The sequence below is a fragment of the Dama dama genome, chromosome 12, assembly GCF_033118175.1.
Source record: "Dama dama isolate Ldn47 chromosome 12, ASM3311817v1, whole genome shotgun sequence".
NCBI lineage: Eukaryota > Metazoa > Chordata > Mammalia > Artiodactyla > Cervidae > Dama > Dama dama.
Genome location: NC_083692.1, coordinates 81,198,119 through 81,268,801, shown reverse-complemented (window position 1 = coordinate 81,268,801; position 70,683 = coordinate 81,198,119). Strand labels below are relative to the sequence as shown.

Here is a 70,683-nt window from a genome sequence, read left to right as displayed (position 1 = left end):
TTAAACGGTTTAACCTATTAAACTTTATCATTATCTCCAAAGGAACCCAGCCTTCATCCAGTTTGATCTGTTCCTTTAAAAATTTGTCCCGTGGCAAATTGAAGTCTCCAAAATAATACTCAATTTGATGACAGATTTTGGCCTCCAGAGCAGCCATTTTTTCATTATCACCATTTTTAGCCATTCTGGCTATCTTAAAGACGCAGTGAGGATGCAGGCAGCCTGAGTCCAAATAATCCGCCACAGTCCGTCCCAAAGCAACCAATTGGCTGCCTGGGCCCCAGCCACGTGCGAGGAAATCCTCACTCCCCGGAAGAACGCAGGATCGGCTCCCCACCTCGCAGCGGCCCGCGCCCCTTAGCCCCCAGCGCAGCTTGCCACATACGGCTGCGGCCCACGCGGCCTCTGCCCAGTTCTTTTCTTCTTCTGGTGTTGAGCACAGAGCATCCCTAATGAACTTCCTGGGTGCTAATCTCCATATTAGAGTCTGCTTCCCAGGAATCTGTCCTGTCACACTTGGGTTGAATTACAATCATACAGAAGCCAGACTTTGAGAAGGAGCTGAGGTCAGGTGGCTTCAGTCATGTCGGGGGAGCAGCTGAAACGAGATGGGCCAGGAGGTACAGCACAGACTCTGAACCTAGAGGTCTGGATTCCTGCCTCCCCATAGCAGCCATCTGCCCTGCTGTAATCTTGCCTGCAAACCCCTAAATAGATAAGGGGTGGGGGGCGGTTGGAGAGTATATGTGATTATTGCTCTTCCAAACTGTCATCTTTCATCCCTATTTAAAAACCATGCTGGACTTCCTGGTGGCCCAGTGATTAGGAATCTGCCTGCCAACACAGGGAACATGGGTTCGATTCCTGGCCCAGGAAGATTCCACATGCTGCAGGTGAGCAACTGAGCCCAAGTGTGCTACGACTGTTGAGATGATGCACCTACAGCTTAGGCTCCACAACAAGCGAAGCCACCACAATGAGAAGCCCATGCACCACAACAAAGAATAGCCCCCGCCCCTGCAACTAGAGAGAGCCTAGTCAAAGACGCAGAAATCCTGGGTCAGACTCAGCTTTTACCCTGGAGAATTCTGAGCAGAGGAATGACTTAATTTGCCTGTGTTTAAAAGGATTACTCTGGACCCTTCCCTGACCTCCACAGCCCCAGTCCACACTGCTTTCCTCTCTTCTCTCCTCCCACTTCCTCCTCCAGCTCCAAGTATTGAGGAGTATCTTTGTGGACCTGGGACGGGGGTGGCGGGGTGGGGGGGGGGGGGGGGGGGCGTGGGATCTTTCCACTTATCACCAGAAGGGGGCGCAGGGTAGCAAATGCTATGTCACCCATGGAGGGAAAAACTTGGGGTGGTGGGGGAAGCGGGGAATTTGGAAGCAAACTTAGTTCCTTCTTAGGGTTTCCCTCGTAGCTCAGTTGGTAAAGAATCTGCCTGCAATGCAGGAGACCCGGATTTGATTCCTGGGTCGGGAAAATTCCCCTGGAGAAGGAAATGGCAACCCACTCCAGTATTCTTGCCTGGAGAGTCCCATGGACAAAGCAACCCGGCAGGCTACAGTCCATGGGGTTGCAAGAGTCTGACATGACTTAACAACCACCATCATTAGTCCCTTCTTGGCTTTGCAGACCATTTGTCTGTGGCAATAGCTTCATTAGTCCTGCCTGCTACAGGGCTAAGGGGGAAATTCTCCTGATGCTCTCAGAAGTGGCTGGCTGCAGGGGAGCCTGAGGTGGATTCTTTTGGAGGAAAAAGAGACAGAGACCCTGAACAGATGACACACTCTTCCCCCACCCCCGCCACCACATGGCCAGTCCCTGGCAGGGCTGGGAGGTGAGCCTTGGTGTCCTGGCTTCCAGCCTACTGTACTGTCTACACCCGAGTCCTGCCAGCCGGGGTTAAGGCATTTGCTCCAGAGTTCAATTATTCTTTCAGCTACAAGATGTAGGGCAGGTACAGAGGGAGCAAGGGTGAGGAACCTGGAGGCAAATAAGCCTGGGTTCCTGCCCCGAGGGAGCTCTAAATGCTTATGGAGATAAAGCTTGAGACAAGCAGAGAACACTGTGGGCAATGCACGTCAGATCTGATGAGGGTTGAAGTTGGCACCTGCATCCTGAGGGGGACTTGTGGGAGGAAGTAACGGATTTATCCAGTTTGAGAGAACCATTTCTGATAGACTTCCTTTCCCTGAGGGGAGGGAGTACTTAGGGTGGAGGGTGTGGAGTGATGGAGAGGAACACATTTTGACAGCGATGCTGACCCCATCAGAATGATGAAGGGCTGGTGGGGAAACTTCTAGGGTGAGGGGAGGAACTTTTTGGCTGGTGTCATTCCTCAGAGGTATCACCCCTCTCCCTGAATGGACAGTCTTTGCTGCTGCTAAAGCTGCCTATTGAAAACCCGAGGCTGATCACCATTTGTCTGTGGAGGTGTCGGGTTTCGTCGGAAAGTCTGGTTGTAGAGATTTCTTTAGAAGTTGTGTTTGTGATGATCTCATCTTGGGAAATGAGGAAAGGAGAAGAGATGCCAAATACGTTATTGTGCTGAAAGTCCTGTTTTAAGAAAACAAATGCAAGATTGAGTGCATTAGCCACTGCCAGCCACAAATGTGGAGAAAGCAGTTAAGCCAGTAAGGAGTAGTACCCCACATTTGATGTGGGAATCTTGGGTGAGGTGGGAGGAAAGTCTGGTTTCCAGTCAGTGGTATGAGTGGGGAGGGAGGGGCCCGGTAAGAGGACTGACCCACCAGGGTGACTTTCCTGGTGGTCCAGTGAGTAAGAGTCTGTGTTCCCAGTGCAGCAGGTCCGGGTTCCATCCACCATCAGGGAGCTAGATCCCACACACCAAAACAAGGAACCTCACATGCCACATCCAAGATCCCATGTTCCCACAACTAAGACCCAGTGCAGTCAAAATAAATAAAGGGGACTTCCCTGGTGGGACAATGGACGGGAATCTGCTTGCCAATGCAGGGGACACAGGTTCCATTCCCGATCTGGGAAGATTCCATATGCCACAGAGCAACGAGACCCACAAGCCACAACTACTGAAGCCCATGCACCTAGAGTCTATACGCTGCAATTGGAGAGGCACCACAATGAGAAACCCTGTGCACGGCAACCAGAGAGCAGCCCCTGTTCACTGCAACTAGAGAAAGCAACAAAGACCCCCCACAACCAAAAATTAAATAAATAAATAAAGTTTTTTCAAAGGAGGATTGAATGAATCATTCTCATCACTGGGGCAGTGACGCTTTTCCTTGTGTCCCCGCCAGGACTGGGACTATGATAAGATGTCCTGATGATGCCCAGGCACACTGTCTCAAGCCCAACTAAAACCAAACAGCAATGTTAATACCTTAAGGTTTAACACCTGGATTAACATAAGGACTTTTGGATTTCAAGAGGTTTATCCACTGTCTTCCTTACAAGGATCTCCATTGCTGACTTCGGATGCTGGACCTTTCATTCTCTGTGCCTTATTCTTCCAGCTGGAACTCTTTATCTTCCTCTTCTGTGCTCTCTTCTCTGAATGTCACAGGTCAAACCTAACAGCGGGGCCAGGGTGAGGGCGCCGTATATGAGGCACCTATGACGCAACTTGAAGGAGGTGCTCGCTTTCAGGGTCATGCAAGTGCAAAGTGATTTGAAGTTATTAGAACAAAACAACTCCCAACGTGATGACAGATTTCCCCTGGCATTATGGTGCAGTTTTTAATGTTCTTGTTTTGTTCTTTAATTCTGGCCCAAACCTCCTGTTGGGAGGATCAACCTGACCCTCCAGCAGCAGGACACAGAATCTGAGATAGATTCCTAGGACTGGGAGCACTGTAAACCTGGGCTATGGAGAAGGAAGAGGGGGCTGAATGGCTCTACCTAGGACAGATAACAAAGACGGGATGGTGGGTTGGGTGAAGGCAGATGGTTATACAAGCCTGGTTAGGGTATGTTTGTGTGTGTGTGTGTGTGTGTGTGTGTGTGTGTGTGTGTGTGTGTGTGTGTGTGTATGTGTGTGTGTGTGTGTGTGTGTGTGTTGGGGGAGAAGTGTTCCTGGATGATCCTCCAGCGAGGAGAAGCTTCCAGCTGGAAGTATTTGAATCTAGACACCCGAAAAGTGAAAGTGTTAGTAGCTCAGTTATGTCTGACTCTTTGCGACCCCATGGATTATAGCCCTCCAGGCCCCTCTGTCCATGGCATTCTCCAGGCAAGAATACTAGAGTGGGTTGTCATTCCCTTCTCCAGGGGATCTTCCCAACCCAGGGATCTAACCCAGGTCTCCTGCATTGCCAGCAGATTCTTTACCATCTGAGTCACCAGGGAAGCCCAGACACCTGAAGTCCCCTCTAATACCCAAGTGCCAGGAATAAGAAACTTTCTAGCAGGAACCTGCAGTGGTCACTATGCACCATGTTCAACCCCAAACTGGATCTACTCATTCAGGGAAATGGAGTTGACTTAGTCTGGGCTGGCTGGCCTGCTCCAGATGGCAGCCCTGGGAGCACTAAATGAGTGGGCGGGACGGGTTGTGGGATGTGGCCTTTGCCAAGATATCAAGGACTTGAGGCCTGAAAATGCAGACGACTCAGGGGGTGATGTGCAACAACTAGCCCGAGTGGAGGGAGGCCAATGACAAGACACTGGTGTCACAGGGATCCTCAGGGAAAAATTGCTGAATGGGGCCTTAAACCCCCACTTCAAAGCCAAGTTAAGGAATCCAGTTGCTGGACTTAAGAGTGTTCAAACAGATGAGGAAGACATCTGTCCTTTTGTATGTCAAAGGAGCAAAAGGAAGTTGTCTCTGAATTTCACCATGAACTCAGAATTTCTGTCCTGGGGAAACTAATATGAAGGTCAGAACACTCCCTCCCTTTGTCAGAATGGTGGTCTGATGTTCTTTACAGGTATCCTGGGGAGGAGAAGATTATGGAAGGTCACCATTCCTTTGTTACTGAGCATGGCCCCACCCATCAGAATAAGACCCAGTTTCCCCCTCAGTCAGTCCCTCCCATCAGGAAGCTTCCATAAGCCTCTTATCCTTACCCATCAGACAGCTGACAGAATGCAAACTACAATCACAGAAAACTAACCAAACTGATCAACTCAATGAAACTATGAGCCATACCGTGTAGGACCACCCAAGATGGACAGGTCATGGTGGAGAGTTCTGACAAAACATGGTCCCCTGGAGAAGGGAATGGCAAACCACTTCAGTATTCTTGCCTTGAGAGCCCCATGAACAGCACGAAAAGGCAAAAAGATAGGACACTGAAAGATGAACTCCCCAGGTCAGTAGGTGCCCAGTATGCTACGGGAGATCAGTGGAGAAATAACTCTAGGAAGAATGAAGAGACGGAGCCAAAGCAAAAATAACACCCAGCTGTGGATGTGACTGGTGATAGAAGTAAAGTCTAATACTTTAAAGAGCAATACTGCATAGGAACCTGGGATGTTAGGTCCATGAATCAAGGCAAATTGGAAGGGGTCAAACAGGAGATGGCAAGAGTGAACATGAACATTGACATTTTAGGAATCAATGAACTAAAATGGACTGGAATGGATGAATTTGACTCAGATGACCATTATATCTGCTACTATGGGCAAGAATCCCTTAGAAGAAATGGAGTAGCCATCATAGTAAACAAAAGAGTCCAAAATGTAGTACTTGGATGCAATCTCAAAAATGACAGAATGATCTCTGTTCATCTCCAAGGCAAGCCATTCAATATCACAGTAATGCAAGTCTATGCCCCGACCAGTAATGCTGAAGAAGCTGAAGTTGAATGGTTCTATGAAGACCTACAAGACCTTTTAGAACTAATGCCCAAAAAAGATGTCCCTTTCATTATAGGAGACTGGAATGCAAAAGTAGGAAGTTAAGAGATACCTGGAGTAACAGGCAAATTTGGTCTACAAAATGAAGCAGGTCAAAGGCTAAAAGTGTTTTGCCAAGACAATGCACTGGTCACAGGAAACACCCTCTTCCAACAACACAAGAGAAGACTCTATACATGGACATCACCAGATGGTCAATACCAAAATCAGACTGATTATATTCTTTGCAGCCAAAGATGGAGAAGCTCTAAACAGTCAGCAAAAACAAGACCAGGAGCTGACTGTGGCTCAGATCATGAACTCCTGATTGCAAAATTCAGACTTAAATTGAAGAAAGTAGGGAAAACCACTAGACCATTCAGGTATGACCTAAATCAAATCCCTAATGATTATACAGTAAAAGTGAGAAATAGATTCAAGGGACTAGATCTGATAGACAGAGTGCCTGAAGAACTATGGACGGAAGTTCTGACATTGTACACGAAGCAGTGATGAAGAGCATCCCCAAGAAAAAGAAATGCAAAAAGGCAAAATGGTTGTCTGAGGAGGCCTTACAGACAGCTGAGAAAAGAAGAGAAACGAAAGGCAAAGGAGAAAAGGAAAGATATGCCCATTTGAGTGCAGAGTTCCAAAGAATAGCAAGGAGAGGTAAGAAAGCCTTCCTCAGTGATCAGTCAAAGAAATAGAGGACAACAATAGAATGAGAAAGACTAGAGATCTCTTCAAGAAAATTAGAGATACCAAGGGAACATTTCATGCAAAGATGGGCTCAATAAAGGACAGAAATGGTATGGACCTAACAGAAGCAGAAGATATTAAGAAGAGGTGGCAAGCATACACAGAAGAACTATACTAAAAAGATCTTCATGACCCAGATAACCACGATGGTATGATCACTCACCTAGAGCCAGACATCCTGGAATGCGAAGTCAAGTGGGCCTTAGGAAGCATCACTATGAACAAAGGTAGTGGAGGTGATGGAATTCCAGTTGAGCTATTTCAAATCCTAAGAGATGATGCTGTGAAAGTGCTGCACTCAATATGCCAACAAATTTGGAAAACTCAGCAATGGCCACAGGACTGGGAAAGGTCAGTTTTCATTCCAATCCCAAAGAAAGGCAATGCCAAAGAATGTTCAAACCACTGCCCAATTGCAGTCATCTCATACATTAGTAAAGTAATGCTCAAAATTCTTCAAGCCAGGCTTCAACAGTATGTGAACCATGAACTTGCAGATGTTCAAGCTGGATTTAGAAAAGGCAGAGGAACCAGAGATCAAATTGCCAACATCTGTTGGATCATTGAAAAAGCAAGAGAGTCCCAGAAAAATATATACTTCTGCTTTCTTGACTATGTCAAAGCCTTTGACTGTGTGGATCACAACAAACTGTGGAAAATTCTTCAAGAGATGGGAATACCAGACCACCTGACCTGCCTCCTGAGAAATCTGTATGCAGGTCAAGAAGCAACAGCTAGAATTGGACATGGAAAAACAGACTGGTTCCAAATCAGGAAATGAGTATGTCAAGGCTGTATATTGTCACCCTGCTTATTTAACTTATATGCAGAATACATCATGAGAAATGCCAGGCTGGATGGCACAAGCTGGAACCAAGATTGCCAAGAGAAATATCAATAACCTCAGATTTGCAGATGATACCACCTTTACAGCAGAAAGCAAAGAAGAGCTAAAGAGCCTCTTGATGAAAGTGAAAGAGGAGAGTGAAAAAGTTGGCTTAAAGCTCAACATTCAGGAAACTAAGATCATAGCATTCGGTCACATCACTTCATGGCAAATAGATGGGGAAACAATGGAAACAGTGACAGACAACTTTTTTTTCTACTTCAAAATGACTGCAGATGGTGACTGCAGCCATGAAATTAAAAGATGCTTACTCCTTGGTAGAACTGCCATATGACCCAGCAATCCCACTTCTGGGCATACACACTGAGGAAACCAGAGCTGAAAGAGACACGTGCACCCCAATGTTCATCGCAGCACTGTTTATAATAGCCAGGACATGGAAACAACCTAGATGCCCATCAGCAGATGAATGGATAAGGAAGCTGTGGTACATATACACCATGGAATATTACTCAGCCGTTAAAAAGAATTCATTTGAATCAGTCCTAATGAGATGGATGAAACTGGAGCCCATTATACAGAGTGAAGTAAGCCAGAAAGATAAAGAACATTACAGCATACTAACACATATATATGGAATTTAGAAAGATGGTAACGATAACCCTATATGCAAAATAGAAAAAGAGACACAGAAATACAGAACAGACTTTTGAACTCTGTGGGAGAAGGTGAGGGTGGGATGTTTCAAAAGAACAGCATGTATACTATCTATGGTGAAACAGATCGCCAGCCCAGGTGGGATGCATGAGACAAGTGCTCGGGCCTGGTGCACTGGGAAGACCCAGAGGAATCGGGTGGAGAGGGAGGTGGGAGGGGGGATCGGGATGGGGAATACGTGTAAATCTATGGCTGATTCATATCAATGTATGACAAAACCCATTGAAATGTTGTGAAGTAATTAGCCTCCAACTAATAAAAAAATTAAAAAACAAAACAAAACAAAACAAAAAAGATGCTTACTCCTTGGAAGAAAAGTTATGATCAACCTAGATAGCATATTAAAAAACAGACATTACTTTGCCAACAAAGGTCCATCTAGTCAAAGCTATGGAATTTCCAGTAGTCATGTATGGATGTTAGAGTTGGACTATAAAGAAAGCTGAGCACCGAAGAATTGATGCTTTTGAACTGAGGTGTTGGATAAGACTCCTTAGAATCCCTTGGACTGCAAGGAGATCCAACCAGTCCATCCTAAAGGAGATCAGTCCTGAAAATTCATTGGAAGGACTAATACTGAAGCTGAAACTCCAATACTTTGGCCACCTGATGCAAAGAACTGACTCCTTGGAAAAGACCCTGTTACTGGGAAAGATTGAAGGTGGGAGGAGAAGGGGATGACAGAGGATGAGATGGTTGGATGGCATCACTGAGTCGATGAACGTGAGTTTGCGTAAACTCCTGGAGGTGGTGATGGACAGGGAAGCTTGGCGTGCTGCAGTCCATGGAGTCGCAAAGAGTCGGACGTGACTGAACTGAACCGACTGACCATTCTTCCCTCAGCAGGGCTGAGTAAGCAGTGGCAACCTGAGCACCAGGCCAAGCACTGGAGCAATCTGGGGCCAGGGTGGCTGCTCCGCAATGCCTTCAGGAGCCAGATTCCTTCTGCCTTTCTCCTGTGCCTCCCTTACTTAGCTTCTGTCTGCATAGTTGCAAGATGGTTGCTTTACTGTTTGGTTTTATGTCTGCATTTCAGGCACAGGAGAGAAAGAAGAATAATAAAGGCAAAAGGCAAGATTCGTGCCAGCTAAAACTGTTTTTTCTATTTTTTTTAATTGTGGAAAAATATACATAAAAATTATCTTAGTCACTTTTAAGTGTATAGTTCAGTAGTCAGTACATTCACATTGTCATGTAGTCAATCTCCAGTCTCGGAACTTCCCTGGTGGTCCTGTGGCTAAGACTCCACTCCCAACGCAGGGGATCAGAGTTTGATCCCTGGTCAGGGAACTAGATCCCATATGCAGCAACTAAGAGTTCAAATGCTATAACTAAAGATCCTGCATCCTGCAACTAAGATCTGATACTGTCAAATAAATAAATATTTTAAAAAATCTCCAGTCTTTTTTGGTCTTGAAAAACTGAAACTCTGTACCCATTAAACAATAACTCCCCATTCTCCCTTTCCCAGTCTCTGGTAACCACCATTCTGCTTTGTTTCTATGAATTGGACCACATTAGTACCTCATATAAGCAGACTTATACAATATTTGTCTTTCTGTGACTGGTTTTCTTTTTCACTTAGCACAATATCCTCAAGGTTCATCCATGTTGTATCATATGTCAGAATTTCCTTCCTTTTTTAAGGCTGAATAATATTCCATTATACACATTACCAGGCTTCCCTGGTAGCTCAGCTAGTAAAGAATCTACCTGCAATGCAGGAGACCTTGGTTAGATCCCTGGGTTGGGATGATCCCCTGGATGAAGGGAACGGCTACCCACTCCAGTATTCTGGTCTTGAGAATTCCATGGACAGAGCAGCCTGGTAGGCTACAATCTATGGGGTCCCAAAGAATTGAACACAACTCTTTGTGATTTTCACTTTAATTTAGTGAAAGAGCAACTTTCACTAAATACACATTACCACATTTTATTTATCCATTTATCCATCAAAGGACACTTGCATTGCTTTCACCCTTTGGCTATAGTGAATAATGCTGCTATGATCATGGGGATGCAGATATCTCTGAGACCCTAATTTCAATTCTTTGTGAATATATACCGAGATTTAAAATGTTGGATTCTATGGTAATTATATCTTTAGTTTTTTGAGGAACCACCATACTGTCTTCCATAGTCCCAGCCCTTTAACAAAGGGCTTTCCCTGAAGCTCCAAGTGAGTTTCACTTTCACCTCATTGGCCATCTTAGATCATGTGACCACCTCTAGCTGCAAAGGAGTCTGAGAAAGGATTATTTTTAACTAGGCACAGAACAAACATTCCATGACCTGAGGAGATTCCTCTTTGCTGGGATGGTCCAGGTGTTTATGTCCAGGAGCAAGTGTCCAAGTTACAACTGAGCCTGTCCTACAGACACTCCGCCTATCCCCTGCCTACAGTGTTTGCCCTTTCTGGGGGAAATCAACACCCTCTTAAGGCAGTGCTTCGGGAATGTCAGCCAGTACTTGTTTCCGTCCCTCCTGAGCTGTTCTCTCAAGCAACAATTAAAGTCTCCCCACCAACCCCTACCAAGTGTAAACTGCTCTGTGCTATTCCTTCACTGCCCATCACAGCTAAGTTGTGCCTTCCCTGCCAGACTATAAGTCCTCTGGGACAGGACCTGTGTTACCACCTTGGGGCATAAAGCACAGGGCTGACTCCTGGTGGAGGGACGGACAGCGAATTCCTCCAGACCAGTTCTAAGTTCTGCTGCAGGGCTCCTGGATCTCGCAGCTCAGGGGCACCTCTCCATGGGATGCTTCTCCCCTAGATTTTGGGGCCTAGTAAGGGCTACTCATCTTGAGAATCATGAAGTCAGGCCCAGGCTAGACAGGACCTGACAGGGTAGGGAGGAGCAGGGAGGGGAGGTTGATGACCTTCAAGCACTCTGGACCAGATGGCCTGGTCCTTGATCCCCCAATCTCTGCCCCATCTCTAGAAGCAGTCATACAGACACCAACACAGACACAGCCACTATGAAACTTACTTTCAGATCACATGTGCACTTAGGTGCAGAGTTACAGATGTTCACAAATACACACACCCATGCATCACTCACACACACACACACACACACGCGCGCACACACACACACACACACACACACACATACACTACAATTAAGTTTGAATTCAGCACTTAAATTCAAGGGGGAAAAATCTTAGTTCCTCCACTTATGGTTGGATATCCTTAAGTTACCTCTCTCCTTGTGCCTTAACGTCCATATTTGTGAACATGAGGATAATATTAATGATAGCATTTACCTCACTGAGTTGTGGGCTTTCCTGGTGGCTCAGATGGTAAAGATCTACTGCAATGCTGGAGATCTGGGTTTGATTCCTGGGTTGGGAAGATCCCCTGGAGGAGGGCATGACAACCCACTCCATTACTCTTGCCTGGAGAATCCCATGGACAGAGGAGTCTGGCAGGCTACAGTCCCTGGGGTCACAAAGAGTTGGACATGACTGAGCGACTAAGCATAGCACTGAGTTGTGAAGATGAAATGAGATAAAGCGGTAAAGTGCTTAAAACAGTGGCTGACAGAGATGCACATATATTCAAACACATTTCCTAAACCCTCTCCCATCTTGCTGCTGCCACTTGGTGGTGGACCTAGCTGCAATACAACATCAGTTCAGTTCAGTCGCTCAGTCATGTCTGCCTCTTTGCGACCCCATGAATCGCAGCACGCCAGGCTTCCCTGTCCATCACCAACTCCCGGAGTTTACTCAAACTCATATCCATCGAGTCGGTGATTCCATCCAGCCATCTCAGCCTCTGTCGTCCCCTTCTCCTCCTGCCCCCAATCCCTCCCAGCATCAGGGTCTTTTCCACTGAGTCAACTCTTCCCATGAGGTGGCCAAAGTATTGGAGCTTCAGCTTCAACATCAGTCATTCCAATGAATATTGAGGACTGATCTCCTTTAGGATGGACTGGTTGGATCTCCTTGTGTCCAAGGGACTCTCAAGAGTCTTCTCCAACACCACAGTTCAAAAGCATCAATTTTTCGGTGCTCAGCTTTCTTCACCGTCCAACTCTCACATCCATACATGACCACTGGAAAAACCATAGCCTTGACTAGATGGACCTTTGTTGGCAAAGTAATGTCTCTGCTTTTTAACATGCTATCTAGGTTGGTCATAACTTTCCTTCCAGGGAGTAAGCGTCTTTTAATTTCATGGCTGCAATCACCATCTGCAGTGATTTTGGAGCCCAAAAAAACAAAGTCTGACAGCATAGGAGTCCTTTTATCTCTCAATTTTCCCACCTGTAAAACAGGGATAATATTATCTTCCTGGTCCAGGTGCTTTGAGGATCTAAACAGGCCCAACATGGAAAACTCCTAGCCTCCTCTCTGCACAGAAGTCTGCTGCACCTTAGTTATTACTGTCTGTAACTGATGGAGAACAGGTCAGAGAACAGGTGCAGGGGTGGGATATGCCAAGGCAAAGGCCTGACCCCCTATCAGCCTGCAGGCTGGAGATCCAAGCCTGACCCAGCCCCATCTCCTCCCAGGCTAGAGTTGAGTCCTAGAAAGACAGAGCCCCAGATCAGGGTAGGGGGCGGTCAGAGCTGTCCCACCTTTGGGAGCCTGGGGTGGCCACTAGCCTGGCATGGGGCTGGGGGCAGGGCCAGCCTGGTGGCCGTGGGTGGAAGGAAAAAAGGAAAACCAGCTCAGTGGAAATTACCCTGCGGTTGGCTCAGGCGCCCACGACACACTGTATTTATAGAGAGCTCCCTGCCGGCTCTTAATGCCTCACAGTCGAATTAACCCTTTCCAGGCCGCGGTACCAGTCTGGTGCCAGAGGAGAACACTGGACTGGGGAGTCAGACAGCCAGATCCGAGCTCTGGCTCTGCAGCCAGCGGCCTGGAGCAGGATCCAGGGTGGTCGATGACCATCCAGCTATCCCCCTAGCAGAAAATAAACTCTGGATCTTGGGAGGGTGGGTCACGGTGGGGGATGGGCGGGGATCAGACTAGCACCCCTTTACCAGCGCGCCCGCGTGGGTCTGGACCCAGGGCAGGGGCGGGTCCCGGCCCGTGCCCTGCCCAGCGGGCGGGCTCCGGCCTCGGCCCTAAACCGCGACCGCGGGGCCAATCCGGCCTCTGGGGCGCACCCGGGCCGCCTTTCCGGGCCCGCGGCTTCCTCCAGCCCGCCCCGCCCCTCGGACTCCCGAGGCCGCCCCCGGCCCCCATTCGGGCCCGGCCTCGCGGCGGCGGCGGCTGCAACTCGGCAGCGCTCCGCCGCGTCCCCGAGTCCCGGGAGTCGGCGCGGCGCGGTGAGTGCTTGCGTGGCGGGCCCGGCGCTAGTCGGGGCGGCCTTTGTCTGCGGCCGAGCCCGGCCCCGGGCCGTCGGGCAGCGGGCCTGCTGCAGGACTGCTGGGGCGGGCGGTGAGCCCCCACCCTCGCAGGGCGCCCCCGCCCCAGCCCTCTCCCCCTGCCGGGGCTGGCCGCGGCGCCAGGAGCACGTTGGACCCCGGATCTGGGGCCCGGAGGCGGCTGGGGCTGCCAGAATCCAATCCCGCCCCCAGCCCTGCCTCCCCTTCCCCTGGCCGGCGGGGCCTGAGCACTGTGGGACCTGCCTTCACCCGGGAATCCGCTCGAGGAGGAGGCTGGGCGGGTGGCCGCCCAGGTTGACCGCGGAGGCCCTGGGTGTGCAGGGGAACCGAGGCAGATCTGTCATTGTGTTGATGATTCTGGAAAGCTTCACTATCTGGAAAGCCGCTATCTGGAGCTAGGAGTGAAGCGGAGTCTCCCGGGGCCCTGCAGAGGAAAACAACGTGACCGCCAGCTCTGAGGAGGGGGAGCTGCCAGGGAGAGGAGGGCCAAGGGTTGGATAGGGGAGGCGGGGGGTGCATTCTTCTTGGCCCAGAGAAATGGAGTGGGCGACTGGAGACTTCCATGGGTAGCAGTGGACATGAGGGAGACAGATTCAGAGAAGGACAGACAGGGATGGCTGGCCTGGGTGAAGGGATGAATAGGTGTGTGGGTAGGGGGCAGAACACAGGGAGCAGGGATGGGGCATTTGGGGGCTTGGGAAATCTCAGGGAGATGATGGGTGGGGTGGGATGGAGAGGAGGTGGAAGATGTGGTGGAGGGAAGGTGTGGACCCAGGGTGGAGGTCCAAGTCCTCGGTTGCTGCTTAGCTAGCGAATTGGCAGGTTCGGGGGCCTAAAGCAGTGAACTGCCAGAAAGGGGATTTATTTCTAAGCCAAACCTAGCCTAATGAGAAATGCGTGATGGATGACTCAGATATGGGATCTATCATTGAGGAAAACATTAAGCAAATAGGAAAGCAAGACCCATTGGAGAGTCGAGAGGGTTTGACTTAATTGAGAAGAACTACTTAGGTTCAAATTGGATGTAGATAATTATAAATGAGTCTGATTTCATCATTAAATGAAGGCCCTAGGTCTTTTTCTTACATGCCTGTCTTTAGCAATTTGCTTCTATATTAGAAAGTAATGAAGCTGTTCTGTTTTTAAGAGAGTTCTTTATTTAGTTCAGCCTCTTCTCTGACTCCCTCTTGCCTCCCAGAAGTTCCTAGGAAATCTGAAGCTGTGCAGCCTTCCTGTAATTTGGGGGTCTGCACACAGGTGGGTGCTTTTGGAGACTGAGGGAAACTGAAGTCTAAACTTGAAATTGAACTCTAAACATGTCCAGTTGGTTAGTCTGATCTGAGTGGCAGAGCTCTGAGGCTGTGGGTATGAGTGGTGGCTTATATTTCCAGCTCTTTTGGAAATGGGAATAATTTGGGTGAGTGTATTTTTCTGATATCTAGAGTTCCTGATATTAAAAGTGAATACTTATGTTAATAATTGATCATGGAAATCTTTCTGCCCTGTATTATGCACGTCACAGTCTGACCTCCTGATGTCAGCGACATTTTCCTTCATGACCTCAGGTCAGCGCTGTGAACATCCATTTTTGCACTAAGGGGACTCACAGGGGAGTGAGAGTTGCATTAAGTGGCTTCAGAGATGCTTATATTGGTCCCATGACTGATCTTGGAGTTCTTTTCTCTCTTCAATGACATCACTGGTGGTTTCTCCTGCCTGCTTTCAGTGAGCTTTCCAATGTATTCCAGACTCCTGTGTTGCAAGAAATCGGACCATCCAGCTTGTTAGAGATGGGAGTGTTAGTCGCTCAGTTGTGCCCGACTTTGCAACCCCATGGATGCAGCCCACCAGGCTCCTCTGTCCATGGGATTTTCCAGGCAAGGATACTAGAATGGTTTGCCATTTCCTTCTCCAGGGAATCTTCCTGACCCAGAGATTGAACCTGGGTCTCCTGCACTACAGGCAGATTTTTTACCGACTGAGCTACCAGGAAAGCCCAAGAGATGGGAAGCCTACATTAAAACAGGACTGAGGATGAGAAGGGGTTTTGGGAATTGAAGACCGATTTTCCTTCCTGTCCTTGGCCCTCTGCACCTCTGCCCAGGCACCTGATGGAAGCAGGTTGCCTGACTGACTGAGATGCTCAGGTACCTGATAGCTGGGTCAGGAGCTGGAATGTCTGTGGAAAGGACAGTGGTAGAAGTGTTGTCCCTTCTGTGGAGGCTGTGTCCTTACTCTGCTGAAGTTGATTTTTGAACGGTCCTGTGGGAATGCCTCTATCCTTAAACTTTAACCTGCTCTGGAGTCATCAGTCTTCATTCTTTGTTTTAGGATTTGGGTTTGATGCTGAGCTGAGCAGTACTGTTCAGGATCAGAGACTGAATATGATCACAGAGCCAGAAGTTGGGATGCAACAGCACTCAGAAAGTTTTGGAGAACAAGTGTCTGGCCTGTTGCTTGCCACTTCTTGGCTGGATTTGTGCTATGTGAGGAAAAATGACCCAAGTCCAAGTGACCTCTGAGATGACCACCACACAGGGCCTGAGCGGTGGCTGTGAGTCATGGGGTTAGGGGAGGAGGAAGAAGGGCAGGCAGGATGATGTCACTACCCATGAGCTTATCCTCTGAGTGGGTGGCCACTTCCACTGCTGTCCATTTCCCACACCCCTAGGGCAGGAATGACAGGGAGGTCCACCAGCAAAAGAGGGAAGGCAAAGGCAGGGCCTAAAGGAGGGCCAGAGGGTGGGAACTGGTGATCTTGGAGAAATTTCCTTTGGTCTCATTGGCCAGAATGGATCACACATCTGAGAGAGGGCCACATGTGCTTTATGTAACTTTCGCCCGCCACCCCCAGTTCTGCCACCCCTGCGGGATGAGGTTCCAGATAGGAGCAGTGGGTTTTCGGGTTTTGGGAGGTGGGGCTGTGCTGGATGCTTAATAGAAATCGTCTCATTTCATCATCATAGCTGTCCTGTGAGGTAGGGAATCATTAGCTCCATTGTACATATGGGTAAACTGAGGCCCGGAAAAGGGAAATCACATGCCCAAAAACATGCAGCTGGCAAATGCTGAGGCTGGGTTGCTGTCTCCTCCAGGAGCTGGCTCTTTCTGTGACTCTGGACTGCAGACTTAGTTGGAACCTGGTAAGATGTGCTAAGGGTCCCTAGTAAGGTGTGCAAGGCAGAGAGGATTCATCTGGGGAGATGGCAGACCTGACCTGGGTGTCCCAGACTAGTGTCCTTGCAGCCCAGCTGGAACCACTGTTAAGAGTTCTTACTGTTCCAGAGGCCTGGTCCTCAGCACACTAGTGCCTTCCAGGAGTCCCTCTCAGTTCTGACCAGTGCTTCCAGCCAGCTGCCCCCATTCTCCCTCATTCTCCCAAGAATGGATGCTTCCTCCACACCCCTAATGCCTTTGGGCCTTTGGTCTTCCCAAGACTTAGGGAGGGAATGTTGGAGGGAACTGCTGGGAGTGGGGATTGAGAAACATTTTTGGGGGGAGCCTTGGAGCAGGGAGATACTACTTCTGGGAGTCAGGACTTCCAGGTAACCTAAAGTCAATGTAGGCTCCCCAGGAACTAGACCTCCCATGGGAGAGATACTGAAATGTGTGGAGGCCTTGTACAAAGGGGTGTGTAGCAGCATGGGGGCTGTGTCCTGGAGGAGGAAGGGGGAGAGGATCAACAGGGATGCGCCAGACACAGAGATGGAGCCGAACTGTGATTTGCTGCTTTGGAGCTGGGGTGCTAGTGGAGTCCTAGGTGCAGAGGGGGTCAGAGAAAGAATAATGTTCCTAGGGATCTGTACATATAGCCTGACAGAGGAGGCTCAGTGCAGAGGATTCCGGAGACCTTCTCCCCATGCCCATGGCAATAATAACAAAAGTAGTCATGATCCTTAACCACTGTTTGGGTGCTTTAAATCCTTTCTGTATGTCCTCTTATTTTATCCTTACAGCAGCTCTATGGGGTAGTCATTGTTTCCCCCTTTTTAATGAGATAGAATCAAATCTCAAAGAGGTTAAGTCATTTATACTTGATCATGTGTCTAGCCAGCCTTTGGAGTCAGAGCCTGAACCTAGGCTTGCCTGCTGAACCTGAGCCTAAGCTGTATGATGAGGCAGGCAAGAGAGCCCGATGATGATGTTTCACAGGTGAGGAATTGAGGCCCAGGGGCACCTGTAAGCTGGCCCTTAGTCACCTCTGATGTGACTGATGACTGAGCGTGGGCCCCCCGGCAGTCTGCACCTTGTTCCCTAGGCTCAGACTCCCCTCTGTATGGTGGGCATGGAAGTGGGCACTGAACAGGTGCTCCAAGAGGCCTTCCAGCTCTGAGGCTAGGTGGAGCCTGCTATGCTCCAGAGGAGGAACCCCTAGAGATCCAGAGGGGCTGGTGCTTAGGTGGAGAGGGGTCTGCAGTATTGTTCTGCCAGGGCAAACCTCTTTCAGGGTAGAAACCTGAAGACTGTCAGGGCAGGGAGTGTTTGGTAAAACACATCTGGAGTAAGTGGGCCCTTCCATGAGTGAAGTCTAGAAAGGTTTCTGGGAGGGATAAAATTTCCAGACACATCTGGGTGGGCACTCAGCAGGACTCAGCAGAGGTTGAGTGAATGCAGATGTGTGTGGCACGGGCCTGCCAGGACAGGACCTGGGATCCGCCCTCCAACTTGGTCTTATGTTGTCTCAGGCCTTCCCATCCTCTCTCCACTCTCCTCCTTCAACTCGTGCCTTCTGGCCAGACCTCTTCTGAGCTAAGTGCAGCCGTCACCTTTTCTCAAGGTTCCGTGTTTCTGACGGGGTGTGTGTGTGTGTGTGTGTGTGTGTGTGTGTGTGTGTGGCCTCTGCACACACTTCCAGTTCTGAGTTGGTGTCACACTGCCTTGTCAAGTGGCTGTTGAACCCTGGAAGACGCAGACTCATTTTGTGGTGGCTCCTTAGCCAGAAGAGGGTGTGAGAAGGAGGCCAGCTGTTGTGACAAAAGTCACCATATTCTTGAAGCCACTGAGCCGTCTTCCTTCTCTCTGGTTTCGCGTCCTCTGGGTCTCATGCCTTGACTTCAGTGTGGAGAGGGGGCCTCGATGGGGATGGTCTGGCTTGGGGAAGCTGGGGGCTCTGCCCTGTCCTCTTTTTCCTCTTCCTTGTTCTTCCTAAATCCATAAGGGAAGCAGATCGCAGATGCCAAGAAAACCTTGGCCCCACTCTGCTGGGCTGGCGCTGATGACACACTGCTGTTTTGACTCACACAGAAATCACTTTGAGAGGAAGAATTGATTTCTTCTCTTGGGTAGGATCACGGGGCTGGGGAGCAGTGCCCAGCGGACAGCCTTGAACACAAAAGGCCCAAACTAACTCATTATCAGGAAAAAGGAAGGCCATCAGGGTTCCTAGGCAAATCTGGAGATCCCCTAAACTCTTTCTGCAGGCTCACACCCAGTTGTGGAACACCTATACTGTTAATATTAGGTCAGGTTTTTTTAGATAATTTTTCTCAGTGGAATCCCATAATCATCTTATGAAGGCAGAGTTTAGATTCCTGTTTTCACACATGAGCCAGCTGAGGCTCAGAGAGGATGTTTTCCCGGAGTCACATGTCTAGGAAGTGGCCGAGGCTGGATTTGAAGCTGTGTCTCCAGCTCCAGAGACATCTTCTAAAATGCCAGGGCTCACTCTGTCCATGAGGCTTCTTGTGCCACACCAGCCCAGCATGTGGTGGTGGCCATAGCACAGGAAGGGGGCCAGGACCTTCCTCTGAGGGTTAGGGAGATGAAGACCCTGAGAGGCAATGGGGTGGAGCAAGTGAGTGGTAGAGCCTGGTCTAAAGCCCACATAAACATAAATCTTCAATGTTGCTGTTTTCCTTTTTCATTTGTTAATGAACAAAAGAATTAGATGCTTGTTGTCAAAGCAGCAGAAGTGTATCAAAGTAACTAGAAGGTGGAAGTAGATGCTTATCTTTATCCCCATGCTCCAGGGTTGGGTTCACCATCATGCTTCCAGACCCTTTTTCTATACAAACATTCATCCATCCATCTCTCTCTCTGTCTAAACACACAGGCGTTCATTCATTCATTGAGCAGTGCTTTGAACACTCATTATGTGCCAAACCTTAGCTAGAATTAAGGATCCAATAGTATAAAGGATCTAATAAATAAAGCAGACATGGTTCCTGCTCAGGGAGGTCTCAGTGTGACACATGGTAAACAGCAATGCATAGCAGGGACATCGATAGAGTGGCAGACCCCCAACCCAGCTTTTCTGCAAGGTGAACCTCAGGATGTCATCCAGGAAGAAGGAACTGTGCTTGCAGAGACCCTGTGAGGAAGGGAACAGGGTCTCGTTGTAAGAGCTCTGATGAGGGGTGAATGGGGAGGTGGGCAGGGCTGAACCAGGCAAGACCCTGTAGGCTGATTAGATATTGAAAGTGATGATGTGGTGCTCTTTTGTTTTTATAGCTGTTTTTCTGGTTGCTGTGCAGAAGAGAGTATAGAGCTGGGTTGGGGGACAAGAGAGAAAGTGGAGAGGTACATTTTGTAGCCATGCAGGCAAGAGATGATGGCAGCTTGGCAGACCAGAGACAGAAGGCAAGGTAGAGGGGAATAGAGAGAGTAAAAAGACATTGGGTTGACAAGCTTTTTCTCTAAAGGATCAGAAAGTAAATTGTTTAGGCTTTGTGATTATTACAACTACTCAGTTCTACCACTGTGATGGGAAAGCAGTCAGAGATAACGTGTAAATGAATGGAGGGTGGCTGTGTGCTGATGAAACTTGATTTACAGACATTGAAATTTGAATTACATATGATTTTCATGTGTTATGAAGAATTCTTCTTTTAATTTTCTCACCATGTAAAAAGGTAAACCCTGTCTTAACTGGTGAACTGAACAAAAGCTGGTGGTGAGCTGAATTTGGGGCTGAGGCTGTAGTCTGCAGTTCCCTGAGATATATTTGGGTGTTTGGGATGGCTGTTCTTGGTGATGAACTGTAAGGATAAGAGAAATCAGGGTTCTGACTTGATCAGAGGCGGTGGAGGATGATGCCTTTACGAAGTGGGAAGGGCTGGGGAGGAACAGGTTTGGGGCAGGAATCAAGAGATTGAAGAGGGACATGTTAAAAGAGAGGTGCCTGTGAGTCATTGGAACAGAGATGTTTAGGAGACAGTTGGGCTTAATTTTGGAGCTCAGATAAGAGGTGTGGACTTGGAGAGGTAAATTTGGGAGTTGTCAGCATATAAATGATATTTAAAGCCATGGGAGTGGATGAAATCATCTAGGGAAAAAAAAATAGTAGAAAGAATTAAGGAGAGGGTCTAGGAGCAAGCCCCCGGGGGTTCAGTGCCAGAGAAGGAAGGGCCTGCACTGAAATATAGGAGATGGAGAGAGAGGTAGGTGACTAGATCTGGGACCATGGGACCATGCATTAATACAGAAATTAGGTCACATAACTCCCAATATATAATATGCTTTATTCAGTGACCCACATGGACTTATTTCCATGTTAGTACAGGTTCTTTTGAAAGGCTGTATGCTATTCCATTATACAGATGCACCATAATTAATGTACCCATTCCCAAATGTTTTCCATTTTTGCTGCTGCTGTGTTTGAGAATGGAGTTAGTGTTTCTGTAAACCAGTCTATACTGACCAGCCCCTGGGCCAAGTCTTCTGCTGCTTGTTTTTGTATCACCTAGAAGCTAAGAATGGTTGCCCAAAAAAATCATGTGATTCCTGAAAATTATACTCAATTCAATTCCGAGTGTCCATAAATAAAGTTCTAATGGAATACAGCTCAGCTCATTCATTTATACACTGTCCCTGGCTGCTTTCCTGTGGTAAAGGCAGAGCTGAGCCATTGTGACAGATATAGGAAGGCCTGCAAAGCCTAAAATGTTCACTATCTGGACCATCACAGAAGAAATTTGCGGACCCCTGCCTGACTCAATTTTACATCCAGAACCGGCAGTAGGTCCACACACACAGGCGGAGCAGGGTATTTTGAGCATCTCTAGGAGGACACAATCTAGAAAAAAAACTCTCTGATGTGTGATATTCCACCATTAGCTCTTATTTTGAGTAAACCATTGCCCTTTTAAAATGTCATCCTTTAAAATTCAAACATCCTCAGCAAGGTTACCATTACATATGGATCAGTTAATCAAAGGTTGGCCCACCTATGGCAACAATTTTACTTCTCTACTCAAAACCCTTTCTCATCACCTACAAACAAAATCCAAACATGACCTCCTGTGCTGGCCCTGACCACCTGGGGAGCTTCAGGTCAGTGTTCAGGGTTCACTTTAGCGGGTTATCTTGTCTCTAAGGTACCACCAGCTGGTCCTCACTGTATCTTAAAACAGTACCCTGTACTGAACTTCAGTGATTTCTGTGCATCTTCCTATTGGAACTCAGGCTCCTTGAGACAGACATAACTTAGTCCTCTCTCTGCCTTCACTGCCTACCTACAGGCACTCAATGAATAGTTCAGCGAATAACTAAATACACAAACAAATGTATAGTCAAGGACTCCTTCAGTTATGATAATAGAAACCTAGCTCAAACTGGCTCAAGGGGAAAAAGAAGATTACTCATGTGTCTGGGCAGTGTAGGTGTTACAGCTTGCTTCAGGCATAGGGACCTAAATGTTGTGTTCAGGGCTCTGTATCCCTCCTGTGTTCACCTCTGCCTCTGTGTATTTGTTTGGATCAATTCTTTAGACTGTTGCTAGTTGATAGATTCATTGCCCACAGCCCCAGACCACATCCTCCTTAGCCACCTCAGCAGGAAAGAGTGCCAGCAGCAAAGCCCTGGGAATTCTCTGATTGGGTGTGGCTGGGCGCACAGGCTCATTTCCAAGCCTGTCAGTGAGTGGGGGCAGGGCAGGGGTTCTCCAAGGAGCCAGAGCTGAGGCCTGAGGCTGGGAGTCAGCCCTACCAGCACCATATGGAGTGGGTTCCCCGCAGGAAATTGGAGCCCTGTTATCAGAATGATCCAGCCTAGAATGAGAGAGGGGCACTCTAGAATAAAGGACATGGAGCAAAATGTCTAGTGAAGGCAGAGAAGGTCTGCGCAGCATCTATTTTGCTTTTGTATCAAGGAAAGGAAGGGAAGCTGTTAGGAAGGAACCAGAGTTCAGGCCAGGAAGGGAGGTGATAATCTGCTTTAATGGGTTTGTCTTCTGGCTCCTGAGACAGCCTGTTCTGGTGCTGCGTGAACCTGGAGATGAGATCTCAGAGAAGCTATCAGGGATATTTCAGGACAACTGGAAAAGACAGCAGGGATTGGATGGAGGTGGGGAAGGTGTGGGTCATAGCATTTCACAGTTTCCCACTGTGTACAGAATCAATCCAGGACCCCTAACCGACCATAAAGAAGGCGGAGCACCAAAGAATTGATGCTTTTGAACTGTGGTGTTGGAGAAGACTCTTGAGAGTCCTTTGGATTGCAAAGAGATCAAAGCAGTCAATCCTAAAGAAAATCAGTCCTGAATATTCATTGGAAGGACTGATGCTAAAGCTGAAGCTCCAATACTTTGGCCACCTGATGTAAAGAGCTGACTCATTAGAAAAGACCCTGATGCTGGGAAAGATTGAGGGCAGGAGGAGAAGGGGATGACAGAGGATGAGATGGTTGGATCTTGCAATCATTTAAGCTTCCAAAATGGGTCCCCAGCCCACTCACTGGTCTTTTCTCCCCTCTTCCTTCCTTCAAAGATTGAGGGCAGGAGAAGAAGAGGGCAACAGAGGATGAGATGGTTGGATGGCATCATTGATTCAATGGAATGAGTTTGAGCAAGCTCTGGAACATAGTGAAGGGCAGGGAAGCCTGGAGTGCTGCAGTCCATGACTGAACACCAACCAACCCCTAGCCACCTCCCTTGCCTCATCTCTTGACAGCCTCTCCTCAGAATCCCATCTTCCCAGAGTCTACAGGAGGTGCCTGCTCTTCCATGACTTTGCTGGTGCTGCCCCCTCCCCCAGATAGCTGAAATGTTTCCTCCTTTATGAGATCTCGACTAAGCCTCCCCATTCCTCCATGAACTGCTTGACCCCCCATTCCCATAATACCTGCTATAAACCTGCATCTGTTTGTTGTATAAACGGATAAATGACTGCTCAAAGACCTAAGGTGGGCAAATAACCAGTTTTATGGGGAATAAAGTAGATTACAGGAAGAACAGATTGGTGACTTAATCTTGACAAAACCCTGGAACTAATAATCATGAGCACTTGAGGAAGAGTCCACCTTCTTCAATTGAGCCTTTTTTTCTTTTCTGGTTTTTCTCCATGTGATTGGTCCCCCACCAGAAGCAGTGGTACTTTGGGGATGAGATAAATGGGCAGCTGGCTGAGTGGCAGCACAAGTAGGAAGACTTGGGATCCCAGAACCTTGAACAGTGGGACAGACATTCAGGGGCAGACCCTAGTGCTATAGGGCTCTCCTGATTCTGTCCTCTCCCAGAGGACCTTGATGACACAAGGAATAAAGTAAGGAGAAGAGGGTAATCTTTTTAGGTAACATCCATCTGTTCTTTTCTTCATCCACCAAAAAATTATTGAGCACCCCTATGCACCAGGTACTGTCAAAACAGTAATTCAAAAGATCATGACATGGTTACAAAACACTGTGTCTGCACTTAATGCCACCAAATTGTACACTTAAAAATGATTAACATGGGAATTCTCTGTAGGTCCAGTGGTTAGGACTATGTGCTCTCACTGCTAAGGTCCAAGGTTCAATCCCTGGTCGGGGAACTAATCCTATGAGTTGAGGGGTGTGGCAAAAAAAAATGGCGAAATGGTAAACTTCATGTTATGTGTATTTTGCCATAATTAAAAAAAAAAAAAAGATCATGGCACTTGGAGTGATAGACTTAGCTTAACTGGATGAAATATAATAGTAATAAATGAAACATCCTATAAATCTCCCCCGGAATCTTTCAGAGGAGGATGGCAGAGCCATGGACCCATAGCAATGTGAGCAAATGACTCTGGTCATTGGTCACAGATTTGACAGTCTATTATTTTGGGTTATTTTAGTGAAAAAAGTGGCTGGCTGCCCAATATCACCTCTACCAGGGAGAGGAAGATCCAAGACTTGCAGTCCTGTTATAAGGGAGGGGGCGGACATGTTCTCTGTGGTCCAAGGGGTCAAATGAGGAATTATATGGGCTGACAGATTTTATCTCAATAAAAGGTAGAGCTTTACATCAATGAGAGCTGCCCAAAAGGTGGTGGACTTCTTTGGGAGGTAGTGGGTACCCATCTCTGGGGGGAAGTTGTAGGAATGGCCAGATAAAGCTTCCCTGTTCTGTTCTTAACTTCTGCAGCTTCTTCAGAATTTGTTGGGGGTGGGGGGGGCTCTTCTCATTCTGTTATCTACTCAGTGATCCCAGCTTTGGCTTCCAAGAGCAGCTCCCGCATCCTGTTCTGAGCTCCAGTTCTGTGTGTCTAGAAATCTATCACACATGTTCTCATGGATGATCCATCCACGGCTCAAGCCCAGTTGGAATTCTCCTCCCCCATCATTTCCAGGTCTCTCCATCTTCTATGTGTGACACACATGCTCAATGGTTGAAACCTTCCGTACATCCTTGGCTCTTTCCACCCCAAGCATACATGCAATCCCCAAGACAAGTCATGACTACCCTTGAAATAGCTCCTAAGCTGGGTCCAGGTATCATTAAGTGAACCTAATGAGATAGTGTTCAGTTCACATTTTGAAATACCTATCTTAGATGTGGTTTCCTCTTGCTGTTCTGAGCAGTAGCAATTTTCATGGGGTGGGAAGAGGGAGAAGAGAAGGCGGGAGAGGAAGGAAGGGATGGGTCCCTAAATTAGTCACTTTGGATGCTGTGAGAAAGACCTGAAATAACGGTGGCGCTAGAAGAGATGCTTATTCTCACCCGTGGGACAGTCCGGGTATGTCCAGGGCTGACGCTGCAGCCCCCCAGGGGCCTTCTGTCTTGCTGCTCTGCAGTCCCCAGGGTGTTGCCTTTGGCAGCATGGTCCTCGATGGCTCACCACATCAGTGTTCTAGACAGTGGGAAGGGGGAGGAGAAGAGAGAGGGCATGCTCCTATTTAAAGGCATGACCCAGAAGTTGTATACATCAGTTCCTCCCTCATCCTATTAGCCAGAAAATGGTCACATGGCCATTCCCTGCTGCAAGGTAGGCTGGTATCTGTAGTCTTTAGCTAAATGGCTCTGTGCCTAACAAAATATTAATATTCTACAGAAAAGGAGGAAACTAGATGTAAGGGGAACACTAGTGGTTTCTGCCACACTCATTTTATACATTTCAATGTGACCTACGTGGCAGCTAACTGGCTAGACCTTAAGGATATAGTACATGAAGGCTTAACATACTAATGAAGTTCCATCAGCATCCAGTAAAGCTCTTTTTTTCAGGCTTCCCTGGTGGCTTAGACTGTAAAGAAACTGCCTGCAATGCAGGATACCCAGATTTGATCCCTGGGTCAGGAAGATCCCCTGGAGAAGGGAATGGCAACCCACTCTACTATTCTTGCCTGGAAAATTCCATGGACAGAGGAACCTGGTGGTCTACAGTCCATGAGGTCCCAAAGAGTTGGACATGACTGAGTGACTTTCACTTTTTTTCAAAGCCTTTCTTTCGTAGATGGCAACACTGATCTCAGAGAGGGGAAGTCACCTATAAAGATTGCCCAGCAAAGTGCCAGGACTGGGACTAGAACCAAACTTTGGGCTCACTATTTACTATTTCAAAGAGATCGTCTGAGAGGCAGAAAAGCAGTGCCAGGAGGCCAGGACTCTTGGGGCTAGGGAGAGACCACCTTTGCTAGCCAGTCTACCTGGGGACAGGCTAGGACAGGCCAAATTCAGACTTAAAGAAAGTAGGGAAAACCACTAGACCATTCAGGTATGACCTAAATCAAATCCCTAACGATTATGCAGTAAAAGTGAGAAACAGATTTAAGGGACTAGATTTGATAGACAGAGTGCCTGATGAAATATGGACAGAGGTTCATGACACTGTACAGGAGACAGGGATCAAGACCATCCCCAAGAAAAACAATTGCAGAAAAGCAAAATGGCTGTCTGAGGAGGCCTTACAAATAACTGTGAAAATAAGAAAAGCAAAAAGCAAAGGAGAAGAGGAAAGATGTACCCATTTGAATGCAGAGTTCCAAAGGATAGCAAGGAAAGAAAAGAAAGCCTTCCTCAGTGATCAGTGAAAAGGAATAGAGGGAAACAACAGAATGGGAAAGACTAGAGATCTCTTCAGGAAAATTAGAGATACCAAGGGAACATTTCATGCAAAGATGGGCTCAATAAAGGACAGAAATGGTATGGACCTAACAGAAGCAGAAGATATTAAGAAGAGGTGGCAAGAATACACAGAAGAACTGTACAAAAAAGATCTTCACGACCCAGATAATCACGATGGTGTGATCACTCACCTAGAGCCAGACATCCTGGAATGCGAAGTCAAGTGGGCCTTAGGAAGCATCACTATGAACAAAGGTAGTGGAGGTGATGGAATTCCAGTTGAGCTATTTCAAATTCTAAAAGATGATGCTGTGAACGTGCTGCACTCAATATGCCAACAAATTTGAAAAAACTCAGCAGTGGCCACAGGACTGGGAAAGGTCAGTTTTCACTCCAATCCCTAAGAAAAGCAATGCCAAAGAATGCTCAAACTACCGCACAATTGCACTTTAGTAAAGTAATGCTCAAAATTCTTCAAGCCAGGCTTCAGCAGTACGTGAACCATGAACTTGCAGATGTTCAAGCTGGATTTAGAAAAGACAGAGGAACCAGAGATCAAATTGCCAACATCTGTTGGATCATTGAAAAAGCAAGAGAGTTCCAGAAAAACATCTATTTCTGCTTTATTAACTATGCCAAAGCCTTTGACTGTGTGGATCACAATAAACTCTGGAAAATTCTTCAAGAGATGGGAATACCAGACCACCTCACCTGCCTCTTGAGAAACCTGTATGCAGGTCAGGAAGCAACAGTTAGAACTGGACAGGGAACAACAGACTGGTTCCAAATAGGAAAAGGACCCTGCTTATTTACCTTATATGCAGAGTACATCATGAGAAATGCTGGGCTGGATGAAGCACAAGCTGGAATCAAGATTGCCGGGAGAAATATCAATAACCTCAGATATGCAGATGATACCACCCTTATGGCAGAAAGTGAAGAACAAAACAGCCTCTTGATAAAAGTGAAAGAGAAGAGTGAAAAAGTTGGCTTAAGGCTCAACATTCAGAAAACAAAGATCATGGCATCCAGTCCCATCACTTCATGGCAAATAGGTGGAGAAACAGTGGAAACAGTGGCAGACTTTATTTTTTTGGGCTCCGAAATCACTGCAGATGGTGACTGCAGCCATGAAATTAAAAGACGCTTGCTGCTTGGAAGAAAAGTTTTGACCAACCTAGATAGCATATTAAAAAGCAGAGACGTTACTTTGCCAACAAAGGTCTGTCTAGTCAAAGCTATGGAATTTCCAGTAGTCATGTATGGATGTTAGAGTTGGACTATAAAGAAAGCTGAGCGCCGAAGAATTGATGCTTTTAAACTGAGGTGTTGGAGAAGACTCTTGAGAGTCCCTTGGACTGCAAGGAGATCCAACCAGCCCATCCTAAAGGAAATCAGTCCTAAATATTCATTTGAAGGACTTATGTTGAAGCTGAAACTCCAATACTTTGGCCCCTGATGCAAAGAGCTGACTCATTTGAAAAGACCCTGATGCTGGGAAAGATTGAAGGTGGGAGGAGTAGGGGATGATGAGATGGTTGGATGACATCACTGACTCAGTGGACAGGCATTTGAGTAAAGTCCAGGAGTTGTTGATGGACAGGGAGGCCTGGTGTGCTGCAGTCCATGGGATCGCAAAGAGTCAGACACGACTGAGCGACTGAACTGAATTACCTGGGGAGCTGCTCATCGATTATCAGGACTCACCCTTAGGGTTATCATGTGCCTCCAAATAGCTCTCAATTATCTTAAATAGTACTCTGTACTGAACTGCAGTGATTTCTATGCATTGGAACTCAGGCTCCTTGAGGACAGACACAGCTTGGTCCTCTCTCTGTCCCCAGTGCCTGCCTACCAGGCACTCAATGAATAGTTGAGTGAATAACTAAATACAGGAATATATATTCAAGGAGGGCTTCCCAGGTGGCTCAGTGGTAAAGAATCTGCCTGCCAAGCAGCAGATACGGGGTAGATCCCTGGGTTGGGAAGGTCCCCTGGAGAAGGAAATGGGCACCCACTCTAGTATTCTTGATTGGAGAATCCCATGGACAGAGGAGCCTGGCGGGCTATAGTATGTAGGGTCACAAAGAGTTGGACATGGCTTAGTGACTAAATAATGACAAGAACAACCTTCAGTTGCAGGTAAGAGAAATTTAGCTCAAACTAGCTTGGGGAAAAAAAAAAAAAAAGATTGGCTCAAGTATCTGGGCAGTCTAGGTAGGCAGCTTCCTTCAGGCAGAGCTGGCTCCAGGGACTTAACTGCTGTTTTCAGAAGCTATTCTTCTATCCAGTGCTGGTTAGCAAAGATTGACACTAGTTCTATGACTTGATCCTTCTTGCCTTCTGGGGGAAGTGTTGTCCAAGCAGCCCCTGCAGGGGTTGGGAAGAGGCAGGAGGGTTAAGAGAAAATGGGGTGCTGCCGGTGGTCATGGTAGGGCAAGGAGTTCCCCTGAGACATCCCCAGAGCCAGGGCATCGTGGTATAGAGCCCACCTCCGCCCTTGATTTTTGGTTTTGGCTTTTTGGAGGTCATCTCTGGGGAGGTTCCTTGCGGCTCCACCTCTGCTGGGGTTGGATGCACTTACTGTACCTCAGGCCTCGGGTGGCCTGGGCCCCTTCCTCCTGCTTCTCTGAGAATACCACCCTGTGGCTTTCCTGCCAGGGCTCCTTGGAATTCCCACATTTGGCTGGGACGGGGCTCGATGAGGATGGAGGAAGAGGAGGAGGGAAAACCGGCTTGGTGACTCACCGGGAGGGGTGGCACATGCTGACTCCAGGGCATCCTGCCTGGGGGTGAGAATTCCCCTTTGTAGAAAAGGTGGGCAGGGCAGTGTGAATGCAGCCTGAGGCCTATGCGTCTCCATGACCTGCTGTGTGCTGGGCAGCCAGTCTGTCCCAGTGGTCGCAGGTCACGCTTCTGTTGCCTAGCAATACCCTCTCTGAGATGTGTTCCCCACTCCTGCCCTCACTCAGCTATTGGGGAGTGAGCCTCTCCCTGTCCTCGGTTCTGGGCTGTCAAGGCTTCTCCCCAGGGAATGCATGAGACAGGAACTTCCCTGAGTCCAGAGTCTAGCAAAAGAGTTGAAGGGAGCAAATCCAACCCCTGGAAAGATTGAAGGCAAGAGGGGAAGGGGAGGACAAAGGATGAGATGGTTGGATGGCATCACTGACTCGATGCGACAGGGAAGCCTGGTGTGCTATAGTCCACAGAGTCACAAAGAGTTGGACATGACTGAGAGACTGAACTGATTGACCACTCCCCCAACCCCCTGGGAAGCCTCACCTTCCCTCAGGAGGGAAGGACAGCTCGGCCCTTGGGCAAGCTGATTAGATTGGGAGACCTCCCCACATTCAAGGAGGTGGCAGCCAGTCCAAGCAACCCTGGCAAGTAAACCTAGCAGAAGCAGCAGGAATTAGCTTGATGAATGGAGGAGACAGTCATCAGAAAAGGCTTGAGAGCCAGGCAGAGTGGTGTGCGTTTATTCCCGTGGTAAATGGGGAACCATGTGAGGGCCTTGTAGAGGAAGGATATGAGCAGATCCCTGCGTCAGGTCCTAAGAGGAGACACGCAGAGTGTGGGGTGGGTAGGGGCGGAGTGGAGGGTCACGGGAGGATCACAGGAGCGCTGGCCGCCCAGGTCAGGATGGGAGATGGTAGGCATGGGCAGCAGTGGGAAGAGTGAGGGAGACCCAGGAAGGACAGGCCTTGGTTCTGTCTTGGGGTAAATGAGAGCTCCTTAATCCTTAGTCTCTGTGATTCCTTCAGCAGACAGTCAGGCATGGCTGGCCACTGCCTGCCAGTATTTCCCTTCGGTCTGTGGTGGCCCTTGTAGGCAGGATGTGGTGCCTGCCAAGGGTGCCTTTATGAATGGACCTTGGAGGCTGCTGACTCAGCAGGCGGCAAGGCTTTGAGGTCGCCAGGTTTGGACCAGAACTGTCTGGGAAGGAAGTGGCTGCTCAGGGCTTCCCCACTGTGGACAGCTGGGAGGTGGTGGGGGGGCGCGCAGGATGCACCCGGCTTGGCCAGGGGGACTCCCTCAGCTCAGCTGCTGGGTGTGGGGGGCGGGGGGGAGGCAGGCGGTGCTCGGCTGGGATTGGGAGGGTTGAGACTGGGTGCCTGCGACTGAAACTGATGCTGACTCAACTATTGATGCCATTCGCTCCCTGGAAGGGCAGAGAGGCGTGGCAGGGGTGGAGAATGCAAACCCTTCTCAACTTTGTGAAAAATATGAAGTCCCCTCACTTATCTGGGCTTTAATTTTTTTTCCTCTTGCAAAATGGGACCAAGTCAGGCAGCCTGGCTCCCTGGGTGGTCTGAGGAATGTGAAACCTTTTCTATTTTTGTCAAATTGTATTGAATGGCATGACTCGACCCTGGTGACACATGGCTTGGTCAGGATGTGACGATCAGGCAGCAGCTGTGAGACCTGGGGAAAAAGGCAGACAGCATTGGGGGTGGGGTGGGAGGAAGCCAGGGACTGGGAGCAGGGCTGGACCTGGGAGGTCGCAGAAATACCCCCACTCAATCCTGATTCCAGTCTGGGGGCGGGGATCAGTCTCAGAACAGGCCACTTCCGCTCAGTATATGCATGTTAAACTAGCCCATGTCCTTTCCCTTGAGCCCCACACTCATTCACCGGGCCGCCTTCAGAAGTCTCGCCAGGAAGTTCCTGCGCAAACACCTTTCACTGCACACACCCTACCCTAAACCCTTCCCTGCTCTCTGCCTCCACAAATGCTCTACCTGGTCCCTAGGCTCAAACCATGGCCACCCTGGCTGCTCCCTCCCTCTCTCCCCTGCCCTCCATGCTGACACTTTCCCCAGACCTGCTTTGTCCCGTCTGTCCAACTCTTCTCATTTATCCTGCAGATGCTATCAGTGTAATCTTTATGAAACACAGCTCTGACTATATCCTTTCTTTTATTCCAGAACCTTCAGTGGCTCCCAGCTGCCTTTAGGATGAGCTTCTGACCTCTTGTTATGTTGTTCAGCCGCTAAGTTGTGTCCCAACTCTTTGCGACCCCATGGACTATAGCGTGCCAGGCTTTCTTGTCCTTCACTATCTCCTGGAGTTTGCTCAAACTCATGTCCATCAAGTCAGTGATGCCGTCCAACCATCTCATCCTCTGTTGTCCCCTTCTCCTCCCGCCCTCAGTCTTTCCCAGCGTCAGGGTCTTTTCCAATGAGTCAGCTCTTAGCATCAGGTGGCCCAAGTATTGGAGCTTCAGCATTAGTCCTTCCAATGAATATTCAGGACTGATTTCCTTTAGGATTGACTAGTTTGATCTCCTTGCAGTCCGAGGGACTCTCAAGAGTCTTCTCCAGCACCATAATTCAAATGCATCAATTCTTCGGTGCTCAGCCTTCTTTATGGTCCAACTCTCACATCCATACATGACTACTAGAAAAACCATAGCTTTGACTATATGGACCTTTGCCAGCAAAATAATGTCTTAGCCAATCTCTAAGTCTTATTTTCCTCTACCAGCTGAGCCAAACTGATCTGTGTACATACCTGCGTTGCCCTGAGCAGGCCAGGCTTGACTATTCTTGGCCTTGCCTCTCCTATCTTTTGTCTGCCTATCAATATCTTCGAAGGGGTGGATCCTAACTGCCTGCTGCCCTGTCTCCCCTGATCCAGCCTCCCCAGTGACTCAATTCCCTCCTGCCTGCATCTCTCAAAATATCCCTCAGTGGGGAGCCCTGTAGGGTGTGGGAAGGAACACCTCCCAGTGGGCTACTGCAGCCTTCCACCAGGCTGGTCCAGGGGAGATGAGGTGAGAGAGAGGGCTTGGTAAGGACCTTCTGAGACAGAAGCCTCACTTCCTCTTCCTCACAGGCAGGGGCAGCCTTCCATCACGGAGAGCCCAGCTGTCAGCTGCCTCACGGGAAGATGCTGTGTGGACCGGGCAGCACGGGTGTGAGTGTGGCCCCCGCCCTGGGAGTGCTGTGGTTCTGCCTCACAGGTGAGGGGGGCAGTCTGGGGCCTCGAGGTGCCCACCAGGCCTCTCTGTCTGGCAGGGCTGGGAAGGTTTTGGCTAACTGCCTCCGAATCTCCTCTGTGCCCTGTCCACCTCATTCCTACCTTGGGATCCACCTTACTTTACATTTCTTAGCCTCTGTTTTCTCATCTGTAAAATGGTAACGTGAGCACTAAATGCGATAAGGCTGTTTCTCAAACACACGTGTGCTTCCTCCCGAGGGCCTTTGCACATACTGTCCCGTCTGCCTAAAACTTTCTGCCCCCACCCGTCTGCACGACTCGATCCCATATTTCATTCAAGCCATTGCTCAAATGTCACCTTGCCCAGGCTTTCCTGGCTACTGTGTATAGAATAACATCTCTTCCCTCCCTTTCCCTGGCCTTACTTTATGCTTCTTCCCAACACTAATCTCCACCTGACATATTATATGTTTACTTGCTTATTGCCTGCTCTGCTCAAAGAGCAGAATGTATCCCCAGGGCCAGGATTAATGCCAGCCACATAGCAGGTGCTCAATAACCATGTTGAATAAAGGATGTAAGTCTTCCCACACAGTTCTTGGCACAGAGTTGGCTTTCAATAATGGCACCTTCTTTAATGACAACACCATCATATTTCAAATCCTAATCTGCTCAGAGGGAAATGGCCTCCTCCAAGGGGGAAGAGAAAGCTGAGTGTCTGGTGCCATCTGATGGTCAAAAGAAGGAAGCACCGCTTTACCCAGCGGCACGTTGATTTCTCTAGAGAAAGGGCTTTGGGTGACTCCTCAGATTTCATCCCCCATGTGCCCCCATACAAGGGGCACCCTGTTGGTCTCCAACTGGAGAGCTGGCCTGTGGTGCCTGGCAGCCTGGCAGGAGATCCAGTGACAGCTTAAGGCCTTTAGAGATGACCACACACTGCAAAGATGATGATGGGTGTGTGTGGGGGTGTGTGTGTGTGTGTTGCTTGCTCAGCTATGTCCTACTCTCTGCGACCCCATGGACTGTAGCCTGTCAGGTGCCTCTGTCCATGGAATTTCTCCAGGCAAGAATACTGGAGTAGGTTGCCTTTCCTCCTCCAGGGGATCTTCCCGACCCAGGGATCGAACCTGGGTCTCCTGCATTGCAGGCAGATTCTTTACTCTCTGAGCCACCAGGGAAGCCCAAAGACAATGATACCACCTCCCTGTATGTAATTAACAATGAAAATACTAACTATAAAATGCTATTTTTCAAAATATGAGAAAACTTTAATGAGTGCTGTATTCAGCTAGCTTTGTTTCAAGACTGGTCTTCACACTTCCTGAGTGTGCCTGCTTTGCTGGTGCCCAGAGCACACACTTAACGTAAGCATTGCCCAGGAATGGCAGTGCCAGGCTAGGGGGCACATATCAGCAAAAGAAAAGCTGTCAGGAACCCCTACCTAACTTCCCAGGGCTCTAAAAGAAGAGCTGGACTGGAGGCAGAGGTGACTGGGTGGGAGGCTGCAGGGTAAACCCACAGGAGAGAGGGCAGGGGTGGGAACAGGGCAACCTGCCCTAGGGGGCTTTTCTCTGACTTTGTCAGACTCTTTTTTCATTCCCTTTCAATCTCAGCTTAATATCTCTTTATGGAGAATGTGGTTCACCACCATATTTAAATGCATGGGTAATCTTCCTTTCTTGCATAAAAACTAATCACGTTTGTTGAGGAAAAGAAAAAACACTTGTGATTCTTTCTCATCCAGAGAAAACCACTAATAATATTTGGGTGCATATTATTGTTTAGATTTTCTTTTCACAATTTATAAAGATAGTGTATACTTGGGAAATGCAGCCAGCACAGACAGGTGTCATGCACCTGCCAGATTTTTTAAAAACTACATCTTTACTTTCTATCCATTGGCTTCTTTCTTCCTTAATACTCCTAATCACATGCTACCAAGAATTTGTGTGCTAGTTTGTCTCTCTCTCCCACTAAAATTTAAGCTCTTCAGAGGTGTGACCTTGGTGTTGTTCTCTGTGGCATTCCTAACGCTTACCCTTGGCATAACATGTACTTACTATATTCATGTTGGTTGAACTAGAACCACAATAAACTCTCCTCAGCCCTTAAAAAAGGAGTGGACCGGGCCTGAAGGTAACTCAGAAGGGGAGGGGAACTGGGGAGGTCCCGAGTGTCCCACCCTGTTCTCACCGTCCCACCCTTAGGGGCCGCAGTGGAAGTCCAGGTTCCCGAAGACCCCGTGGTGGCCCTCGTGGGCACCGACGCCACCCTGCGCTGCTCCTTCTCGACCGAGCCCGGCTTCAGCCTGGCACAACTCAACCTCACCTGGCAGCTGACAGACACCAAACAACTGGTGCACAGCTTCGCCGAGGGCCGCGACCAGGGCAGCGCCTATGCCAACCGCACAGCGCTCTTCCCAGACCTGCTGGCTCAGGGCAACGCGTCCCTGAGGCTACAGCGCGTGCGCGTGGCTGATGAGGGCAGCTTCACCTGCTTCGTGAGCATCCGGGACTTCGGCAGCGCCGCGGTCAGCCTGCAGGTGGCAGGTGAGAGCCGCGAAAGGGGGCGCCCTCCCCCTGGCACACCCCTCACACTTCCCGCAGCCCTTTACCCACTGCCCCAGTGCTGACGCTTGTCTTCACAGCCCCAGGCGCTCTTTCCCTCCCCTGTGTCCCACCGCCCTTGCCTTAACCTGACCTTTGCCCTCTATCTTCTGCTTCCCTCCAGCTCCCTACTCAAAACCCAGCATGACCCTGGAGCCCAACAAGGACCTGAGGCCTGGGGACACGGTGACCATCACGTGCTCCAGCTACCGGGGCTACCCCGAGGCCGAAGTGTTGTGGCAGGATGGGCAGGGCGCGCCGTTGACCGACAACGTGACCACGTCGCAGATGGCCAACGAACAGGGCTTGTTCGACGTGCACAGCGTCCTGAGAGTGGTGCTGGGCGCTAATGGTACCTACAGCTGCCTGGTTCGCAACCCCGTGCTGCAGCAGGACGCTCACGGCTCGGTCACCATCACGCCCCATAGAAACCCCACAGGTTTTTCTTTTGTTTTCTTAAATGTCCCTTGGGGTGGGGGTTAGGGGCGGGGAGTTGGCCCAATCTCCACTGGTCATGGTATCTGAATCTAGCTCCTTACATTCAGTCTCCCAGAACAGAGAGACGCCCAATAATAATAACAGAAAACATACACAGGTTGCATAGAGGGAAAGCTTACCGTGGCAGGAGTAGGTGAGGGTGATGATCACAGGTCGTCTCAGCTCTCTGGGTCTCCTGACTCCAGGGCTCTGGAAACCTGTGGAAAGAGTGGAGAAGCATTCAGATCTCAGAAGAGAGTCGGAGGATAGGAGAGGGAAATGGGTCCTGGCGGAGAGGGGAGTTTTGCTAGGGCTGCAGGCTGCCCCAGGCCAGGTCCCCTGGGAAGATGGACCTTGTCAGGCCAAGGCCAAGTTGCTGTGATTCTTGTCAGAAGATTAGGGAGATGTCTGGAAGTGTTGAGACTCAATCTGTTTCTAGGTCTGGGGAGAAAATGGGAAGATGGCATGGGACCTCGGGGTCGATGGAGGAGATATGGGAAGCAGTCCGGTGGTAGCCGAGTGTCCCCACCCCTCCTCACTGCCCTGCCGCTTCAACCTCGCCCTCAGGTGCGGTGGAAGTCCAGGTTCCCGAAGACCCCGTGGTGGCCCTCGTGGGCACCGACGCCACCCTGCGCTGCTCCTTCTCGACCGAGCCCGGCTTCAGCCTGGCACAGCTCAACCTCATCTGGCAGCTGACAGACACGAAACAACTGGTGCACAGCTTCGCCGAGGGCCGCGACCAGGGCAGCGCCTATGCCAACCGCACAGCGCTCTTCCCAGACCTGCTGGCTCAGGGCAACGCGTCCCTGAGGCTACAGCGCGTGCGCGTGGCTGATGAGGGCAGCTTCACCTGCTTCGTGAGCATCCGGGACTTCGGCAGCGCCGCGGTCAGCCTGCAGGTGGCAGGTGAGAGCCGCGAAAGGGGGCGCCCTCCCCCTGGCACACCCCTCACACTTCCCGCAGCCCTTTACCCACTGCCCCAGTGCTGACGCTTGTCTTCACAGCCCCAGGCGCTCTTTCCCTCCCCTGTGTCCCACCGCCCTTGCCTTAACCTGACCTTTGCCCTCTATCTTCTGCTTCCCTCCAGCTCCCTACTCAAAACCCAGCATGACCCTGGAGCCCAACAAGGACCTGAGGCCTGGGGACACGGTGACCATCACGTGCTCCAGCTACCGGGGCTACCCCGAGGCCGAAGTGTTGTGGCAGGATGGGCAGGGTGCGCCCTTGACCAGCAACGTGACCACGTCGCAGATGGCCAACGAACAGGGCTTGTTCGACGTGCACAGCGTCCTGAGAGTGGTGCTGGGCGCTAATGGTACCTACAGCTGCCTGGTTCGCAACCCCGTGCTGCAGCAGGACGCTCACGGCTCGGTCACCATCACAGGTAGGGGCCGACGAGCAGCTGGGGAAGGATAGAAAGAACCATCGCTTTTTATCTAGACTCTGAGCCAGAATTCAAATAGGTTTGGGTGGTCAAGATTTTCAAAAAAAATTTTTTTTCTTAACATTTCACATGTCTCAAATTCTCCCCCAAGCAGTCCTTAAGGGACTTGCTATATTGTGCAGTAAGAATCATTTGTAGTATTTGCCCTCCTAAGAGTGTCTTGGTACTTGGGGACTGAATACCTGCCTGGAATCTGGAGGTGTTCCAGGAGGGAGTTCTGGAGAAGCCACAAGACATAGCTCTGTCTGGAGTGCTTTCCTACGGGAACCTCTCCAAGTGCTGGGAAGGTGTTGCTACGTCACCATCTGTTGCTGGCACCATCTGACTGTGAGCGCCTGAGAGACAGCTGGGCCTCTCCAGGTGGTCAGATCCCTCACCCCATCAATGTCAGTTCTGATGGAATTAAACTGGACCCAGCCAGCCTTTGAACTTCCCTGGTAGCTCAACTGGTAAAGAATGCACCTGCAATGCAGGAGACCTGGATTCGATTCTTGGGTTGAGAAGATCCCTTGGAGGAGGGCATGGCAACCCACTCCAGTATTTCCTCCTGGAGAATCCCCATGGACAGAGGTGCCTGGCAGGCCCAGTCCCTGGGGTCGCAACTAATCGCGGCACACAGCGCTGGCAGCCTTTGGAATGGCTGGGCTCTCTCTGTTGCCCCCCTGTGGTCAAACACCAGATCAACGCTGCCCCTTTGGTAATTCCCTCCATCTCTACAGTTTCGGGCTCCTGGCCCAGACACACTTCCCTTCCTTTAGTGCCCACCTCAGTGGGTACCCCTTGTGCCTGGAGGGGTGAAGAGGGCTCAGACCTACACTCAGGCCAGGGGGAGGCAGTCTTCATCCTTATTTGGATCTCATTCTGGCTCCTCTGTACCTCCCCTTGGGACAGCTAACCTTTCCTAGGGACCTCCCTGCATTCTCTGGGATCAGGACAGCAGGTTCTGTCCATCTGGTTCTCCTATTTCTTTCCCATGACTTCCACCTGACCTGTGGCCCACAGAAGACCTGATCCCCCTGATAACCAGTTTCTGCGCAAGCCTCAGGCTTCACTGACTTACTCCTGTCTTCCTGCGCCCCATTTGCATGGACCTTGCGTGGCCTTCACTTCTGCAAGTGTCCATCACATTTGCCTTCTAGGAATTCAGGCTCATTCCTCCTCATTCTCTTTCACGGTTTTCCTTCTGGCAAGGCTTTATTCCCTTTGCCCACCCCCTCCCCAAGATTGACTTCACCCTCTTTCTGGAGACCCCTAGGCCTATACTTTCTGTGGGGGAGTTACTGCTCTAGGCTATTGGATGTCCCATGGGGTCTCCTTGACCTTTTAGATACATCAGCATATGGTCTGATGTAGCCACAGGAGAGAATCAGAAATATTAGATACAGAAGGACTGACAGAGAATGTGAAGTTTTCAGAGAAGGGGGGAGTGATCAGAATGGGCTGCAGTTTCAGGAGAAGTCTTAGGGACAGGTGGGAGTTGAGGGGACCTTGAAGGATTGGTGATCTTTGTGATAATTTGCACACTGAGCTGAATTGGCTATTCGCCACCCTGTGTAGAAAGGGCTCTTGAGCATGCAATTATACTCATATACCTGAAGATGCAGGTCTGAAATCCCACTCTGTCCTTGACTGACAGAATGAGGACAAGCCTGACCTGTGCTGCAGGCACCAACACCAGCCTAGGGGTGGACATAGTGGGAGCCCCTCCGCCTGGGCGTTTCTGTGGCTCTGCTCCATGCTTTTCTGCAGGAGCCCCACCCTGGGATCCCCAGGGGTTTCTTCCATGTGCTTCCTAGTACTATCCTCCTTTCCTGCTCAGTGGGGACATTTCCCCACCTGAGAGAAAAATATTAAAAATTGTACTAGCTGGCATTTAAAGTGCATTTGTTTCACAGATGAGGAAGCTGAAGGCCAGAGAGAAGAGAGAACTTTCCCAAGGCCACAGTCTAGCCCAGTGGCTCTGACTCTTTGGGGATTAGCCACCTCTCTGAAAACTGGATACATGATAAATGCAGTCATTTGCATTTAAGTTTTGAGGGCTTGTGGCCCCGCTGCACTCATCCATGGGGGTCTGTGAACCTTGGCTCCAGCATCCTGCAGTGAGCAGATGAACCAGAATCCAACTTTTAGCCTCTCAGCCTAATTTCCTCTCCTCCCCACCACCCAGCCTCCTGTTTTTGCGAGAGCAGGTCTGCCCTACTTTGGAGCCCTTGGCCTCTATTCACTTCGGGCAGCTTTGTGCCTTGGAAAACGTTCTGGGACTCAGACTTTGAGTCCTCCAGCCTGGTCCCTCTGCACCTGCTGGAGGTTAGTTGCATGTGCTGTATGTGGAGGGGGCTCTGTGGAGCAAGTCCTGGATGTGGAGTCTGAGGATGCAGGTCTGAGCACCGCTCTGTCCTTGGCTGGTGGGACGAAGGCAAGTCAGACCTGTGCTCCAGGTACCAACACCAGCCCAGGGCTGGACAGGGCAGGAGCCCCACCTGCTGGGCATTTCTGTGGTCTGCTCCATGCTTTCCTGCGGGAGCTTCCCCTGCTTTGGATTCCCGGGGGTCCCTTCCATGTGCTTCATGGGCTGGCCGGCCTGTCCTCTTGTGTCAGCTGCTGTCTTTCTCTCCTGCTCCTGTTCCCCAGGGTGATGGGTCCCTTTGCTGCTGATATCCAGAGCAGCAGTGTAACCGGCCATGCCTGTTGGAAGTGACCCTGGCCGCAAACCCCCATATCCGCGTTAAGGCCTCCACTGCCCGAGGGTTGATGGCACTGCTCTCTCCTCCGATGGCATCTTCTGCAGGAGTTTTTGTTAGATGTGTTGTCCCCAAGGCCTCTGCCCAGGACCCCATGTGGATCCTGGGGCTGGGCTGGAGGATAGTGCATTCAGAACAGCTGTGGGTCCTTACCCAGCCGAGGGCAGCTCAGCTCCTTCCCTCTGCCCCGAGATAGCCTACAGGAGGGCCCTCAGCATTTCACAGCACTTTTCCCCTGGCAAATCTCCTTCTCAGGGGTAAACCTGTACTCTGGTGCCCTCCGTGTCCACCCTCATCTTTATGCGGGAATCTGCACACATCTTCTGTCAAAGGCTGGATGTATGTGTATTTTAGGTTTTGTGGGCCACATAACATCTCTGTTGCTGCTGTCTTTCCTTTTTTGGTAACCCTTTACAAATGTAAAACTATTATTAGCTCGTGGGTTGTACAAAAACAGGCCACAGGCCAGATTTGGCCCATGGACTGTGGTTTGCCAACTCCTGATCTGTAAGGTGGAGAATATCCCCAGGTGGGGCTGGGGGAGAAAGGGGGGCTTCCTGGGGAGGAATCATAAGCCAGGTGGAGAGTGAGGAAGCACTTTTCAGGTAGAGGACACCAACAGCAGTGGTGCAGGGGCTGGGAGCAGTCAGTCATCTCTACAGAGCATGGAATTACAGAGAAGCTTGAAGCACTCTTTTCATGTCAGTAGGGAGCCATAGAAGGTTCTTGAGCATCGTGGACCACAGATTCGTCAACCCTCCCAGGTTGAGGCCTGCCCACGGCAATCCCAGCTGTGTCAGGCTTTGGAGGGTTTGTGGATGTGGGGGGAAGGGGCATGGGAGCTTATGTAAGCTCCCTTCATGGTGTGGGGGCCCCATGAGGGTAGGAGCCTCCTGTTCACACTTTGGAGTCAGAGGGGTTGTCCTCAGGGCCACTGGGGGTCAGGCATGACAGTCTCTCCCCATTCTCCCCATCTCCCCTCCCAGGGCAGCCCATGACCTTCCCCCCCGAGGCCCTGTGGGTGACCGTGGGGCTCTCCATCTGCCTCGTCGTACTGCTGGTGGCCCTGGCCTTTGTGTGCTGGAGAAAGATCAAACAGAGCTGCGAGGAGGAGAATGCAGGTAAGTGAGAGAGGGGGTGTGCATGTGTCTCCGGGTATGTTGGTGTGTCCATGACATCAACAGGAGTGTCACTTTCCAGTGACAGAATGAATGTGTGTGCAAATGCAGCTACATTGTGTGTGTATGTATGTGATCTGGAGGCTGAACAGATCCCGTGTGCTTAAACAAGTGTGAGCCTGCCCGTGAGTGTGCAGACAGGCAGGGTGAGTGTGAGTGTGACTAGGAGTGAGTAGTGAAGGTGTAACAAAGGGATGGATGTGTCTGTGTGTGACTGTGAGAGCATAAGTCACGTGAGTGTGTCTGAGTGAGAGCACGTGGAAATCGAGCCACGCAGGCGTGACTGCTTTGTGGGTTTGTGTGTCCCCATGAGAGGATGTGTCATCCTTAGAGTGGACAGCGTCTGAAGCAGCTGCTGCTTGCTGGGGTCAGTGTGGGTTGACTTGGTAATTGGTAGGTGGTAAGTTGACATTGATCAGTAGGAGGTTTGACCTTGGTAGGGAAGTTGACTCTGGTGAGTGGTGGGTGGGCGAGTGAGTGGATCGTCCTTGGCCAGGTGAGTGGTGGGCTCCTGCCTGGGGTCCTTCTCATCCTGCCACAGGCCAGGTCTGCTCAGCCCCATTTACCTGCCTCCTGCATTCCCAGGAGCAGAAGGTCAGTGATGAAGGTGAGTAAGGCTGAGGAAGTTTCTGTTCCCTCTTCCAGGAGCCGAGGACCACGATGGGGATGGAGAAGGATCCAAGACAGGTAAGTCTGAACCCAGAGGGACTCTGTTGGCTGAGGACGGAGGCAGGGACAGGGGCGGGGACCCCAAGGTCTGGAGGGGCCCCATTTACTTGAAGGTTTGAATGAAATGTGTCCCGTGGACTGAGGCCTCCCGGCCCAGGTGAGTCTGGCCTTTGCTCAGCAGCAGACCTGGAGGCAGGTCTCCCAGGGGCTGCTTCATTTCTCCTGTCTACCTTTACCCACCTCCCAGGGCCACTCCACCCTGAAGGACCTGGCTCGGGAAGCAGGGCAGGCTGGGTTTTAGTTCCAGCCCCAGCTCATATAAGCCGAGTGGCCTTGAGCAAGTCACTTTGCCTCTCTGGGCCTCAGTTTCTGCCTAGCTGCTCCTTTCATAGGTGGTGTGAGTTAAATTAAATGAGATCATGCATATTAAGGGCCGAATATCATGCCGGGGACCTGCATAGGGCTCCACAGTTTTCAGTCCTGTTATTAGCACTGTGTTTTTAGCCTGACACAGTTCCACTCTGATAAGAGGCTGAATAACTTTGGTCAGTGCTTTTTTCTTCTGGGCTTCAGCTTCCCATTTGTAAAATGGCCTCCTGGCCTTTCCTGATGGCACCAAAGGGCTGTTTTGAACCTCTCTCGCGTGACTTTGCAAAGGGCCTGGCACTGTGGGGACACCAGCCTGGAGCCTGGAGAGGAGGCGACCAAGGCCCTGATGTCCCCCGGCCACTGGAGGCCTCGCTGCCTTCCCTCCCCAGGGCCCAGGGACTGGGGGAGCAGGTCCTTACTGAGCCCTCTGTGATGGTGCCAGTTGACAAGGGTTACCCCCAGTCCCTGGAGAAGGAAGGGCAGAAGATCGATCTCTGGGGACTGCCGTAAACGGTGTCAATTCATTCTCTGCCTCTGGTGTCCAGGTGTGGCAGGTGGAGACACAGCCTGGGATCAGGCCTCATTTTTCTTGTTCAGCTGGCAGAAGGGAGGGAGTGGGGAGAAGAGGGGAGCTTAGAGACATGCTTAGTTTCAGTTCTGCAAGATCCGGGGCCTACCTAGTGACGTCTGCAGCCTCCTTTTGCACCTTACTTAACCCTATTTGTAGAGCAGGCTTAGGGTACTCCCACATCCCTCACTCACAGGAGGGCCGGGAAGTTGTCCCCATTATAGAGATGCAGAAAACTGAGGCCTAGGGGAGGAGTGACAAGTCACAGAGCAGAACTGGAACCTGGGGCAGCAGCTGAGACCTTTTCCAGTGCTATGATGTTTCCCTCACCCTCTCAACTTCTCCCTCCTGCCTCCTCCTCCCAGTCCTTCTTCTAGACTTTATTTCTTCCTTACCACCACTTTCCACAGTTCCCCCCTTCACTGTGTACCCCTTCCTTTTTGGCAGCCCTGCGGCCCCTGAAACACTCTGAAAACAAAGAAGGTAAAGACATGTGGTGTTTGTGCATCTGTGTGTGTGTGTGTGTCCTTGTGTGTAGGAGGCTAGGGTGTGGTCATTGGTGATGGGGTTGCTGCTGCCCCAAGGCTCCCTCCCCCAGAAGAACAGCCTCGACTCCTCCCTGTTGAAATGGCAGCAGGCAGAGAAATCAAGGTCCCAACTGCTCTTAACAGGATACAGATATGACAGAGGCTTAACCGGGACAGGAGTTGAGATTGTCTTAAGGCCACTGGTACCCTGGAACCAGCTTCCTCCTACGGGGCTTCTACCTTCTTCTACTCAAAGCTTCCATTGCCAGGTCCAGGTGGCTGCTCCAGCTCCCACAAGCCTCCAGAATGAAGAGGGAAAGAGGAGAGAGAGGGGACATTTTTTTCTAGGGCTTGACTAGAAATAGCTCCTGTCACTCCTGTTTATATCCATTTGTCAGAACCTAGTCACGTGACTGCAACTCAAGTGAGGCTAGGAAATGGGGTTTTCAGCTGGACAGGCACGTTCCTGGTACATAGTCAGTGGTTAATAATTGTTAGTGATGGTTATTGGTCAGATTATCATAACATCAGCAGTTACATTAGGAAGTGGTTGGTTGGAGGTTAGTTTTAGTTTGAGATTCTTCTTTATTAAAAGTGACCAGGAGCTACACCTCTGTGTGTGTCTGTTTATAAATATATGTATATCTCTGTGTGTCTGTGTGTATTTTGAATAAGCTATTTCTCGCTGCAGACTTATCACTAAGTATGAGTGGCTTCCACTTCGAAGGTCAAAAGTTTGGGGACCTTAATTTTTGGCCAAAGGCTATGTAGCCTTAAGTAACTTTCAGGTTGCCTTGTTGTCCCTGTTAGGAAATAAACTCTCCATTCAGATCATGGTGGAGAGTGAGGCCATGGGTGTGAACGTATGGAGTGGAGAAGATGAATCAGGGGACAGACGGGGTGGGGGGCAGCATGGGGAAGGGAAGAGTGTGCCAGACCAAGGGAAGGGAAGGGTGCAAGGTGGCTGGACCCAGGGGGATTGAGAGAAGCCAGCGAGGACTGGGCAGTCTCCTTCAGGCACCCTCATGATCAGTCTGACGCCTAGCAGCTGTGTGTGTATCTGAGCCTTGAGGGCAGTGCTGGGTGTGGGGGCTGCCAGTCAGACTGCCGGCCCCCTCACACATACCCCCCCCATCACCCGAGTATGTGACCACATCCCTGGGGTTCTGGCATACTCCCGAGACTAGCACTCCCGCATTTAACGCTCCCCCCTCTTTTTTCTTTGCCATCATGAAATGCAGATGATGGACCAGAAATAGTCTGACAGCCAGGCTCAGGGAGCTGCTGCCCCCGCCCTGGGGCTCCCGCCTCTGGGTGCACTGGAGCCTCAGCGCCAGCTCTGGGCGGGGGGCTTCCCTGCCTCCAACAGATGGCGTCCACTCTGGCGGATCTACTCATTCTGCAAAGGACACGATACACAGACCACCCTGCAGCCTTATTTCTCTGATGGACACGATCCCCAAGTCATCCTGCTGCCTTATTTCTCCAGTGACACGATACCTAAATCATCTTGCTGCTTTATTCCTTACGGACGCAATGCACAGACCTCCCCGCCACCGTATTTCCCCAAAGGATATGCTACACGGACCATCTGGCTGCCATTTGTCTCCAAAGATGTGGTACACAGTCTCGCCGTCGCCTTGTCTCCGATGGTCCAGATACACTTAGCTATCACTTCTCAGCCTTCTCCCCCATCCGCCCGTAACTGTCTCCTCAGCGGAGGCCACTGCAGCCTTAGTATTTCCTCCAGACTAGAGGCGTTGCCTCCTGCTCTGGCCCCCAGATCAGCCTCTTCCCTCCTCCACTAAGGGAACACAGGGCCCCTCCCCCAGGCATGCAGACGCGCAGGTGCACGTGCTGGAACACGTGAGGCCCTCTCCCGGCCCTGCCTCTTCCGGGGCGCCCTGGGCTGTGCCCCGTGAGCCCCGCCCTCTCCACGGGAAGTACGTGCTGGTCACACCGGGTCTCTGGGCGGCTGCGCGGGCCTCCTTGGGATCTGCTGCCGTCCCTCTGCTTTTCCTTTCATTGATCCATTCAAGTAACGTTCACTGAGCATCTCTGGGCGTCAGCACTGTGTTAGGTACTGGGGTCCCTGCGCGAGAAGACAAGCCCCTCCCTAAGGAGCGAGAAACCCTTGAGGCAAGAGGGACTCCTGAGGGGCTCCTGCCTTGCTTCCTGCTGAACCCCTCTTCTGGACCACAGTTCCCTGGATACCTCACTCCCATCCCACCCCGCATCCTTGCCCAGAAACCTGGAAAGAGAAACAGAGCCTCTCGCCCCAACTGGAGCATCTGATGGTTTCCAAAGTGTCTTTCCAGGGATGCACAGCGGGGACAGGCAGCCCAGACCCGACAGACGCCGGGGAGCTGGGAGCTGCAGCGCAGGGGAAGCCTGAGGGCAGGGACCATCCCTCCCCCACCATGGTGCTATTCCGGAGCTGGGCAGACAATTTCTGGCTTGTCTCTGGCCAGTCCCCAACCTCCAGTGGAGTAAACTTCTGAGGACCTGATGTCCTCCTGTTGACATCCCTCCCTTCCCCAGGAATGAAAGATGTGGGGGTTTCTAATTTAAATGTGGGACTCTGAGAAATTTTGTTAACTGGGGGTGCATTTTGGGAAAAATAAATGCCTTTGTAGAAAGCTTTTTCTCTAAATTGTATGGCAGCAGGGCTCAACTGGAAGAATTCCCTTCTGGACATTTGAGGCCCAGAGTAGGGGTGCCTGGATCTCCTTACTCTCACTGTCCTTAAGTCGCTGGGTTTCCATGGCCCTTTTTCTAACTTCAGTTACCCACTTGGTAAGGATGCTGGCTGTCCAGAAAGCCAGGCCCTTTGGTCAGTGTATGGGGCTCCAGCCACTCCTAGAAGTGTCACCTAACATCTTTATCTCAGAAGATTCGGACTCCAGGCTTGTTTAAGGCCTCATGCCTCCATTTCATGGATGGGGAAACAGACCCAGGAAGAAGCTAACGTAGAAAAGGAACTCTGCATGCTCTTTTTGGCTGACATAGTGGAATGGGCACCAGGCCTGAGTCAGATGTCCAGGTCTAAGACCTCATTTAGCCCTGCCCTGTGATCCTGAGCTGGGAGTTGAACTTCTCTGGGCTTTAGATTTTTTATTTTTCTGGCCATGCTGTGCAGCATACAGGATCTTAATTTCTCGATTAGGGACTGAACCTTTGCCCCCTGCATTTGGATTCTTAACCATTAAATCACCGGGGAAGTCCCAGGGCCTTAGTTTTCTTATATGAAAAATGGGCCTGAGATTTTTCACCACCTTCCAGTTTCGAAGACTAAGATGAGGAGGTGAACATGGCAAGCAAACCATTTCCAGAGAATCAGATTCAAGGATGTGGGAGCCTGAAGAAGTGCATTGGGCTCCCTTACCCTTGGGGGCCAGGGTCTCAGAACTGGCCCACCAGTCAGTCCCCAAACTCTGCGGGCCCTAGGGCAGCAGGAAGAGCTTGGGCTGGGGGTCAGGACACTTGACTTTTGTTTTGTTTTTAATTTTTTTTTCTTGTTTTCCTTTTTTACTTTTGTTCGTGGCTCTGCTACTGACTTGTGACCAAGTCCTTCATCCCTCTGAACCTTCATTGCTTTATATGTTAAGAAGGGGTGAAGGGACTTCCCTGGTGGTCCAGTGGTTAAGATGCTGTGCTTTGAATGCAGGGGTCAGGGGTTCAAACCCTGGTCAAGGAACTAAAATCCCACATGCCACATGGCCAAATAAATAAAAAATTTAAAAACAGCAAAATATTTTAAAAAAGAAGGGGTGATGTGTGCCCTTTGGAAAGATATGTGGAATTCTTTCCAAACTGGGGTGCTTCTTCTAAAGTCGATGGCCCTAGAAGTGAGTCCAGTCACCTTACTAGAAGGCCCTCCCACTGGTGCTGTGGGTAGGTTTTAGATTCAAAAACCTTTCGCCGAGTTTCTGTCTTTTGCCCCTTGTTTCTCCCTGTACCCTTGAGCATGACCTCACCTCACCAGGCATCAACCACACCAGTATAGTAGCGACATAGTAGTTCTTGTTTTGTAGGATTGTTGTGAGGGTTGGACAACATAGGAAGAAGATACTACAAACCATAAAGTGCTGGGCACATGTGATGGTTTATCTTCCCCTCCCTGCAGCCGGGTTGCACACACTTGCTCCCTCGGCGATTTTGTAGATGGAGCACAGTGACCCAGGGCAAGTTGTCTAAACCTCAGTTTGCCCATCAGTAAAACAGGCCCATTGGTGCTTTTTCTTTTGGACAGGGCTGGGAGATGGCTCAAACACGACCCTGCATCAGATGCTTGAGGGAGGGACCCGCCGGGTGTGGAACTTCCCTAGGGGCTGCAGGGTGAGGAAGGTGGCCATTCAGTCCCCTCCAGTGACTGGTGCCCCCTGAGAGCAGTATTTTTAGCTGCTCTTCCTGGGCAAAGCTCCAACTCCTGCATTTTAATGGAGAAATAATTCTCACAGTGTGACAAGCTGTAGCCTGCAGGTGTCACATCCATATTAAAGAGGGGACAGAGCAGGGTTCATTTTCCTGGCTTGAGGTGTGACCGGAATTCACCTCCAGGACCATTGGTAACCAAGGCCGTGAAGACCAGTTAGTGGCTCTGACCGTTGAGGAGGAGGAGACTGGGTGTCGGGTACAAACAGAATGGCTGGCGGGCCTGAGTCACCCTGCCTTTCTCTCCCTGCTCTCTTCCTCTTCAGAGCGCTCTCTCACAAGCATGGACAGCGCCTTCCATGCTGTCTGTTCAGGCAGAGGCACTTGACCTGGCTCATCCTGGGAGGTGGTTGCCTAGTGGGCTGCTGGTACGTGTGGGCCAAGGAACAGTTGTTTAGTCGCTGAGTTGTATCTGACTCTTCACCACTGCATGGACTCTAGCCCACCAGGCTGCTATGTCCATGGGATTTCCCAGGCAGGAATACTGGAGTGGGTTGCCATTTCCTTCTCCAGGGAATCTCCACAATAAGCAGAGACCCTGGCAGATTATTTTTTATTAGTAGTAAAAAAGATTTTTTTGGCCACATGGCATGTGGGATCTTAGTTCTCTGACTAGGACTTGAATCTGCACCCCCTGCAGTGGAAGCACAGAGTCTTAATTACTGGACTGTCAGGAAAGTCCCAGATCCTGCAAATTCTGAGCGGGGCAATGGCCAAAGATCTTAATGCAAAGCCCAAGTCTTAAACTGAGACATGAAGCCAAAGATAGTCCTGAATAGCCCCGAACCCAGGCCTCCAAGTGCAGGACACTCAGGTGACCCGGAATGGAGCCATCATGAAGTGAGCGGCCGGAATGTGGAGGAGGTATGAGGGACAGGATTCAAACACCACAGATGCAAATAATATAGAAATGTAGAAACTGGTTGTCTTCATCTCCAATCCCCTCACTCAGGGGAAAGTACTACTAACAGTTTGCTATCTTTCCAGACTTTTCCCCAGGCTTACTCATTTATAAAAATGAAATCACAGATTCTGTTCTACAGCTTTTTTTCCCCTATTTTCTTTACCATTTTCTCGAGTCAGTTCTCTTTACTCTTTATGTTGAGGTGTCTCATACACCTAGTGTGTAAAAAAGATGCTAGTCCGCAGTGTACAGCTCTGTGAATTTTTAAAGAAGTGTTTACATCACCGTGTAAATATCACCCAGATCAAAATATAGAACACTTTCAGGATCCAGAAAGTTCCCTCCTGACCCTGCCTAGTCAATGGCCCCACCCAGAGAGACTACTCTGGCTGTTTTCACCATCGATTCGTTTTGCTTGTTCTTGAACTTCATATAAATGGATCCTACTATATATACTATTTTGTGTCTAGCTTTTTGCAGAGACCTCCTTCATTCTTTCTAAATGGCTACATAGTATCTCCTAGCACTGATGTTCTAGAATAGACTTTGGCAGCTTCTACAGTTTGGAGACAAATACTGCAGCTTTGTGCTCCAGTTGCTACAGTCTGCAGCCTCACACTAATCACTGGCCCATAGGCCTGTAGATATTAAGTGTTGGTAGAGTTGCCACTTGTTTGGGCTGCCTTTGCAGCCAGTCCTCGTGGCAGGAAGAACGTGCTAGTGAAGGGCACTTAGGGCCACTGGCAAAACGATTCTAGACAGGGCAGCAAGGGTGCCAGGAATTGCCACCCCAGCCAGGCACTCAGACTCACAGTGGAGCCTGACCCAGCAGCGGATGAGGCCTGCAGACCTCTCTTCCTCCCCCACCCACCGTGCACTGCCTTGCCCTTCAACGCCTAACTTGTGGGGGCTCCGCTTCAATTCCCCAGGAGCTAGGGGTCTTCATGGTTCTAGGACCCCAGTCTTAGAGGTGAGCTTGTCTGCCTCTTGCTGGATGGGGTGGGCCTTGGGCTGAAAGGTGCATCCTGCATGCACCACACCTGACCGCAACGGATGGGGCCACATTCAGCATCTCACTTCGATGCAGGTGCCTCAGGGCACATTCCATTTTCTGCACTTGTTTCTGAGGGTGTTCGTGACCTGCCATTTGGCTCCACCAGTTCCAGGTAATTACAGTGACACTATCTCAGCACTAATGAGGTGGTGCCTGTTACAGCACAGGGAACGCTGGGCCTCACGGGGCACACACAGCCCAGCCCTCGGAAGCAGAGGGTCTGTGACCTTTGTTCCCAGCCTTTCCGCAGCACCTGAGCAGTAAAATCGCCCCCTCCCCTCAGCTGATATGATTTCCTCATCCCCATCGCCCTCCTCTGGACCTGTTTCCTCATTGTCCCTTCCAGATGGAGGCCCATGGATGAAAATGTTTCAGCCCCTAATAGATAATCCTGGGCACCACGCTCCTGCTCCACATCACATCAGTCCACTGGTTCTTAACCCTGGCTGCACCTTAGAGTCACCTAAGGAAGTTTTAATAATAGCAGTTCCCCGGCCCATCCCTAGAAGTTCTGATGCAGCTAAATGAGATCACTGCTAAATAGCTGATGTGTGTACCCCAGGGGCCCAAGCCTACCTTACAAGTTAATGCAAAAGAGGATTCAGAGAGACAGCCCAGAGCAGAGGCTTCTGAGACCAGGGGCGAGAGACAAGCCAGCTGTTCTCAATGAGACTGAATCAGACCAAAGAGTGTTTGTTTTCTCACTAAAGGAAGAAAAGAAAATACAGATGCAAGGAAGGTCAAGGGGAGGGATCTTGTTTAGTGTGGAGAAGAGGAAGGCCTGTTCCTTGTGTTGCGGGTCCCAGAGGAGAGCAGGAACCCTAAGTTCCCACTCTTGGTCAGACCAGGCACCCAGGCTCTGGGGAAGTGAGAAAAGAGGGGGCGCCAGGGATGACAGTGCAGCCCCCTTCAGCCTGAGGACAGGCGACAGGGGGCTCCCTCCTTTTCCTCCGACTGCCTCCCCTTCTCCCTCTCCCTTGTTGCCCCCAGGCCTCCAGATGTGCACAGTCATGCAGCTGGTCCTGGCTCCCTCCCTCCCTCCAGCACCATGAAGGGAAGGACCATCTGTCCTGCTCACTGCAGCCCAGCGGGCTGCGCGCGTGTGCCAGGCTCAAGAAAGCAGCCTTCGCACTCTTCCTGCTTCCTTTCCTCCCTGCCTCAAACTTGCTTCTGCCCCAGTGTATTCTGTGGCCTATACTGTTCTGCAGACCTGCTGCAGCCAAAGTGGCCTGAGGTTAGCGTCTTTCTTCTACCACTGCCTTCCACCACCTTCCTGAGTGGTCTCTGGCCTCTAGTCCTCCCTCAGTCTCAAAGCTTAGCTATCTGGAGTCTACCTGTCTAGTCCCATAATTCAGGCTGTCAGGCTCCTGGGGTGCTAGTCTGCACCCTGTCTCATTCCCTTCCTGCCTCTTGTGCTTCAGTGTGCATGCTCAGTCTTTCAGTCATGTCCGAACTCTTTGCAACCCCATAGACTGTAACCTGCCAGACTCCTCTGTCCATGGGATTCTCCAGGCAAGAAATACTAGAGTGGGTTGCCATTTCCTACTTCCAGGGATCTTCCCAACCCAGGGATCGATCCTATGTCTCCTAAGGCTCCTGCATTGGCAGGTGATTTCTCTACCACTGCGCAACCTGGGAAGCCCCCTTGTATTTCAATATCCTCTCCTAAGCAGTGCCGGCAGAATGTGACCCTCACTCTCAGGGCACTGGGGGAAAGGACCAACATGTATCTCTGCTGGCCACTGAACTGACATTTAGCCTTATTTGCTAAGATAATTTGTTGCTAATGAATGAACACCCTACTTCTTATTTCTACAGCTTTTGTAATGGCTTGAAGTCTATATGCTTACTGGTGGGCACATCAGTAAACATTCTGAGAACCCGAAGCTGACCAGGTTGCAGAGGGTGCTTAGCCTCCATGGTTGACCACGCCAAGGGCTTGTGACATGGGAAGCATGGCCAGGGTGCTGATTTCCTTGGTCTCTCCATCCAGGCTGCCCTTCTGAGTATCTACCCACCTAATGCAGCTGGGAGGATAGGGGTCAGCCCTGCAAAAGAATGCGGGCTTCCCTGGTGGCTCTGCAGTAAAAGAATCTGCCTGCCAATGCAGGAGCTGCTGCTGCTAAGTCGCTTCAGTCGTGTCCAACTCTGTGCGACCCCATAGACAGCAGCCCACCAGGCTCTGCTGTCCCTGGGATTCTCCAGGTAAGACACTGGAGTGGGTTGCCATTTCCTTCTCCAATGCATGAAAATGAAAAGTGAAAGTGAAGTCGCTCAGTCGTGTCCGACTCTTCGCGACCCCATGGACTGCAGCCTACCAAACTTGACTTGGGTTCAATTCCTGGATCAGAAGATCCCCTGGAGAAGGAAATGGCAACCCACTCCAGTATTCTTGCCTGGGAAATCTCATGAACAGAAGGAGCCTGGTGGGCTCCAGTTTATAGGGTCAAAAAGAGTCAGACACCGCTTAATGACTCAACACCACCACCACAGCAAGAGAATGTGCTGGCGGCCAGGGACTCCAGACCTGGGACATTTGTGGAGTGGGCTTTGTAGTGCTAGGAGAGGAGTCCATTTTACTCTGTCTGGAGGATGGGTGATGAGGGAGAAGGGGCCAAAGGTGACTGATGGGGCGGGAGGAGTTGGATGGGCCATATTCAATCCTCTTTATAAGCCTTTGCTCAAGCTCTTCCCTCACTGAATCTGCCCCCTCTTTTCTCTGCCTGTGTAAATCCTACGCACTCCCTGCTGTGAATCCCCTGGATCCCTGACTGCACCTCAAGTGTTTCACAGCCATAATAAAGCCCTGGCTCCTTTGCTGCTCTCTGGAAGTTCATCTCCTTCTCCCCAGAGTAGTTCTGGATTTGCCTGCCCAGCCTGGGGCACAGAGCAGCCCCTGTCCTCCACTAAGTACCCAAACCACATTCATCCAGTCTCTGAATGGAATTCACACTGAGGCTGAAGCTTACTTCTGCACTATCCCCAGAAAAAAAAAAAAAAAGGATTTCCCAGCAAAGGAATAATGTAAATGAGGCTGTCAAAGGGTGCCTAACCTATTTAAAGGAATAATCTATTTTAAAAATCTCTTAGAAGCCCCTATTTACCCAGAAACAATTGATATGGTAATTGCAAATCTTTCTCCTTTTTATTTACCATGGAAGGTTCCCTGAGCTCCGTTCACCGACCCCCACATTCTATGTGGGGACTGCTACCTCCTAACCCTTGGGGTGCTGGGTACCCTGTGTCCTTGCAGGTCACTTCTGCAAAATGGGGTCAAGAACAGTCCCCCCTTCTTTGGTTGAGTGAGATGAAGAGAGATTGTCCAAAGGACTGTGGCTTCAAGGGGCACCTCACCTGCACTTAAGCCGAGTGAATGGATAGGTCTGAACAGATGGCCTCAGGTTCAGCCTGTACAAACAGAAGAGATTTGACCTGAGACCAACAGAGAGGGGATAGGCAATCATACAGGGTGTGGCGGGGTTGGAGGGGTACGGAAGGATGGAGATGGGGGTGGGGAGGATTGCTCAAGTCTCAGTTGAAGATGGCAGAAGACGAGCTTCAGGCTCGAGGGGAGGCAGCCGTGGCCCCCAGGGTACCAGCATTGCAGATCAATGTAATCCCTTGCCCTGCAAATCGAATCTGCTTTCTCAGGGTTTAATTGACTTGTTGGCTTTGGCTTGGGGAAGAGAAAGAGGCTCTTTCCCAAGGGGAGGAGCTGTATCAGAGGCAGTCAAGGCATCTCCAGCCCTGTGCCACCCCCATAGAGAGAAGGGAAAGAAGACACCAGTCTTACCACCTCTTCAGGATCCTGGGCTGGGCTCTCCCTGCCCACTGGAGCAGGGCAAAACAAGGCTGAGATGCCTGGGCTGAGGGGCTCCTGGGGCTGGTTGTTTGACCCTGTGCACCTGCTCTGGCTCTGTTGTTCCTAGCCTGGATGGGTATGTGCTTGGGGAGAGGGGAGTAAGTGAGGGACTGGGGAGAGGAGAGTGAAGGACAGCATCTACAAATCTGGGTACGTCAGCCTGCCCAGGAAGGGACCTCCCAGCTCTTTCCCCTGCACCACTGGGTCAGAAAGTGAAAGTGGAAATCGCTCAGTCTTGTCCGACTCTTTGTGACCCAGGCAATTCTCCAGGCCAGAATACTGGAGTGGGTAGCCTTTCCCTCCTCCAGGGGATCTTCCCAACCCAGAGATCAAATCCAGGTCTCCCGCATTGCAGGCGGATTCTTTACCAACTGAGCCACAAGGGAAGCCTGAGTCAGAGGAGGGGAACAACTGTCCAGCAACTGGGAACAGCCCTCAGAGGAGGACCTAGGAGGCCCCTGCACCAGCTCAGCGCCGGAGCCACAGAACTCTGTTATATTACCTCCTGGGGTTGGTTCAATCTGAGGACAGATACATGGCTTCGGAGTAGCTGCCTCCCCAAGGCGGGGGAGGGTAACCCAACAAAGTGGGCTTGTCCTCTTTGCAGCCCCCACAGGGCCAGGCCCTCTGAGGGAGTAGATGTTTCATTGGTGGCAGAGGCAGCTGAGACCTCACGAGGCATCTCCTCTCTTAGTCTCCACAGCCTCCTCTCTGTTCCTGTGGTTTTCCTAATAAACACCTTTGAAATATTTATGAAGGCAACTTCAATGAAGCAACACAACATTACTTTAAAATGATTTTCTTCTTCTGATAGGTAGCTTTGGCATGAGTGCTGATTGCCAAGCTCCTAAGGGCAGAGCCATCAGGGTGAAGCCCCCAGGTAGGCACTTGGGACTCTCCCAAATGAGCTTAGCCGTGGTGGTCCCTTCACACTCTTAAGGGGGCCAGGCCGGGTGGCAGGTGAGCAGGTAGGATGGTTTGACAGCGCTCGGGGACTGGACTCCGGAGGAAGGGGTTGACTGGCTGAGGCTCTGGGAGAACTGCTAGGAGAAGAGACTGAAACTGGAAGCTTCTGTGGAACCATGGACAGCACCTCCAAGCTTTGCTCGTGGGAGGCTGAGGAAACCCAGGGCTGGGAGCTAGAACTCTGGGGTCCACACCCCACTTTGTTGATAGGAAGGTTTTTGCTCTAGAAAGAGGTGGTAGATGCCAGGGAATAGGTGGGGAGGGGCCTGAGATGCCTCGACCTCTGAAGAGTTGGTGGCTGAGCTCAGCAACTACCCAGCAACACTGGGAAGAAAGGCTATGATAGCAATATCTTGTGTGCACAGGATGGAGTGGCATTCAGAATCTGTAGCGGGACCAGATTTATCTGTCTGGACTTTGAAAGTCCAAGGAATCCCCACCTTACCTCCTTCCTGCACAGACCCCTGCTCTGCCCTCTCATGTCAGCTAGGATGGCGCTTTGTCCAGCCTCCTCCTGGAGCAGGCAGAGGGGAAATGGATGCTCCTTTCCACGCCCCTGCCCCTCTCCAGGCTGCAGGGAAAACCCCTGTCTATATCTATCGGAATGCAGACGGAGGGAGGCCCTGATGGCAAAATCCAAGGAGGAGGATTCTATCCTCATCCAGCTGATCCCCAGAAAAGTCTCTTTCTAACAAGAACTGTTTTCATCACCATTGCCTAAAGCCTGGAGCTGCTCTAATTACGTGTCAGGCTGGAATCTGACAGGAAGCATTTTAATTATTAATTTGAAGTGTGCCGAGCATCGGGATGGAGGAGGGCTGGATCCTTCAGCTCACTCATGCCCAGCCCTGTCTGCTGGGACCTCATTAGTGACACCCCAGGCCTCCCAGGCCTCCTCCTCAGCCGGAGCCTCTTTCCTGCCATGGTGCAGGATCTGCGTCTCCCACTCCTCTGTCTTCCCTAACCCCCTACTTTGCACAGCGCTTTCTTGTTTTCCTTATTTCCCTGAACCCTTTCATAGAGTCTACTGTTCCCCCTGTACAGGCGGGAAAGACTGAGGCCTGGGGAGGGCATGGGGTCTGTGTGATGCCACAGCACACGATAGCCACAGGCAGAATGGAACCTCTGCATTTTCTAGTTTGGCCTTTTTAGTTCTTGCTTGCCAGTGGAGGTGGCCTTCTGCTGGGCCGTCTTTCCCTATTGTCCCATCTTCATATGCATGTCATCTAAGGTGGCATGCAGAGTCTTCTTTGATGTGTTGCATGCATCTGACACTTGTTTCCTTGCTCCACTGATAGCCAGGCATGGGCATGCCCTTCTGGGTACTGGGGCCAGACTGCTGGTCTTGTCCCAGGTAAGGCAGGGGCAGGGCCTCCCATAGACCCAGGCCATCATCTGGCCTGTTCCCTTTTCTGCCTCGCCAAGGGAAATGCAGCTTCTGCTCATTGGTTGTTTTCTAGATTTGACCCTCCACATCTTCCTATGGATCAGGGCCTGTCCTTTCTGTCATGTGTCACTGATTCTGTGTTTCTGGATTAGGGGCCATGAAGCCCCAGACTGGACAGCAGCCCTGGACCTGAAGAATGTACAGTTTCATGTGTATCCAGATGCTGACTTGTTTCTGTATCTGAAAATACCCTTCTTTTTTTTTTTTTTTTTGAGTCCCAGGAGTTTTGTAAGGTTGAGACAGCATGGCCCCAGTCCTTCTCAGGTCACACCTGCCTCGGCCCACATCCAAGGCTTAATGTTTATGAAGTTGCTCTCAGCTGATGGCCTTTGGTTCATTTGCAGACTTCCTTTTCATTTGGTTCCATGGAGGGGTCATGGTCCACTAGGGAGATTTGATCTAGAAGGACTTGTGGGGTCTAGAGTAGGGAGAAGGAACTTTGGAGGAATTGGGGAAGTCTTCCCAGGGGCTTCCCTTCCCTGGTGGCTCAGAGGGTAAAACATCTGCCTGCAATGTGGGAGACTCGGGTTCGATCCCTGGGTCAGGAAGATCCCCTGGAGAAGGAAATGGCAACCCACTCCAATACTCTTGCCTGGAAAATCCCATGGACAGAGAAGCCTGGTAGGCTACAGTCCATGGGGTCACAAAGAGTCGGACACAACTGAGCAACTTCACTCACTTCACTTCCCAAAGATAAACAGAGACTTGAAGGATAATTGGTATTTTAGTCATAGTTGGGTGAAGGAAACAGAAGCTACTGTACTTTAAGCAGAAAGATTGAACACAGGGTAAATCCTATTAAATCAGTAAGTAAGTTTTTTACTTACTGGGTGTTTCCAAATCATTGGAAGAGCTGAAGGAGGAGGCTTAAGGCTGGGTCTCCAGGAATGACTTCTCAGAATACTGTAGAACTGACCAGCCAGGAGCCTGCTACCTTGACCACTTTAGAAAGGCATTATGGTAGCTGAATAATGCCCCCTGCTCCCCTCAGTAGCCCCATACTAATTTTTAGAACCTTTGAATGCTACCTTGTAATAGTAAAGGAGACTTTGCAGATCTCCTCAAAATGGGTATAGAGGGAACACATCTAAACATAATAAGAGCCATTGGCAACAAACCCACAACCAACATGATACTCAATAGTGAAAACCTGAAAGCCTTCCTATTAAATTCAGGAACAAGACAAGCATGCCCACCCTCACCACTTCTATTCTACATAGTATTGGAAGTATTGGAAGTCCTAGCCAGAGCAACAAGACAAGATAAAAAAATAAAAGGTATCCAAATCAGAAAGAAGAAGTAAAACTGTCACTATTTGCAGATGACATAATACTCTACATAGAAAACAAGTCTGCACACAAAACTATTAGAATAAATGAATTCAGTAAGGCAGCAGGATATAAAGTTGATATACAGAAATCTTTTGCATTACACTAATAATGAAATACTGGAAAGAGAAAGAAAAGAAACAATTTCATTTAAAATTGCATTAAAAATACCTAGGAATAAACTTAAACAAGGAGGTGAAAGACCTATATGTTGAAAACTATTAAACATTGATAAAAGAAACTGAAGATGACTCAAAGAAATGGAAAGATATCTATTAGTTCTTGGATTTGAAGAATTAATATTTGTTAAAATGGCCATACAGCCCAAAGCAATTTACCAATTTAATGCAATCCTTATCAAAATACCCATGACATTTTTTAGAGAACTAGAACAAATATCCCTAAAATATATACTGGAAATCAGAAAAGGCTCAGAATTGCCAAAGCAGTCCTGAAGAGAAAAGAACAAAGTTCGAGGAATAACCCTTCTAGACTTCAGACTACACTATAAAGCAACAGTAATTAAAACAGCATGGTTTTGGCACAAAATCAGACATATAGCTCAGTGGAACAGAATAGAGAACCTAGAAATAAACATATGCCATCTATGGTCAATTAATCTATGAAAGGAGGCAAGAATATACAATGGAGAAAAGAGTGTCTTCAACAAGTGGTGATGGGAAAGCTGGACAGCTTCATGTAAATCAATGAAGGTAGAACATTCCCTCACACCATATATCAAAATAAACTCAAAATGGTTTAAAGACCTCAACATAAGCCATAAAAAGACTGAAATATTGCTATTTGCAGTAACATGGATGGGCCTAGAGAATATCATACTTAGTGAAGTAAATCAGAGAAAGACAAATGATATATCATATCATTTATATGTGAAATCTAAAAATAATATAAGTGAAAGTGAATTTATATACAAAACAGAAACAAGACTCACAGACATAGGAAACAAATTTATGGTTACCAAAGGGGAGAGGGAAGAAGGGAGGGACAGATTAGGAGTATGGGAATAACAAATACAAGCAACTACACATGAAATCGGAGAAGGCAGTGGCACCCCACTCCAGTACTCCTGCCTGGAAAATCCCATGGACGGAGGAGCCTGGTAGGCTGCAGTCCATGGGATCGCTGAGAGTCGGACACAACTGAGCGACTTCCCTTTCACTTTTCACTTTCATGCATTGGAGAAGGAAATGGCAACCCACTCCAGTGTTCTTGCCTGGAGAATCCCAGGGATGGGGGAGCCTGGTCGGCTTCCATCTACGGGGTCGCACAGAGTTGGACACGACTGAAGCGACGTAGCAGCAGCAGCAGCACACACGAAATAGATAAGCAACAAAGATTTGCTGTACAGCACGGGGAATTATATTCAGTATCTTGTAATACCCTGTAATAGAAAACAATCTGAAAAAAAACCCTGAATCACTGTGCTGAACACCTGAAACTAACAATATTATAAATCAACTATTTCCCTTCTCCAGGGGACCTTCCCAACCAAAGGATCGAACTGGGGTCTCCTACGTTACAGGCAGATTCTTCACCAACTGAGCTATCAGGGAAGCCCATAAATCAACTATACTTAACTTAAAAAAAAAAAAAAAGAATCTTGAAATGGGGAGATTATCCTTGATTATCCAAGTGGTCCCAACATAACCACTAGGGAGGTTATATTAATACAAGAGGGAGGCAGGAGAGCAGAGTTCGAAAATAAAGAAAGGGAAAGAAATGGGAGGACAGAAGTACGAGCTTGCTTGCGTGTGGAGGAGGGGGCCATGACCTAAGGAATGCAGGTACCCTATCAAAACTGGAAAAGGCAAGGAAATGGATTCTCCACTAGAACATCAGGTGGGACACAGGCCTGCTGACCTTGATTTTTTTGTCTCGTGCATTTTTGGACTTCTGACTTCCAGCATTAAGAGAACAAAGCTGTGTTGTTTAATGTCTCTTAGTCCATGGCACTTGGTTATGGCAGCAAAAAGAACATGGGTGTAGGGGAGGAATCACTGGGAGCACTGGGCTCAGGACTTTGCTGCCATAGCCGGGCCAGGGAGCCAGGATGGTGCTGCTGCCTCCCCATACCCCGAGTCGGAAGATTCAACCCTGAAATGCGGCTGCATTTCCACGACCAGGCTTGCTGGCCCCAGACAGTCCAAAGCAGTCATAGAGAACCTCCAGATCCGCCAAGGGGCCTCTAACTGCTGTACCCCAGTGCTCACACACAGCCTCTGCTGTATGGGGCCAAGGAGGTGGCCTTTTCAGTTTTCCAATCACAGCAGTCTAACAAGACCACTAAGAAGAGGTAGGAAAGGGAGGCCAAGTGTTAGCCAGACACAAACACAACAGGGAATAACGAATGATGCCCTTGTGGCTCAGCTGGGAAAGAATCCGCCTGCAATGTGGGAGACCTGGGTTCAATCCCTGGGTTGGGAAGATCCGCCGGAGAAGGGAAAGACTACCCACTCCAGCATCAGGACAAGACTGAGTGACTTTCACTTTCAAAATGAGTCATGTTTGGGACTTCCCTGGCAGTCTGGTGGTTAAGACTCAGGGCTTCCAATGCAGGGCGAGGGGCAGATTTAATCCCAGCTTAGGGAACTAAGATCCCACATGCTGCGTCATGCAGCGAAGAAATATATAAATAAAAATCGGTCATATGCATGAAAATCTATCAGTGGGTACACCCTGAAAGACACCCCGGCCCTTGCATGGGTACCATATCCGTCCTCTGTGCTCCGATGAGGCTGAGCTATTTGCCCTTCTTCCCACAGTCAGCAAGTGATAAAGCAGGGATCTAAACCAGCTTTGCTCAATTCTAGAGCTGGAACTTCTAGGCCTTACACAATACCAAGGGGAAGCAAGGTCAGTCCCACCATGGGACACTGCCTTGAGAACTCAGAGGCAAGAGGGAAGCAGGCACTTCAGAAACTTTGAGCAGCTCATCTGCCTTGAACACTAGCTGCATGGAGGGAGTGGCAAGGAGGACAGAGACCAACAGACACCAAGCTAGGGAGGTCTTAAATGTCGTTCTTTGCTTTTGTCGGTGGTGGGGTGTTTTTTTGGCAGGGGTGGAGGGGTCATGAGGCATGTGAGAGCTTAGTTTCCCAGCCAGGGATGGAACCAGCGCCCCCTCCAGTGGAAATGGGGAGTCTTAACCATTGGACTGCCAGGGAATTCCCTTAAATGTCCTTTGTGATCCTAAAGCCATTAGGGAACCACTGAAGTTTTCTTTCTTTCTTTCTTTCATAGGAGGTTTTAAGGCAGGAGAGTGACAAGTTGTTTTGCATTGTAACCGTGAAGGACGGTTTACACTGGACATCAGGGAGCTGAGTCAGGGGAGCAAAATGAGCCCCAACCCTAGTCACACACAGAGCCTCTCCCTTGCTTCTCCCTGATCCCTAATTCTTAATGTAGACTGAACCTGTCCAGCTGCTGAACCCTTATCTCATCCAGCCATCCTAGGAAGGCCACTGATCACAGGGGCAATCAGGTGAAAGAGTGATTCACTCATCACAGCCGTTCTCTATCACTGAGTCCACAGCCCAGAGCTCACATCTTTAAAAAGCAGAGGAGTGTCAGCTTCCTCGTGAAGGATGACTGGACAATGCTTGCCTTGCACCTGTGAACAGAGGCGCACCAGGAGGGGCAGAGGGCAGGGAGAAGAGGAAGTTGTCCTAGAACATAAAGCTCTCCTTTCCATAATGAAGAGCACTCTCATTGCAAACCTGGAGCTTCCTGGCAACCAGATGGGGGTGGTGGAGCACGTAATAATAACCTGGAGCTGGGTGTGCTCTGCTGGGCCTCCAGGAGAGAGCTCTGACTCCAGGCCCTCCCCCAGCCACATCCCTCAGGGTCTTACTTAGGAGAGGAATAAAGAGACCTGGAAAGCAAGGCTGGCCAAGTCCATCCCTCACTGATATCCACTGTGCATTCAGAATGTACAAACCTGATGGGGAAAAGGTACTTGACTAAGCAAAAATTCACTTAACTGCCATCTTACAACATCCCATCTGACACTTGAATGACAGCAATTACCTGGTACATGAGTGGTCCCTGTGACTGGCACTCCAGTGGGTTGTTGATGGAAGAGCTAGGAGGGCTATTTGATTTGAAGATTCCTTTATTAAAAAGAATGAACTCATCCCTTGAATGCCTCTAAATTAAAAAACAAAGAGAGCAAAATAAAACTGAGTGGATGTGTCAGTGCTTCAAGCAGGTGGGCACCTTGAAGAAGAGCAGGGTCAGGCAAGGTGCCCTGCTTGCCCCTTTGTTCCTCTAAGACCCAGAATGACACTCTCTCCTAGGAAGACTTTGGAACTATGGCCCCCCGCTGTGAATCTGGAGAGGAGTTTATGTCCTGGGGGCAAAGGAGAGCTACCGGGAGTCTGAGCAAGGGGCATGTTCATTCAACATATGTTCGCTGGGGACCTGGAGACTGCTGGGGACCTGGAGACAGAGTGAAGTCAGAAAGAGAAACACCTGCAGCTTTCTAGAAACGCTCTCAGCCTCTGAACTGAGCATAGGAAAGCCAGAGGCAAGGGCCAGGATGGGGCCTTTCTTTGAGGGACACAGGATCCCAGTGGAGACCCAGATGCTGAGTGGACAAGACTAGACTCCACATCTAGGGGGCTACCTGAATGGCCTTTCCCCTGACCTACACCAGGCCTGGAGCGAAATCCATCCTGAGAGGGCGGCACCTCATTCTCAGGCCCCAGGGACACTGCAAAGTGTCCCGCCCATGAAAGCGGTGTTAGACTGGGCAGCCTGGGCCTTGTCAGGCTGATCTCTTGCCTCACGTGCCTGGCTTCTCTCCTAGGGACCTTCTGCCCTCTCCTTCTGGTACCTCTAGGATGACAGGCTGCCCTCATCCATCCTCAACCCAAACTCTGGGCTCATCATTTCTTGAGTTTAACTCTCTACACTTGCCCTGGGTCTCTGGGGCAAATATGCCACCCCCACCACTGTCCTGGGAGGGAGTGGGCAGCCTTGGAGGCAAAGCATTCTGCCCCCTCTCTGTTCTCCGGGGTCCGCAGTGAACTCTTTTCCTTCCCCACCTCTCCAAAGTGGATGTAACTGTCGCTACCTCCTTTGGGAAACCCTCCACAGTCTACTACTTGGCTCATGGAAAATTCTCCAACCCTACAGAGATCTCCTGGAAAGGCCCTACCACTGGCCACGTTGAAACGATGCAAAAGTCAGGGCCTCCAGGCCTCTTGCCACACTTCCTCTACAGGCTGTGACTTGGAGTGACCCTTGCCCTGTCCTTCTTTCTTGGGGGTAGAGGCTGGGTCAGGTAGAGTGAAGGGCAGGTGAGCTGGTGTCTGTGGTCCCTTTAAGGTGGGGGCAGTGGCAGCAGCAGTGGCAAGGGAAGGATGCCCTGCTGGGTCTGCACCGCCATATTGTTGTATTGTTGTCCGCTGTAGGAAGCTCCCACCTTCTGCAGGGATGGGGAGGGAGCAGCTTGAGCAGGGAACTGAGAGCCGCAGGCAGGTGTGTGAGCTTGAGCGTTCCTGGCAGGGAGTCAGATCTGATCAGGCACAGTGCCTAGGTGTGGACAGCAATGGGCCTGAGGTCACCCACCTTGATCTCCTTGGCTGACATGACTGGAGACAGCAGAGTGGGAGAGCTGGGTGCTGACAGCAGCTTTGCCAACTTCTGGAGTCAGTGTTCAGGGCAGGCAGGTGGGCAGAGTCAGGTCTCTTTAGGATCTTGGCTAACTCACCTGTAATGGGGCCAATGAGGTCCTAGCATCCCAACCCCCACCCCAGAGAGGAAAGAAAGGTTCAGTGAGAATGTGTTCAGGAGGGGTGTTTAATCCGCTTGTGAGATACAGTGGGACTTTAGCATATCTGTTTTACTTTGTTGTTATTTTTCAGTCACTAAGTCATGTCCAACTCTTTGAGACTCCATGGACTGCAGCACGCCAGGCTTCCCTGTCCTTCACTATCTCTCAGAGTTTGCTCAAACTCATGGTGATGCCATCCAACTATCTCATCCTCTGTCGCCCCCTTCTTCTCCTGCCCTCAATCTTTCCCAGCATCAGGAGAAGATGAGTCGACTCTTTCCATCAGGTAGCCAAAGTATTGGAGCTTTAGCTTCAGCATCAATCCTTCCAATGAATATTGAGAGTTGATTTCCTTTAGGATTGACTGGTTTGATCTCCTTGCTGCCCAAGGGATTCTCAAGAGTCTTGTTCAGCGCAATTTGAAAGCATCAATTCTTTGGCACTCAGGCTTCTTTATGGTCCAACTCTCACATCTGTACATGACTACTGGAAAAACCATAGCTTTGACTATATGGACTTTTGTTGGCAAAGTGATTATATGCTTTTTAATACTATGTCTAGATTTGTCATAGCTTTCCTTCCAAGAAGCAAGCATCTTTTAATTTCATGGCTGCAGTCACCGTCCACAGTAATTTTGGAGCCCAAGAAAATAAAATCTGTCACTATTTCCACTTTTCCCCCATCTATTTGCCATGAAGTGATGGGATGAGATGCCATGATCTTAGTTTTTTGAACATTGAATTTTAAGTCAGCTTTTTTACTATTTTACTTACTTTTGTGCTAATCATGTGACGTTCTCACCAATTCATCACAGTGGGTCCCTACCACGATAGTCTCTCCTGGATAACACATTATCTTGCTCCCTGATTTCTCTTCTCCCAGTCTCAGACTAGGCAGGAAAACCTGATGCCTCCCTCCTGCCATCAAGAGGATGGAGTGGCTCTGAGGGGGTCGTGGGGCTTTCAGGTCCCTTGCTGCAGGTGTTCTCATCTTTTCTATTGTGAGCCAGTGCGCACACGCACACTCTGCTTCAGCAAGGCCTTTCTCTGCTGTTCCCCAATGACCACCCCGCTCATCTTTGTAAAGTTTCACGAGACCACCTGACCTGCCTCCTGAGAAATCTGTATGCAGGTCAAGAAGCAACAGTTAGAACTGCACATGGCACAACAAACTGGTTCCAAATCAGGAAAGGAGTACGTCAAAGCTGTATATTGTCACCCTGCTTATTTAACTTACATGCAGAGTACATCGTGAGAAATGCTGGTCTGGATAAAGCACAAGCTGGAATCAAGATTGCCGGGAGAAATATCAATAACCTCAGATACGTAGATGACACCACCCTTATGGCAGAAAGTGAAGAAGAGCTAAAGAGCCTCTTGATGAAAGTGAAAGAGGAGAGTGAAAAAGTTGGCTTAAATCTCAGCATTCAGAAAATTAAGATCATGGCATCTGGTCCCATCACTTCACAGCCAATAGATGGGGAAACAATGGAAACAGTGAGAGACTTTACTTTTTGGGGCTCCAAAATCACTGCAGATTGTGACTGCAGCCATGAAATTAAAAGATGCTTCCTCCTTGGAAGAAAAGTTATGACCAACCTAGACAGCATATTAGAAAGCAGAGACATTACTTTGCCAACAAAGGTCTGTCTAGTCAAAGCTATGGTTTTTCCAGTAGTTAGGCATGGATGTGAAAATTGGACTATAAAGAAAGCTGAGCACTGAAGAATTGATGCTTTTGAACTGAGGTGTTGGAGAATACTCTTGAGAGTCCCTTGGACTGCAAGGAGATTCAACCAGTCAATCCTAAAGAAAATCAGACCTGAATATTCACTGGAAGGACTGATGCTGAAGCTGAAACTCCAATACTTTGGCCACCTGATGGGAAGAACTGACTCATTGGAAAAGACCTTGAGGCTAGGAAAGACTGAAGGCGGGAGGAGAAGGGGATGACAGAGGATGAGATGGTTGGATGGCATCACCGACTTGATGGACATGAGTTTAAGTAAGCTCCGGGAGGTGGTGATGGACAGGGAAGCCTGGTATACTGCAGTCCATGGGGTCACAAAGAGTCAGACACGACTGAGCGACTGAACGGAACGGAACCTGCCCCAGTTGTCTCTCATTCCCACTTCCAAATGACCAAGTTCTATCCATTGCAAATGAATTCCATTTCAAATCCTCCTCCACCCAGAAGCCTTTCCTAGATATTCTGGCCCCTAACTAATGACAGTTCAGCCCATACCAGAAAGGGGCTGGATATTTCCTGGGCTGAGGGCAGCCTACCTGGTATTCCTGGCTCTGCTGGAGACATGAGAAGGAGAAGAGGACACTTTGGACCCGGGGCTGTTCTTTTGGTCCCTAGTCCAGGCCCCAGGCCCACAGGGAACCAAGAGTATGTTCTAGAAGTCTTGCTCCAGGGGCTTAATGACTGAGTTGAAGAAAGTGGGACTTGATCCTTGGTGAACACTGGTTAGTTTTGCCTAGGAAAATCCATACTTTGACAACATTTCTATTTGCAGGGATTCCAGTTATCCTGAAGCTGGGAGTGTGGGGAGCATGGGAAAGTCTAGATCCAGATCCTATTTCTGCATTTAGGAGTTGGCTGTTTGGGAAAGAATATTACACCTCTCTGGGTCTCAGTTTTCTCATTTGTAAAATGCCAATTGTCTCAGTTACTTGGAGGATTGCTGTAAAGTAGATAATTTATGTAAAGTGACTAATGCATCAAATAATGGGTATCCCATAAATAGTAGCTCTTACATAGTGTAGATAATAACAGCAATGGTAAATCCCCAGCTCCACCAACTTCCTACTGTGCATCTTTAAACAAATTCCTTGTTTGTTCATCAGCTCCTCCCTCACCTGTAAAATAAGGATTATGGTCCATTCATTTCTTTAATAAATAATTATCAAGTAACTTCTTATGTGCCAGGCACAACTAAATCTGTCATTTAGTATATGTTAAGACATGCAGCACAATGCCCAGCATATACTACCTGGTCGGTAAATGTCAATTTTCTTCCACAAGCTGCAGCTGGAGGATGGGACATGGGTGTGTGTGTGGGAGAGGGGAGGTTGAAACAGAGAAGGGAAACTCAGGAGGGGCACAGGTGGAAGGCTGTGCCTGCCCTGAACCCCCAGCTTCCTCCTTGTCCTTTCTTCCTTCAGTTGACAGGGCCCCACTTTGTCTCTAAGGGCAGGGGATGGTTCTGGGTCTCTGAATAGTTTGCCCCACTTTCCATCCCTTGGTTTCATCAGACCACTTCTGTAGACCAGATCATCTGTCCCTTGCCTGGAAAACAGTGTCTGATTCTCAGACATGGGGGTAACTGCAATGTGCCCACCGCATCAAAGTGGCATCAGGTGGAGGACCCCTGCCCCCACAAGGACAGAGCTGTCTCCTCACTAGGCTGGTCCCCTGCCTCATGCTCCAGGCTCCTTTCCCAGGGATCACAGGCTGGACCCACCGCCTATGAGCTTCTCAGCCCTGAAACCCCACATCCTTCCATTTTGACTTTGCCTAGCCCTCATCAGACCAGACCCTCACAGAGAGTTGTATGTGTGTGTGAGCACCAGTGACATGAGACCTGGCATGGAGGAAGTCTGAAATAAAAGCTGATTGCATGAATGCACAGCAAATCCCCTCTGCTAATGGGGCTCATTCATTCATTCAACAAACATTTATTATTGAACCCATAATCCATTGGGCGCCAGGCTCCGTGTCGAGGGCTGTGACATTCAGGTTAACAGTAGCCAAGTTCTCCGAAGACTGGATGGCATTCACAAGCTTCCTGCTCCCAACGCTCTCACTCACACAGGCCCACCTGGTTCTGAGAGCCCCAGTCCCCTCCCTCGCACCCAGAGACCAGAGTGCTGGCTCCACCATGGATTTTGACTGCAGTAGATGTTTGAGTGCCGAGTCACTGACTTTGGGGTCGAATCCTGGTGCCATAACCCATGCGGGGCCCTTAGGCAAACTATTTAACTTCTCAGAGCCTCAGTTTCCTCATCTGGCAAACAGGCGTAAGTAAAAATGCTCATCTCATATTTGCCATGAGGAGTTAACGAAACAAACAATACTTAGAGCAATGCTCAGTGCACAGTGCGTGCTCCATAAGCGTGAACTATCATCATGACTCTACACTGCTGCAAGAGTCTGCCCCTCTCCGCCTCCTCCACAGCCCGGGTCAGCACAAGTCCAAGCACACAGGAGGCAGTCAATGGGATCAGATCTGGGACATTCTCGGTAAGGAAACCCAGAAACTAGCAAAGGTGGCTGAGACTCCCCACTCAAAATACAGCAAGCCAGGGTTCAACCCCTGGTCAGGGAACTAGATCCCACGTGCTGCCACTAAAGATGCCATGCGGGCTTCCCTGGTGGTTCAGCAGTAAAGAATCCGCCTACAATGCAGGAGACATAGGAGATGGCTGGTTTGATCCCTGGGTTGGGAAGATCCCCTGGAGGGGGAAATGGCAACCAGTATTCAGCCTGGAGAATCTCATGGACAGAGGAGCCTGGTAGGCTGAAGTCGGTGGGGTCACAAAGAGTCAGAAGCAACTGAGCACACACATGTCGCAACAGACCTGGCGCAGACAAATAAAATAATAAAATTAAAATTAAATGAAAAAGAAACCAGCAAAGGCTTGGAGATGGAGAAGAACAGGGAGGGACTGTGCCCGGAGGAGCACGAGGGTTGAGGGGGAGGTCTTAGGGGTGCTGTGACTGCTCAAGGACCGGGAGCTTACTACTCAGAAGCAGCAAGTTCTGTGGCTCAGCAACTCTGACTGTTACAGCTCTTTTCCTAGGTGGCCACGTTCTCCATTTCAAGTCGTAAGAAAGTCATGGGGATCCCACTCCACTGGCAGCAAGGTCCAGACTGGATGTGGCAGAGTATGAAGGAAGTTAAGTTATTTGGGGAGTCTTCTAAAACAAATACCCATTCTCCCCACCTTTTCCGGGACACCCTCATACCTCTGCCCTATTTGAGGCAAGTAGCCAGGTGGTGGACCAAGGAACGGGTCTGGCTAACTGAGGGCTGTTAACAGGGACCACATGCAATCACAGAAAGCCAGAGTGAGGGTGGGGAAGGGGCTCCCAGGCAAGGTCAATGCCTTATCTGGGACTCTCTCAGAGACCCCTGGCTCTGGGTCTGTTTCTTCCTTGGAGAAATGGGCACTATTGTATAGGTTTCTTTTCTTTGACTGTTGTAAAAATGAGAGACTGTAAGTCTGAAACCAATCTGGCCATTGGAGAGGAAAATCAAGTGTTGGAGGTAGCACTGGATGTCTTTCTTCAGAGCTAGGTGTGCCCATACCTGGGGTGAGGTGGGGCTGCTCTGGATTGCCCCCTCCTCACTGTCAGGGCAGAACCCAGCTGGCCCTGGGCGCTTGGCATTCATCCTCTGAACCAGGGTTCCATCATTGATCAGCCCCAACTGCCTGAGCATTTCCTGGGTCTGATAAATGAGTTTAGACCCCAGGTTCTCAGGCCTGGCCAGGAAGAGCTAGCCACCACCCACCCCCCTCCAACGCCCCCTGCCCTGATTGCCACCCTGGAGGCTGCACTTTGGTTAGATCCTTAGGGCTCTGACCTTAACCCTGGGCCTGAGGGGAGATTCCCATACTGTAAAGCAGGCAGCCTAGGCCTGGCCCATCTCATCCTGATAGCATCCTCAGCACCTGTTCCATGCTGGCCTGCACAATCTCTATCTTCCCCATTGCTGGGACTGCACAAGCGCAGTAGTTGCTGCTAGGTTGCTCGTCAGGCCTTTTTGGCCCCCCACAAGAGGAGCAGAGACCCCTCCTGACAGGTGGGTTGTGAATCTGTCTTAATTAAAATGTGCAGGAGGGAGGTCCCCGAGGAGTGGTGTTCTTACCCCCCTGCTCTGAACAAGGCGGGGGCAGTGAATCAAGCTACTGTGGGGGGCAAAGTGAAGCAGTGACCCAGGGACAGCTCCCAGTTGATGGAAGTGGCTTCCCTGCCCACTCCACTTAGGGGTCCCCACCTGGAAACCACTGGAATCTCGGTTGGGGTTGCACTGACCACAGTGCATGTCCTGTACCCTGGCATTTACCAACTGCTTTCACATCCCCCATCTTGTCAAAGCCCCATAGCCCCCGATGAGGTAGGTGAGGACTATCAGACCTATTTTATAGATGAGGTAGATAGGCTCAGAGAGGCAAATGGATTTGCTCAGCGTCACACTGCTGCTAGATGACAGAGCCAGGTATCGCCTACACGCTGATGGTGGGGAGGGTGGCGTAGGCTCTGTGACTTTGGGCCAGTTACTTAACCTCTCTGAATCTCAGTCTTCTCATGTGAAAAATGGGGATAGTGATAGTTCCTACCTTGCCAGATTACTGTGAAGATTAAATGAAATAATGCTGTAAAATGACCTCAGCATAGTCGTGGCCTGGGGGCCTGCTCCATAAACGTGAGCAATGATTGTGATTATTATCCTAAGGGTACTCAGATGCTGTCCCCGTGTAGGCCACACCCCAGGTAAAGCCCTGTTACCTCCAGGCTCCCACCTTGTCTCTGTTGGTGTCATACAAGACCTGCTAAGCTGGGCTCAGGGTCCCGGTGTGGAGAAGCAGGGACAGAGGAGGGCTGCAGGACTCCTCTCCAAGCTGCCTGCCTAGGGAAGGGGACCAGGAGTCTGTCTCCGGCTCTGGTTCACAGCCCCATGGCAGTGGCTGCCTGCTTTCTTACGTGGACCTCAGGTCTGCTCAGGGCCAAGCAGGGACTGGCTGAGGCTCTTCTTGAGTCATCTCTAAAGGTCAAGGCTGTGCATGGGAGCTGAAAGGATTGGGAGTGGTCCAGCTTCTTGAAACAGACCTCTGCCCAGCCCAGCCTGGCCCTCCAGGATCTGCAGGTTTCTGAGCATGGAGGCCTGATCATGCTAGTGTCTTTTTCCTTCTCTGTCTGCTGGGCAACCCTGAGATGGGAGAAGGGGAGGGTCTGGATGCACCCAGCTAAGTTTGCCTTTGGGAAGGAGAAGCAAAAGTCAGCCTCGGAGTAAAAGACATAAAAGGCACGGGCGTGTGAGTGACGGAGCCCAGCTGGAGTGACGCCACCCCCAGACTCTCGGTCCTGCAGTCTCTTCCGAATCACCAACCACGAGCCCCGGCCTTGGACCTGCTGCTTGAGAGCTCGCCTCTTGCTCACAAATCTCCTTCAGGGCAAGGCCCAGACTGGCAGCCAGCCTCCACCACCGTGCTAAAGGGTCTGCAGGGGTGGGGGTGGGGGTCCCAGGTCAGACTTCCCCTTCCTCATTTCTACAAGTTTGGACACCCCCTTCAGGGGTTCTGCCATGAGAAGGAAGGGAGGGTGGTTCTGGCCACGCTTCCTGGGAACTAAGAGGTGAGCAGGCATCTCATGTCGAAGATGAGCTCTGTGAAAGCCTTGGGGCCTGTGGGGCTGGATCCTTAGCATTTTAAAATTTTATTATGACTGTGTTTGTTTAAATATATATATATATTTATAGCTCTATGTGCCCACCGCCCCCAGCCCCTCCCCAGCCCTAGTTTTTCCCCTTGGCTTTCTGTCTGGTGGCCGTGTAGGGCAGCACCGTCTGCGTGCTCTTGTCTGACACCGTTTGGGTACTGCTATTCCTCGTGACCCTGCGGGTCTGCTCG

The 70,683-nt window shown here is 50.0% G+C and overlaps 2 protein-coding genes and 1 pseudogene across 3 annotated transcripts in view; 1 reads left to right on the top strand and 2 right to left on the bottom strand.

The window, feature by feature from the left end:
- Positions 1 to 225, bottom strand: part of LOC133066638 (lupus La protein homolog) — a 1,361-nt pseudogene extending 1,136 nt beyond the window's left edge.
- Positions 226 to 13,338: 13,113 nt separating this feature from the next.
- CD276 (CD276 molecule) lies at positions 13,339 to 45,890 on the top strand. The gene is made up of 10 exons (XM_061157906.1): positions 13,339 to 13,426; positions 32,565 to 32,691; positions 34,880 to 35,221; positions 35,403 to 35,717; positions 36,323 to 36,661; positions 36,843 to 37,139; positions 40,927 to 41,061; positions 41,764 to 41,805; positions 43,172 to 43,207; positions 44,493 to 45,890. Exons 2-10 carry the CDS (start codon positions 32,619 to 32,621, stop codon positions 44,513 to 44,515), a joined length of 1,602 nt encoding a protein of 533 aa, XP_061013889.1. The 5' UTR covers positions 13,339 to 13,426; positions 32,565 to 32,618; the 3' UTR covers positions 44,516 to 45,890.
- Positions 45,891 to 70,546: 24,656 nt separating this feature from the next.
- INSYN1 (inhibitory synaptic factor 1) overlaps positions 70,547 to 70,683 on the bottom strand; it is a 13,078-nt gene continuing 12,941 nt past the window's right edge. For both annotated transcript variants that reach the window (XM_061158504.1, XM_061158505.1), the window contains exon 3: positions 70,547 to 70,683. This exon is cut by the window's right edge and continues 608 nt beyond it. In XM_061158504.1, coding sequence (XP_061014487.1) covers positions 70,569 to 70,683 — 115 coding nt within the window. In that variant the 3' untranslated portion in view covers positions 70,547 to 70,568.

What these genes read in the sequence shown, in the direction of transcription:
- CD276 (XM_061157906.1), top strand. Translation starts at nt 32,619, where the DNA reads ATGCTGTGTGGACCGGGCAGCACGGGTGTGAGTGTGGCCCCCGCCCTG. An exon ending in CGGCTCGGTCACCATCACAG is followed by an intron (nt 37,140 to 40,926) that starts GTAGGGGCCGAC and finishes CTCCCCTCCCAG; the next exon opens with GGCAGCCCATGACCTTCCCC. An exon ending in CTGCGAGGAGGAGAATGCAG is followed by an intron (nt 41,062 to 41,763) that starts GTAAGTGAGAGA and finishes TCCCTCTTCCAG; the next exon opens with GAGCCGAGGACCACGATGGG.